The 71114-nt window shown below is 38.2% G+C and overlaps 6 protein-coding genes across 7 annotated transcripts; 3 read left to right on the top strand and 3 right to left on the bottom strand.

The window, feature by feature from the left end:
• The first annotated feature begins 11915 nt into the window (after nt 1-11915).
• Nucleotides 11916-18179, top strand: LOC110716292 (transcription elongation factor SPT4 homolog 2-like). The gene is made up of 5 exons (XM_021894904.1): nt 11916-12132; nt 12239-12330; nt 13101-13156; nt 16749-16810; nt 17858-18179. The coding sequence occupies exons 1-5, from the start codon at nt 12043-12045 to the stop codon at nt 17909-17911; spliced, it is 354 nt and encodes a 117-aa protein (XP_021750596.1). The 5' UTR covers nt 11916-12042; the 3' UTR covers nt 17912-18179.
• Nucleotides 18180-25139: 6960 nt separating this feature from the next.
• Nucleotides 25140-29170, top strand: LOC110716273 (pyruvate kinase, cytosolic isozyme). The gene is made up of 4 exons (XM_021894881.1): nt 25140-25330; nt 25523-25782; nt 27336-27797; nt 28056-29170. The coding sequence occupies exons 2-4, from the start codon at nt 25525-25527 to the stop codon at nt 28866-28868; spliced, it is 1533 nt and encodes a 510-aa protein (XP_021750573.1). The 5' UTR covers nt 25140-25330; nt 25523-25524; the 3' UTR covers nt 28869-29170.
• A 113-nt stretch (nt 29171-29283) lies between these two features.
• LOC110716274 (alpha-galactosidase 1-like) lies at nt 29284-33497 on the top strand. Its single transcript, XM_021894882.1, is given in 16 exon segments — nt 29284-30447; nt 30836-30894; nt 31094-31150; nt 31254-31288; nt 31396-31499; nt 31581-31656; nt 31759-31817; nt 31915-31980; nt 32090-32127; nt 32130-32172; nt 32269-32333; nt 32454-32536; nt 32617-32707; nt 32785-32834; nt 32924-33064; nt 33184-33497. Coding segments are annotated over 16 exon segments (1227 nt in total). The 5' UTR covers nt 29284-30280; the 3' UTR covers nt 33277-33497.
• An 8961-nt stretch (nt 33498-42458) lies between these two features.
• LOC110716342 lies at nt 42459-43235 on the bottom strand. Its single transcript, XM_021894963.1, has one exon. It carries the CDS (start codon nt 43233-43235, stop codon nt 42459-42461), a length of 777 nt encoding a protein of 258 aa, XP_021750655.1.
• A 1467-nt stretch (nt 43236-44702) lies between these two features.
• Nucleotides 44703-48481, bottom strand: LOC110716307 (alpha-galactosidase-like). 2 transcript variants are annotated; one of them, XM_021894917.1, is made up of 15 exons: nt 47975-48481; nt 47538-47596; nt 47391-47447; nt 47234-47268; nt 47038-47141; nt 46825-46900; nt 46599-46657; nt 46422-46487; nt 46151-46234; nt 45897-45961; nt 45718-45800; nt 45526-45616; nt 45401-45450; nt 45168-45308; nt 44703-45057 (listed from the first exon to the last, which is right to left on the bottom strand). In XM_021894917.1, exons 1-15 carry the CDS (start codon nt 48190-48192, stop codon nt 44968-44970), a joined length of 1278 nt encoding a protein of 425 aa, XP_021750609.1. In that variant the 5' UTR covers nt 48193-48481; the 3' UTR covers nt 44703-44967. The 2 variants fall into 2 exon arrangements, with proteins under 2 accessions (XP_021750609.1, XP_021750610.1); XM_021894918.1 differs by lacking the exon at nt 47391-47447.
• A 15731-nt stretch (nt 48482-64212) lies between these two features.
• On the bottom strand, nt 64213-69272 carry LOC110716341. The gene is made up of 3 exons (XM_021894962.1): nt 67092-69272; nt 66854-67007; nt 64213-66260 (listed from the first exon to the last, which is right to left on the bottom strand). Exons 1-3 carry the CDS (start codon nt 69270-69272, stop codon nt 64213-64215), a joined length of 4383 nt encoding a protein of 1460 aa, XP_021750654.1.
• Between the last annotated feature and the right edge of the window lie 1842 nt (nt 69273-71114).

Here is a 71114-nt window from a genome sequence, read left to right as displayed (position 1 = left end):
TATATAAATTTCAGATTTGGTTTTTGAATTTAAAAGCCCCAAATTGTAAACCCTAGATTTCTAAATTAATGTATATTGATGGAATTTGATTGTAGATGATTAATATTATTGAAATAGGTGTTTTTAGATATAATTACAGCAATTTTACATGTTTTTATAAAGCTTGAATTTTTATATAAAGGTTAGAATTATGTTTCTTGAAAGGATTTTTAATTACCCATTAATTGGGAATAAAACTAGGGGTTTTAAATTAATTTTCAGCTTGCTTTAGAGGGTTTATAAGCGATTTAATGAGTGTATATATTGCTGGAAATTTATATTGAATAGGTATTAATGTCTCTTTTTAATTTTGGGTTGTAGGAGATTTCCAAGTGTGTGATTTCGTGTAGTCGTGGCGATTTTGAGATCATATTCGAGGTATGTTCGCGTACTCGGTAATTATTTAAGTGTATTAAAGCATACTAGGCTTTGTTTAATTAATTCCAAGGTAGTATCATGATAGGTATTGGTTGGAATTGTTGAGTGACTTGATGTTGGTGATTGATTTGTGAAGTATGAATTATTTGTGGTGAATTGATGATCGGAATTAATCATGTTGGCAAGTTGAATATGAACCACACTTTTATTATTGGCATGATTGAGAGCATGTTTAATTAACCTAAATGTTTAATTGAGGTTGGAATATTGAAAGAGAATTTTATTATGGTTCATTTAATTTTTATTGATGCTATAAGCATGAGAAAGGAGCTATTTAAGTGTCTATGTACACGAGGATTAAATTATATTTTGGTGCCTAAGTGCACTTAAGGTGTTCTAAACATCGAGGGATAGGATTTGTGGTGCTTTATGCGCTTAAGGTGTTATTTAACACCGAGGTAGTTTAAAAAATATTTAACATTTAATTTATGTGGTCACTAATTATTCAAGAATTAAATTGGTGTGTTTGATTTCTTAAAGGATTGATTATGATTGATTGTATTATGGTTTGAGAGTCATCACCAAGTCTAAAATATGTAAATCACGTAAAGTGAAAGAGATTGCGCACCAAAACTCTTGGAACGTATATACCTTGAGTATGAACATATGGGGGGAGTTATGCGACTTAATACTTGACCATAACTTCTACTGGGAGTACAGGACGATGTATATTCCTTTTTATTATGCGCAGGAATTCCGCCACTAACGAGTTGTTCTTTTATACTGGCACGGTTAGCTCCCGTGTTAGTAACCCTTTATTGGGGCAGGTTAGGGGGAAACCCGTTCGATGCGTAATCAAGCTAAATAAATAATCTAGTGATTTGTTAGTTGGTTATGTTGTATGTTGTATGCTTGTAAACAAGTGCAACAAGGTAAGTTGTGTGATAATAGGATGAAAGCATGTTAGTGTGTTCTATTTATGCTTATGTACTCAGCATTGCTGATTGTGTGTTTGTATGTTTGTTTGGCCTTGTCTTTATCTTGGCCCTACGACGACCCATTTCTAATGGCGAGTAGTGGAGACAAAGTAAAGAGAAGTTTTTCAGGTGATGAAGCATTTTCATGATGGGCATGAGTGAAGAGCGAATCATGCTTAGTTTCTATAAGAACATGATGTGATTTATTGTTTTGATTATCATATATTTTGCTTGTGAGACAACACAAAGGTTTTAAGTCTTATTTCGGTTTTAATTAATAAGGACCTACAATGGTTTTAAGTTGATTTGTTTTGATTGGTTTTTAAAGAGAGTATCCCGCTGTGTGTCTTTGATAATTGCCTTAGCCGTTTTCACGGTGACGGTAATGTATTAGAATTTTCCTGTTTCGTATTTTAAAAAGAGCAAAATAGGTGTTTTAAAGGGAAGAAATAGGGTGTTACAGGTGACCTCTGAGCATTTTGACTATTTTCAGTCAATTTGGCTTTGTCTTTCTTCCCTTTAGGGTTGAATTCAGCAAGGTTCATCGCCTGATATTCCTGCTATGAGATCCTTACTGCATTTGTTTTGATCTTTTTGTTCATAAACCCTTTGAAAGCCAGACATTTGGTAGTAGCATGAACAGAATTTAGGTGTCATCTATATATCATCATGTCTTCATAATCATTATCCTGGCATTGTGGTGACACAATTATTCCTTCCTTAACCAGCCTTTTATACAATCTGACTGCAACAGTAACCTCTTTCAGTCTTTGTATGTTATCTTGCACAATATCCATGTTAGCACTCACCATAAAACAATTCATTTCATAGACTTCAGACTCTGATGTAGATTCTGACTCTAATTCACAAGAGCTAACTTTCTCATCAGGGAAATTTATGTGTTTTTTTATCTATTTCGTCCTGAATCTTATTTTTGAATATTATACAATCGCTAGTCTTATGAGTAAAAGCATCATGCCATGTACAGTAGTTCTTTCCTTTAACCTCTTCAGAACTTTTAGTCTTATGTCGCCCTGCTAACTTAATCTTCTTACAACTCAATAACCAATCAAGTATTTCATTACACCTCCTAATATCAAAGGTATATTTCCCTCTTTTGATCCGATTTTAAATCTTTTTTGTAAGTAAACTTCTTGTTAGTTAGGGGTGGACACTTAAATAAAGGACCTTGTACAAATTCAGCTATTGCTGCCTCATACATATCATCTTCCTGATCACACTCTTCAGCCATGCTAGCATAATACTTATGTTTGAACCTAGACTCTTCCTCTAAGCACCTTTCATAGGCCATCACAGCGCTAGACAATGCAACAAAATCAGGGAAATATTGTCCTTCAAACTTTTTCCTGAAAGGAAAGGACAAACCCTTCTGGACAATAGATACAAACTCTGATTCAGGTATGTTTAAGTGACATCTAATTTTAGCATTCTTAAATATGTGAATGTAATCCCCTACTGGTTCTCCCTTTTCCTGCACTATCTTAGCCAAATCACCTATAGTAACCCTTGCCTCAATTCTAGTGAAGTGGCGAAGGAATTGAGTTTGCATATCTTGCCAACTTTGAATTGAATTAGGTGGTAAGTGAGTAAACCAAGAGGATGTAGTGCTAGTAAGAGAACTAGAAAACATCCTAAGCTTAAGGAATTCATTATATGTCGCCTCTCTACACTGACAGTTAAATCTAACTAAGTGTTCCTCAGCAGACATAGTACTATCGCCGGAGAAAAGAGGAGAGAATTCAAGAACTTTGAATCCTCTTAGGAATGGATACATCCTATCAACCCATTTAGGGTATGGATTACAGGTTCCTTTTCTAGCATATCCACCATTCTGACCCATGACACTTTGGATCATTTCCTCCACCTGTCTGAGCAGGGGTTCCTGTCCCATTTGAGGAGGCTGACTTAGCATTGGTCCATTTGGTTGATCAGGTGTATCTTGCATATGAAACGGTTGTGTTGATTCCCTTGAGGATTATGGAAACCCCTACCCAGCGCCTGTCCATCCTAAAGCATTAGGATTGGGTTGGGGCATCGCTGGATATCTTTCACCATATAGACCGCTAGCTTAGCCCTAATTCCATGAAGAACCTTGTGCAGGGTGGGAAGAGTTTGGATATCCACATGGATTTTGGTTATAATTCCCAGGTTGTGTAGAAGATTGTTGACCATTCATACCAATAAGTTGAGAGGACACCCTTTCTGCAGATGCAGTAGCTTGTGTGTGGCATACTGGATCTGGCAAGTTTCCAATACCATAGTTGGCATAACTTACACCAATCTCTGATCCTAAAGGAGGTATTTTACCCATTCAAGAGGTTAATGGTATGTAGTAATAGGTAGAGGCAAGGATGAAGAAGATGGACCTTGTCCATTATGGTTATAGCCTGACTTATACCTGGCCCTGAACCATTAATTCTCCCATGACTCTGATACCCCTCATTAGAACCAATAGGAGGGATGCTTCTTAGCTTGGAATTGACAGAGAGGGCGAATTTGCATGAGATCTAGTCATATTTTCTACTCTAGGGTATCCTAGAGAGACATTCTCCTATTGATTTACTTCAGTAATCCCATTACCTAAAGCGGTTACAACATTCATCAATTTCTCATTAAGTTGGTTATGTTTCTCCACTAAAGGTTCAAGTCTTGTAACTACTTCGGTTGCTACACGTACTCTTTGATAAAGCCACGTTAGTAACATTCAGAGTATCGTTATTATATAGAATGATCCAATCTACTTGTCTGGTAACCGCCTGTTGGGTAATAGAGTCAAAGTTCCTTAACTCAATAGTTACCACTCTAGTTGTTTCTTCTACCATGACACGATAATAGTTATTAAACTGCTTTCTATAGTTTTCTTTTAGATCTTCCATCAGACTCTTTACAATATCCACGTATTTAGTGTAAATTATATTAAGTAAGTTTCTGGTGGGAGAACATCCATTCATTCCTTCTAAAACCAATTCATCTTGCCTTTGAGCATGCGACTCAAATGGCTCAGTAGAATGTGCCATGTGTTCAGTTGGCAGTTGATTTTCTAGATCTTGTTGATCCGTTAAAATAGTCTCAGGATTGAAGTAAGATGAATTAACATCTTCCTAAATGTTTCCTTTACGTGGTGAACGCTTAGGAGGCATGGGAAAAACCTCCAAATTAACAGAGTTAAATGGATTTAGTTTAGTGTTCTCCCACTGTGGTCACCAAAAAACTTGTTGAGGTAAATATTGTTCTTTACCAAAAGGTTAAATACTCTATCTTTTTCTAGAGTATTAGGAGGTTGCCCCTCGAGTTACCGGTTTCAAAGATTGATAACCTTGCTAACTTAACAGCACAAATAATAAGGAAGCTTTCCCAAAGAAAATAAAACAAGTTAGATTGCTTAAGGAACGAGTAGATAAACATATGACAAAAGATACGAATGCATTCCATTAATTAAAGGATAGAGTAAGGTCTACAATTGTATAAGTTGAAGGACAGGTTACCTCCATATTCATACAATTGGAAAAGACGAACGATCTTCAATGCATGCTAAGGAATAAACTAAATTATCGCTTGGCTACTAAGCCAAGGGAAACTACGAAAGCTAAGAAGAAAGCTTAAAAGAAATGAAATGCTTGTTGTTGATTGATTTGCTGATGTCTTTCCTTTGATCCTCACGCTTCTATTTATAGGCAAATTGGAGCGGTTATGGCTGACTCCCATAACTGTTGTGCGGTTATGTTTCTTGGCGCCAACTCTCTTCAAAAATTAAAATACCCATTTACCTCAAAACCGGCTCTTGTTTATTAGGCCACTAAATGATATTAGCCCAATTCTCCCTATTTCTTTATCAGTTCAGCCCGAAGGCCTTTTACTGACTTTAGGACCCAATTCACTTGGTCAAAGTCAAGAAAGTCAATATAAAGCCAAAATTATGATTTTGGGTGTAACAACTACAAACCTATACCTCCCGAAAGCCCCATACTACTCAAACACAACCCCTCTGTAAAACCACATTTATTTCTTACACGTTCAAGTTTCGTCATATAAATTTTCGTCTCCATAAGAAAGACGATATTTGGCCCATCCCTCCAACACCAATCCCGAAGGGCACTAACTATTTGAGGGTTGCCAATCCCCCAACAGTTTTAGCTGAGGATTTTCATTGTTGTTCGTGGGGTGGATTATTGACCACCTCAGCTACTTCAATTTTGTTGTCCAAAGCAACTCTAGTCTCCATTGATCTCCTGGCTTTTTTCTCAATAGCTCCACTAGTCTCCCTCTCCTACCCATCCACCTCCATTGTATCCCACATATTTCTTTTTTCCCCCTGTTTTCCGACCCCACATTATGCTCCCATGCTCTCCTATACTCCCTACTCTCCCCGCTCCCCCCTTTTTTTCCTCATATTTTTATTTTGCGCCCCTTATTTCCCCCATCAGATGCCCCCATTCCCATATTGAAAATAGTAGGCATACATCCTATTCCCTCATTTGTTGCAGAAGAGACTTTTAAGCTCGTATCCTTCCCCACTTCCTCTAAACCCCTACCCACCAATTGGTTCACCACATTATTAATCTTTCCTCCTACAGCTCCCCCCTCATCCCCTTCTTTATTCCCACTCCTTATGGAGATAGCTCCCAGATGTTGAGCCACTTTTCCTACTGAAGCCTGCAACTCTTTATTTGGTTTTACAGGACCCCTAGTCACAAACAACATTCTGGCACTATTCCCTTCACTAGATGACACCTCCTCCATGTCACCTTTGTTTGTCTTCCATGGAGAAGCTCTAAGATTCTCATTGAAGAATTGTTTTGGTGAAGAGCCATGGGTTACTGTAGACACCTAAAAATGTCTCCCCAAAATCAAACCCGATAATGAACAATCTTTCACCGCCATTATTAGTCGGGTCGAGTATTTAATCTCGGGAGTGCTTAAAATCCATAATTAATCCAACACAATTTACAAATCAATCCATATTTCAGTCCAAGTATTTAGTCAAAGCGTAGTCCAATCCTCATTTCAGCCCAAACCATTTTAATCAATTTCATTTGTTTATTAATCGAGCCCAATTAATAAATATTAAAACCCTAAACCTAAAACGAGTCTGGAATAGCTGAAACGGCGCCTAATTATCCCGTACTAAGTGTTAAAAAAAAGATAAAAATGAATTTAGACGGAATTCCAGAAACAAAATTGTCGCGCCACGACAACTTCTTTGACCCGGTTTTATCCTTGTACGCGGTTTTGACTTTAAAACAGATAGAATTTCGTACCGTGCCTTTTCAGCATTACCGAGCCACGACAATTTTGTCGTGACACGATAATTTATTCCTCTACGACGCCTCATTTCTAGGGTTCCAGACCTCACCCCTCTCGTTTCCTCTATAAATACGAGGTTGGTTTCACAGTTTTGGGGCACCAACAGACATTCTCATCTCTCTCTCTCACATTCTAAGCCTTAAGCCTATTCTCATATATAATTGCACCAAAGAATTCTCTCTTTCTCTCTTATACCCTAGCCTAAACACGTGCCTTCCTTTATTCTCACAATTAATTCGTCCCTTAAGCATTCCCCGGAGTCCGTACAATACCCAAAATTCCGTACTTAAACCAAGGCGTGAAAGGTACGTAGAACTGATTGAGGGTTTGGTTTTGGGGAGACATTTTTAGGTGTCTACAGTTACACTTCCACAATCTTTCTCACCATGTCCTAATTTACCACAAAAGTAGCAAAACAGGGGTAGTTTTTCATATGCAATTCGAAAAGATTCTTTCATGCCCCCTCTCATCTTCAACTCCACCTCTTTTAGTAAGGGTTTCCTAACATTGATCATCACTCTCAATCGCAGCGACTTATTTATCCCCACCACGTCAGATTGATCAACCTCCATAAAAGTGCCCACCGTATTTCCTAATAGGCGCACATTATTGTCATTATTCCGACCTTTAAAAGGTAAATCATATATTCTTACTCAGAAAGGGGTAAAGAATAGCGGTATTTCGGATGGTTTCGTATAATCTAGGATGTCCTCCAGCACAATAAGATGCTTATCAAAGTGCCATGGTTGTGATTCCATCACTTGTGCTTTGTCTTTCCAGTGATGAAATTGGAAGAAAAACAATTCTTCCTAATACTGTTTGCCTCCATACCATGTGTTGGGTTCCAAAAATGCCTCATCATATCAATTAAAGCCTTCGCGTTCACATTCCTCTCCGTCCAGACTCTTCCTACCACTCCCAGAAGAGCCTTTGCTTCATCCTCATCTTCCCCTTCAATTTCCCATTCTACATCCTCCTCCTTATTTAAATCGTTATGAATTGGTAATTGTATAGAACTTTTTGTTGTGTAGTTTAGCTCTGCCATCATTTTCAATTCCCGGAAAATCAAGAATTAGACCTTAGAGAAGGAAACCCTAGCCTGCACTAGACGACACACTCCCAAAGGTTTTACCTAGAGGGAAGGTTTTTTTTTTCCAGGAATTTATTTGGTTAATCGGTTTAGATTAATCTTAAATTTAGAGCAACTAAAATTAGCATCCAAATCTATTTCCAAAAAAAAAAAAATAGTATCCAAATCTTGTAGAAATCCTAATATGCTTTGTAAAGAGATAGTCAAAATGTTTATTATAAATCTACAATTGTCAGCTTTCGACATACTGATCGAATAATTGATTTTACCAAAAAGCTCAAATTGAATCAAACTTAAATAAAGAGGTTATTTCAAGTAGGAGAATCAATCAGTTTTCATATGATAGTCTAGTTAATGTACAAGGAGAATATATATCTAATTTTCACTCTAAACTTAAAGTGGTTATTGATTGAAGGACTTTTGGTCAGAAACTACCTATTAAAAGCCATTTATTGTGAGAAACTACCTAATAAAAAAATGTTGTAAGAAACTATCTATTAAAATGAAAATGTTGTAAAAGACTACCCTTCACCGGATTTTCACCGTTGACTAATTTTTCCGGCCTTGAGCACCCACTTGCCAATCACGTGACCTTTTAAGACCTTTTTTTTCCATGCCCCAGCAACAATGCCACCTTCCTTATCACCGCCCCATCACCGTACGGTTTTGACCTACCACCACAGCACCCGAACCCGCCTCAAAAACACCCCCAAACCACCTTCATGCATCCCCAAAACAAACACAAGCCCTCATGTGACCGAATATAAGGATGAAAATGGGGATGCTGGGAACTGAATTGGAAAGATAAAAAGGTGAGAATTTGGTTAATTCAAATCATGTGACCGGCCGAGGAGGTCAACGCCGGACAAATTAGTCAAAGACGAAAATCCGATGAATAATAGTTTTTTTACTACATTATTTATTTTAATAGGTAGTTTCTTACAACATTTTTATTTTAATAGGTAGTTTCTTACAACATTTTTTTATTAGGTAGTTTCTCACAAAAAATTGTTTTTAAAAGGTAGTTTCTGACAAAAAGTCCTTGATTGAAGTATGGATGATTATTATATTCTCATCGTTTTGTTGCTATGCAGCAAATCAAGGAAAGTGAAAATGGAGACCATACATAAGGCACTTTTGTATTAAAAAGGAGAAAGTGAGAGATTTAATTTATAACTAGAAAATAAAATTGGACCCCCTACCAAGCAAAGCTAGCTTAGGTCTAGTGGGAAAGTTTACATCTCACAACCAAGAGGTTGTGGGATCAAACTCCATTAGAGAGACTTTGGGGTGGGGATTCCCTTACCCTTTCCCCTCCCCCACTTCCAAAGTGAACCTGTGAGAGGTTCCCAATAGACAACGGAAGGAGTACCTTAAGGTAGTTTTAAAAGACACCAAGATTAACTTATACTGTAGTATTCCATTTTTGTTGATACGGGAGGAAAATAAACATTGATAGACATGTCGCGTACCTAACAAAATAACCTAACTAACCACTACTATGTAGACTGGCAAGCAAGGGTCGAATCCCAAGAGACTAAGGTTCAAAAATAATTAAATAGACTCAAATTCCTACTAAGCAGAAATCAATAATAATCGAATAATTAAGGAACTAATGTATGGAAAATTCGAAAATAAACTAAAGAATATGAAGAAATCAAGTAATTAAAACATCCAAGATCAAGTATGACCACAATTACGAATGATGCAATTATATTTCTACCCCTAACATACCATTCCAATTGAACGGGGAAAAGTAAACCTTAATAAATACCAAAGACCTCTCTCGAGTATCAATGGCTTCCCTAACATACAATCAAGCCTATTCTCATGGTATCATGCATATTAGAGACATTAAACACATTACTCTCACTTCCCAATTATCAAACCCAACTACTCTCGTGTTGAATATCAAACCCTAAATTGATCTACTCAAATCCGTTTAAACCCAACTCTCGTTGTGATAGAAACAATGGAATAATCACAATACTAAGATTACGTCTAACCTAGTATTGGCATAATCACAATCAATTTAGCATAGTAATTGCAAAAGTCATTAGAGAATTTAAAGATTTAATTCATGCATCAATCATAATTGGGCTACCCTAGATCTTGGAATAGGGAATCTACTCACACATATTGAAATAAACAATAACAAAAATAATTAAAGAAAACATAATTAAAGAACAAGAGATTAAAAGAAAATACCAAATCTTGAATTAAATTGAAGGTGGAAAGTATAAATCTTGAATCTTGAATTACAAAAACTTAGAAAAGTAGATGGAGAACTAGTTCTTAATAATAGGAATTGAAAAATAAAATAAACTTAATGATTGATCTAGAAAAACAATGCTAAAGAATATATATACAAGCCCAAAAAGATAAGGAAACCGGCTAAGCCTTGGCGCACAAGGATCCCAGGTGGCACGGACGTGCCTCTGGGCGTAGAGAATTGCTGCAGCTTCTGCCTTCCAGGCACGGACGTGCCTCCCCTGCTGCGAATATCACTCATCTTAAATTAGTCATAACTTCATAACCGGAGCTCCGTTTGAGGCGTGTAATATATCGTTGGAAAGTTATTCAAGTCTACTTTCCAATGAAATTTGAATCACTCCATTATCATTTGTATGCCAAAAGTTATGAGCATAATAGTGAACAGGTGTCATATTTGTCAAGTATTTCATCAACGTTTTGCTTCATTTTCACTCAAGTTTGTCACGAACACATGATTTGATATTCTTAAGCAATATGTTTTCATACTTTATGATTATTATACTCAAGATTAGCCAACCATACTCCATTTGCATATAAATCACCTGAAATTCATCAAAACACACAAACGAAGAGTAGTAGAGCACAACTTAAGCAAATAATGCAAATATGCACCAAAGATCTCTAATTTTATAATCAAATGAGCTTAGATACCCACCTAAAACATATGCAAAATAGGACCTATCAAACATAAACTCGACCGCCTATACGGTTAATGTTCCATTAGTTTTGGAGAGAGGGAATAAACATAAACTCGACCGCCTATAAGGTTGATGTTCTATTAGTTTTGGAGAGAGGGAAGCCAAACCTAAATTTGATCCGAGACCTGACTTGATTTGAACTCTGTAGTAGAGGTGTCAATTCAAATAACCGGATGGAGTTTGGGTCGGGTCTGTTCGGGTCGGATATATTCGGTTCAAAATTACCCTTTTAACCCGCTTTGGGTCGGATCGGATCACTTTCGGGTCGGGTCAAATTCGGGTCAAGATCTGTCGAGTCCAGATCGGGTTTGGGTCGGATCAACTTCAGATCAGTTCATGTTCGGTTCAAATACAATCGGATCGGGTTCAAAACGGGTTTGATCGGGTTAATCTCGGGTCGGATGACTTTGGATCAGGTTGGTTTCGATTCGATTGATTTCAGTTATGTTAAGTTTGGTTTAATTACTAAAGTTGATTCAGTATTCGGTCAATTCTGATTTAGTTACTTTTCGTGTTTGGCTGAATTTGGTTGGGTTGACCAAATTTAATATTCAAATACGTACATTTTTAAAATTAGAGTAATTATTGAGTTTTTTTTTTTTTTTTTTTTTTTTTTTTTTTTTTTTTATCTTGTTATTGGGTCGATATCAAGGTATTAATATGTCATTTTTCCATATCGTGTCATTAATATATGTTTATGTAAAAAATAAGGTAAATAATAAGCTAGGTTTAAAATTATGGTTAGTTTGAAATCATGTTAAGTCAAAATCAGGTCGGGTTAAAATTGGGTCGTGTTAATATCAGTTCGGATAAAAAACGGATCGGATTGAATCGGGTGTTTGTCGGGTCAATTTCGGTTCGGATTGAGTTTAGGTCGGGTCAAACCGATTCGGTTTGAGTTCAATTCGGGTCAAATCGGTTTCGGGTTGAGTTCAAGTCGGGTCAAATCGGTATCGGGTTAAGTTCAAATCGAGTCAAATTTGAATTCGGGTTGAGTTCAATTTGGATACAAATCGGGTTTGGGTGTTGAGCTTCTCGGATCAAATCAAAACGGTTACAATCAAAATGGATGATTTTTTTCGATTCAGTTCGGTTTTGACACCTCTACTCAAGCAAAACTTTTAAAACCGTGAGGCAGTGAGGCGGGTGGTATAGTACATTGATACTCCGTCGTAAACTCGTAACTCCATTCCATTGTTGTGATTTTGGGAGGTAAATAAACATTCCATTGGCAGGCAACGCAGAGAGAAAGAGAGAGATAATGAGAAGCGTGGTGGCACAGATACCCACCAGCTTTGGACATGAGCTTAGAGCTTGCCTTCGCTGCAGACTTGTCAAAACCTATGATCAGGTTCTCTCTTTTTCTTTCTTTTCTATTTCCAGGCTTCTTTCATTCTTTGTTTCTCCTATATTATTTTTGAATTCTTAGGGTTTATCACCAATTTTATTATTCACAGTTTAGGGAATCAGGATGCGAAAATTGTCCCTTCTTTGGCTTGGATAAAGATCATGAGCGTGTTGTTGAGTGTACTACTCCTAATTTCACTGGGTATGTTCCCTTTTTTTTTTTTTTGGGGGGGGGGGGGGGGGGGGGGGGGGGGGGGGGTTGAATTAAGGGTTTCTGGGTATCGGTTTCAAGTTTTAGTTTTCGAATTGCGATATTTGTTGTTTGTTTTAATTATTTTTGCTTGCATTAGAATTTGCAAATTGTCCAACAATCTCTATTATTTTTGAGGATTCTTATACCATATCAATGCCTTTTTTTTCCTTTCATTTTTCTCGATTTTGTTGATTTCAAGAAGCTGCAATTTTCGGTATTGGCTGCGGAAGCTACCTTATCGCAACCTTAATTTTTTACAAGCAAATACTGACAACTCTTAGTGATGCTGAAGTAGTGCTCCTGTATATCTCAGTTTTTAAATTTTGTTAATTTCAAGTAATTGCATTTCCTGAATTTCTCTGTGAATGATACATTAAGCTTTAGTAACCTACTCAAAGTACTACATCAACGTCTGGAATATATCTTTTGCTCATTGAGGCACCAAAGATCGAATATGCTCTTCGATTTATCTATTAGGCCTTTGTCATACAGAATCATTGTAAATTCTAGACATGTTTAGGCTATATGGGTAGGTGGATTCTTGTAGATTCTATTCATCCCTTGAAAGTTCAAAGTGTTGGACTTGATAAGATTACATCATCTATCTCATGTTCAAATTGAAAAAGGCATATCATATTCATACTAGAGTTGTGTTGTAGTGCTACTTGTTAGAAACTCCCTTGTGCAACTCCTGATTTTCCAGAATCATATTTTTCTAGGATAATTTCTGTTATGGATCCAAGTCGGAGCTGGGCTGCTCGCTGGCTACGCATTGGTATGTCACTTGTTGCATTTGTGCTCTTCCTTTTTTTTGGGTTCCTTGTTGTCTCTTTGATGTTGAAACAAATTTTTTCTTCAAAACCATACCTATTGACCTATTGTCTTCATATATATATATACTTTATGGTTGGTACGGAGTCATTGGACTACCAGTGGCTCATTTGTGTATGTTAACTCATGAATTATAATTAAACGCAGCACACTGGATGGATAAAATTTCCATCATCGGGCCTTTTAATGATGTTAGGAGCAATTTTTGAAGGGTGTTTTGGGTGTTCTAGTAACAAATTGGGAAGGATAAGGCTTAGGTGGGTAAAACACACTATGTATGGACTCTAAAGAAGTCTGTGCACAGTATTGGGTAATGAATTAGCATAAAGGTGATGGTGTTACAAAACAGCCCATGTGGTATAACGACGTGATATGTTGTGAGAAGGGCATGTTTATTGTCTGTCTTCTTTACTGCTATATCACCCGGGCTTGGTCAGTCTCGATCTAGCAGTTCTATAAATTCCTATCTGTTTTCCTCTTAATCTTTAGGAAGCTGCCCTAACTATTCTAAATTGTCCTTTCTGTCTTCAGAGTTTTCTTTGCTTCCTATTTAATATAAGTGATTTGGTCATTTCTTTCATTCACTATCTTACATTGATTTCTATCCATAATGTGGCATTGACTTTCTGCTTGTTGTAGGTTTATATACACAATTAGTTCATAATGAGATTTTTAAATATTGATTCCTTATGTTGCACGTGTCTGTGAGATTTTGACCTAGCCAATTTAATTCTACCTATTTGTCCTTGCTTGAAACTATAGAGTGGAGGTAGCCAAGAACATGAATCTTGTAACAGAAAATGGTGCTATAGGATCCTCGTTATAACACACCATGTCTTCAATGTCTAGAGGCTTAGGGCTTGTTTTCTTCACCTTATTTTTTTATAAAATTGATTTTTTATTACTTCCTCTGTTTCAAAAAAGATGCATCACTTTGCTAAAAATGTGAGCTTTTTGGGTGAAGTGATGCATCTAATTCGAACCGGAGGAAGTAAAAAAAAAACCGATTGTTACTATTATTGTTACTGATTTAAATTGATTTGATCCACTGTTGTGTTGTTTTATGAACTTACTGATTTCTAATCGAACTAAATTGATTTTTTACTTGTAAAATTTGATAAGTGCTAGTTGGTTTTATTATGTTTTTATTTTATTTTTTTGAAAACTGAAACAGACAAGCATTACATTAAAAGCGACCCCCTCCTTTTTCTTGATCATTTTACTTGTTGAAATTAATGGGTCTTCCACTCGTATTTCTTTTGAGCTCTTTAAGAATTTGTGCTTGATTTGTGGGCTCTACATAGCTGTCATTTGTGAAATTGAAGGAATATTTTGTCTCACATAATTTGGAATGAGCTTTGTTTCAAACTTCTTTATGCCTTTATCTATTAGGAAGCTAACTTCAAAAGTGGATCTATTAGGCTGATTGGGTCTAAATGTTCTTTAGAACTCGGAAGTGTCATACTAGCTATATTACCTCCTTCAAAGTCTCGAGTTTGTGCTTTTGTATCTCTTTCGGGTTTTTTTTTTTTTTTTTTTTTTTTTTTTGGGGGGGGGGGGGGTTGTGTAACCATATTGTAGTCTGCTCGGGTTTCTTTCTTCACATCTGTTGTATCTGAATATGGTGGTCCACACTATAAAATAGTTAGGATAGTAGCCTTGGTAGGGGATAGTTTACACATGTTCCACACAACATACCATACACTGGCTATGCACCAGTACCACCTAGCCTTTTGCTGTTTTCAAAACTATATTTTACTGAAAGTACAAATTCGAAGGGAAAAAGTCTAATGTATTTCTGGAGTAACAAATGCTCAAAGGTAGTTTAAGGCTTCCCCAAATGGGCAAAATGATACCCACTAGCTTCTTGATTTAGAATACCCTAAACCCAACTTACTATCTCAAATTAATTATTCCCTCCATTCCTTAAGTTGTTGTAAATTTTCATTTTGAGCTGTTCCTAAATGTTTTTTGCACTACCCTTTTTCTTTCTATCCTCTCTTATTCCATTTATTGAACCCACTTAGCTCCACTCTCTTTCACAACCACATTCTCTCTCTTATCTAAAAAACAGAAAAGGGCCTGCTCTCTCTTATTGAGGATTTTAAAAACTACTTTAGAGGTTCAAAACATTTTGTTATAGTGTGGGAATGATTTGGGGCAGGTTTTTTTTGAAATTGATTCTTTTCATGCTGTTTTGCATTTCGAATATCTATTTGATGGGGTTTGGCTTAGTGCTCTAGTGTGCCTTTTCCAAAGTACATCAAATTTATTAGTTTGGGGTTTCCAAGAGGCCTTTTTAGACAATTGATATCGGTTCACCTTCCTACAGACATGTGTAACACAAATATTTCATCAAAATAATTAAATTTCAGAAGATCTGACCCATATCAAGTATCAACACACACGTGCAAAGTTGTAGCCCCTTTCCCCTTTGAAGCTTTCTCTTAATATCTCACCTTTCATAAATTGTTTTTTCTAGTCCTCCCGGCTGGTTAGTGTTTTACAAAAAGAAGGGTTTAATAGAATCACCTTGATTGAGCACCTAGCCCCAAAATTATGCCCCTACAAAGTTCAAATTTATTCTGGCTTTGCTCCTGGGTTCTTAAACTATGTATCTTCATTGTAAAATTAGTCTTGTAGATTTCTACATTCCGTGTGAAGTTATGAACACTAGTAACCTTTTTTAGCTTCAAAGCTCAAAGTTTGATATTGTATACTCTCATACTACTCTTTTTGCTTACTTTCTGTGTTGTTTAATTTGTCATATCACTAATCACATTATTTCATCCATGATCTAGTGTTTGATATTATGTTCTATTATGGGTTTTGATTCTCTTTTGTTATGGATTGATATTTAATGGCTAATCACTATGGGTTTAATGGTAGAAGCCTGAGTCCATGTTATCATTTTCTTTTGTGCCTTTGTTAAGAATGTTAATGATCTGCCACAACAATGTCTGTTAATCTCCATTAAACGACAGTACGTGTTTCTACTATGCAGTTTATGCCTTTATGACAGGTCTATGTTGGATTATGGCTTGCACTGTGGTTTTATTGATATACGAGATTAATTATTACTTTATCAGTTTTTTTTTTTTTTCACTGCAACTTGGAGTTGGTTTAAAAATCTTCTAATTAATGACCTATCATACGATCTACTGTGGGATCCTTGAGTTGAGTTACTTGTCAATGTAATTTAGTGAATGGATAGTTTCTAAAGATAATTTTATTACAGATAAGCAATTTACTCCCCCTAATATTTGACAATTTAATAGAAATATTCTGCATGATGTCTATTTATGTTTTTAATTGTGTTGAAATTCTTTCATTTGTCCCCCCCCCCCCACCCCACCCCCAAAAAAGAGAAGGAAATATTGTTTTCAATGTTAGAAGAAATTGAGGGAAAGGAAAATGAAGTGTCACATCCAAACAAGGGATATTGAATCCCTCATTCTCATGCCCTCCAATTTTCCCTATCAAATCATTTTGAAAGATGTGGAGCACAATATGACGATGTTTTTCCTGTTTTTCAGGAAGATTTGTTCCTGGATGCTACACCCTTGCTGTATCAGAGGCACTTCCTGAGGAATTCCAGGTGCATATTGATGTTTACATCTGGCAACTACCTGGATCACTTATGTTGATAATTATGTTGAAAAATTGTCAATGTTTTTGAATAGGCACATTAATAAGCTTCCTTCCCCCCCCCCCCCTCTCCCCTCCCCTCCCCTCCCCTCCCCTCTCTCTCTCTCTCTCTCTCTCTCTCTCTCTCTCTCTCTCTCTCTCTCTCCCTCTCTCTCTCTCTCTCTCTGTGTGTGTGTGTGTGTGTGTGTGTGTGATTATTTTTGGATTTTTTGGTGCAAGTATTTAAGCTTTGGTCTTTCAGGTTCTTTATTGTTAAATATTAATTGAGGACACAATTCTTTGTTCCCTTTGAGAAAAATCATAAAAAATTGGCTTTCACCCTCTTTTTGGTTGTCATGTTATACTATACCTCTGACCCTCTTATGCAACCTTATAGCTCTCCTTTTTGGTGGTTCTGATGTCACCCTTTTAGTTCAATGCTCTCAACTGTCCACATTGGTTACTGTTTGACTTCCTTTTTATTATGTTATTGTATGATTTTATGTCTCTATCCTCTGAAATATGATTTTATGTTTGACAACTAACTTTGACTATATGCTATTTCAGAAACCATGCTTTCTGGAATGAGATGCATTAGTGTGAACTAAAATTTACACTGACCATTTTAGCTGTTAAGCAAGCATCTTAATAGGTGAAATAGTGAAATGACCTCTTACCATTTCCTGAAATGAATCTGTATATTTTTAATGGAGCTTGTGAAAGATTTCGACATGAAATTTACTCAAAGTCAAAGATAGAAAGAGCATGTTTCTTTACTCACATCAGAGGTGCCTTTTGTCCCTTCCTGTATGACGTGTGCATTTAGCTATTGTTGTGTACATAGAATTTTGATGTGAACGAGCAAAAAGTATACGTGTTGAATCAATTGCAACAATCAGTCTGTCTTAGTAATATGTATTCTTGACTCCTACAGTCCTGCCGTTTTCCCCGTCTCTTCTCTGTAACTTGTTCAAGGACCATATTAAGGAACTGATAGATTTCTCCTCTCTTTTTGCAGGCTATTTGTGAGGATGAGCGTGTTCAATATGTGCCTCCGAAGCAAAAGTCTTAGGTTATAGGTTTGTGGATATGGCAATGATGACTGTTGTACACAAGCTAATGCTAAGCTACAAATTCAGTCAGTTAACTATGTTTGGGAAGATTAGTGTCATAACCTTCTAATTAAAATGTCTACTTTTTAATTGTACTTGTTTGAATGTGGAACGTTCGATGCCGTAGGTAAATGTGTTGAATTTTATAAAGTTGGGGCTTTGAAAAACTTACTATTGTTTATAGGTTCAAGTCAATATGATATGCGAATATGGGATTAATCAAGCCTACTATTTGTTTGTCATAATTGAAGCCGCCTTCCGCCTCTTGTAACAATTATACATGGAAAGAAGAGTAGTAGTGGTCTAGTGGAAAGGATTGTCACCTCGGTACCTCACAAATAGAGGTGTCCACCGTGCGAGTCGTGCGAGCTGGGTTAGGGTTAGGTGGGTCGCGGGTTGGGGTTTCATGACACACGGCACGACACACGTAGGGTAGGGTGGGCCGGGTCGTGGGTTGGTTCGGAGAAGTTGGACACACCAGGGTTAGGTTCGTGGGTTAGACGAGTCGTGGGTGGGTCGAGCTGGGTTTGTGGGTTAGACGGATCGTGGGTGGGTCGAGCTGGGTTTGTGGGTGGGTCGAGCTAGGTTCGTGGGTTAGACGGGTCAAGGTGGGTTAGTGAGTTAGGGTGGGTCGAAGGGTGGGTTAGTGGGTTAGGGTCGGGTGGGTTTGTGGGTTAGGTGGGTTAGGGTCGGGTGGGTTAGTGGGTTAGGGTCGGGTGGGTTTGTGGGTTAGGTGGGTTAGGGTCGGGTGGGTTTGTGGGTTAGGGTCGGGTGGGTTCGTGGGTTAGGGTCGGGTGGGTTGTGTGGTGTTTTAATTTTTACAAAATTAACAATTTGATGGCTTGCTCTTAATTAAGATGCCTACGTATCCTTATATTATAAAATAAGGAATCAAAGCCAGCGTAGTTCTTATATTGTACTTCTTTTGAAATTTGGGGGGGGGGGGGCTTGGACCTATCTTTAGAAAACTAAAATTTAATTTTGCAATTAAATTGTAATTTTCGAAAAATAAGTTGCCTACGTATCCCGAAAGAATCAAAGCCCACGTAGTTCTTAGCGTACCTGATTTAGACTTTTCTAGCCACCCATGTTTGTTGCATCATCATCCCCGGAAGCTGCATCATCCGTTGACGACTCCAATATCATCACAGGATCATCTTCATCGTCTTCGTCTTCCTTTAAACCTTGAGTTCTTCTTTCAGCTTGATCCCAATCTTTCTTACAAACACAAATTTGAATGCTTTCCGGAGTTAAGCGAGATCTTTTTTCATCTAACACTCTTCTACCTGCACTAAAAGCAGACTCGGAAGCAACAGATGAAGCGGGAACTGCAAGTATATCTTTTGCAATTCTCGCCAATATAGGAAAACTTTTTTTATGTTCTTGCCACCATTTTATAATTTGAAAGTTGTTGTTGGTCTCATGTTGATATGACAAATAATCATTAATAGCAAGTGTTGAAGAAGATGATGATGAGAATGATGTAGATGCTTTGTGTTTTTTTTTTTTCATAACTTTATCAAGAAAACCAAATCTAGAATCGGAAGTGCTAGTAGTAGTTGGTGTTGCCAAATCAAAACCATAAATAGATGCATAATGATCATAAAGGTCTCCCAAAACAGATTTGCATTTGTTAATATATTCACTAACATCATAATCGATACTTAAACTTGTATAATAAAATTTCTAAAAGATTTTCCAAACCTTCAGCTTTGACACCGGGGTCAAGAATAGCAGCAATTCCATAAATGATTGGAAATTCACTAAAATAAGTATGCCACTTACGTTTCATGCTATCAAGAACGGGACGAAGTCCATCAATCTTCATATGCTCTTCGATGGTGTGAACAACTTTAACACACTCAATTATGACTAAATGAACGTTAGGCTCATAAATATAAGAGAAAATATGAGTTGCACTATCAAAAGCATTTAAAACATCACGAACAAAAGAAGCATTAGTCCAATGACTTTCGGTTATTAACTCAGTAGGATCAACACGAGTCTCATTGTAAAGTTGGGTCAAAATATCACGATACTTTATAGCATCACTCAACAACTTGAAAGTAGAATTCCAACGGGTAGGGGTATCAATAGACCATTGTCTTTTCTTAAGACCTCTCTCTTTACACATAGCTATGTACTTTCTTCTAACTGACTGAGTAATCCTAATCCATTTTATAACTGTTCTAATTGGGTTTAGTAATGGTTGCAACTCAGCGAGACCCTCTTGAACAGACAAATTCAAAATATGAGCACAACATCTAACATGCAAGAGACTACCACCCAACAACAAATTCAACTCGGAGTCATTTTTCAAATAGTCAATACACTTTGTGTTTGCAGTTGCATTATCAAGAGACAAAGAAAAAACTTTATTATTCAAGTGAAATTCTTTTAAACAATCCAAAATACGAACTTTGATGTTAAAACCGGTATGCCTTTCTTCCATAGCTTGAAAACATAGTATACGTTTTTGAATAAACCAATCATCATCCACCCAATGAGCAGTAATGCAAAGAAAAGGTTCGCCAAAACTAGAAGTCCATGTATCACTTGTAAAACTAACACGACCATCAAAAGTACGAAATAATTCAATCAAACCACTCCTATACTTATAATAAGAAGTTTGTGTATAACGTCTTAGGGTATTTCGGGGGACACGAGTAAATGCAGGTTGTAATGCAACTTTATTAAAATGCTCAACGTTTGCATTTTCACCGTAACTAAAAGGGTATTCATTAGCAATAACTAAAGTACTCATTTCATCAATCATTCTATCTTTATTATAAATGAAAGGTGTACCTCCGCCGGGTTGGTTCATGTATCCACCCAATTGTGTTTGGACGCCACCCCCCGAAGGACGGGGGCCATTTTCGAACAAGTCGTGTTTATTTTGCAAATGCCGACTCAAGGTTCCGGTTCCATCTCCCGTTTTCCAATTATATGACTTGACATTTGCACCTAGCGCCTTGCAAACTAGGCATGTACACGTGAACCTCTTTGGTTGACCAGGTTGCCATCCCGGGGGTGTGACCTCAACTCGTTCAAAATGTTTCCACACCCAAGAAAAATGTGCTCGACCTCTACTTTCACCGCCACCACCTTTCATAAATCAAATTATTAAAATTAATTTTTAAATGCTATTCATGAAAATAAGCTTTTAAATTTTAAATATTTTAATTATACTTATTTAAACGCATTTTTCATGGTAATTAACTAATTGTAAATCATAGAAAATTGGAAACTAAACTAACTTTATAATCATTAATAATAGTTTTTTTAAATATTCATAACAATAAAAATTTAATTAGAAATTACCTTGAGATGAAGGTTGAGATGTTGGTTGCGATGGAGGTGGCATAGTTGAACTTGATGATTGGTGGGACTCGTGGGAGAAATGTTGTGGTGGAGACGTTTGAATATTTTGCCTATCTCCTAAACCATAATCTCCATATTCATTGACAAATTGGTTTAAATTTTCCGTATTAATTTCATACGAAAAATTTGCACCACCACTCCTTTGGCTACCACTTCGACCACCACTTTGACTCCTTCCCATTCCTCCTCTTGAGCTCATTTTTTTTTGTATGATTACTAATTATAATATGGAGAATAACTTTTTTTTTTTAGAATCTTAAGAATACTAATAATAATATTAAGGAGATTTTTTTTAACAAAAATATAACTCTATATAACACTTGAGAATTTGAGAACAATAAGAATTTTTAAGTAAGAGAGAAAGAAAGCTTGAATTTGTGTGGAAATTTGAGTGAAATGGAATTGGTATTTATAGGAAAAATAGAATGGATGATCATACACTTAAAAAACTAGTCGTTAGATACAAAAAACTAGCCGTTAGATACAAAAAACTAGCCGTTAGATACAAAAAACTAGCCGTTTTTTTTTAAAAATGGATGTTAGGCCGTGCGGGTCGTGCGAATTGTGCGGGCTGTGCGGGCCGTGCGGGTTGTGCGGGCCGTGCGGGTTGTGCCGGCCGTGCGGGTTGGGTGGGTCATGCGTGCGGGTTGGGTGGGTCATGCGTGCGGGTTAGGTGGGTTGGCTCGTGCGGGTTGGGTGGGTCATTCGTGCGGGTGGGCCGTGCGGGCTGGGTTGTGCCAGGTGGGTCGGGTTAGGTGGGTTCACGGGCTAGGTGTGTCGAATTAAATGAGTCAAAACGGGTTGTGCGATTTGGGTCGAATCAAACGGGTTAAACTGAGCTGGGTTGAAATGGGTTGTGTCGAAAATTTTGGACCCACGACACAACCCGGATTAAATCCGAGCTGTGCCGGGCTGTGCCGGATTGAAACCGGGTCGGACCCACGTGACCCACCAGCCGTGCGAGTTAGGGTGGGCTGGGTCCAACCCGGCCCACTGGCCACCTCTACTCACAAACATGAGGTTGTGGATCCACTAGAGGCCACTTGGGGGGTGGGGATTCCTTACATTCCCCCCCCTCCCCACTTCCAAGGGGTCTTGTCTGTGAGAGGTTCTGATCTAGTAAGACGCCTTCTCCTTAACTTTAAAACAAATATACAGTAAATAACTAGTATTAGTATACTAGTATGGATTATGGAGGAGAAGAAAGATCAAAGCGGATATATCAATGAGTATTCTGGTGCATTTGATCTTTCAGTTGATAGCTACTTTTAGCCTCTCAGCGCCTCAGCCCACTTATAATGTTAAAAGACTGAAAGAGATATTTGTAAAGTTTGATTGGAAGGTTTTTTTTTTTTTTTTTTTTTTTTTTGAAACCAAGTTTGATTGGAAGGTGAAGAGCCATTATTAATTATTAATAATTAATATTATTATTATTATTTATTATTATTAATTTTTCTTTTTTTTTTTCAAGATAAGGTATATGCCAAAATATAGATGCTCTATGGTTGGAGAAGTGGTGCACGTGAGACACAAAGCCAACAAACTCATAAGCCACTTGTTTTTTCTCATTTGTACTTCAATCAATCACGATTAATCAAGCAACACTTGATATAGTTGGTTAGAGTCAAATCTTTTCTATACTTTCAAGTGATTGGGTTTGATCACACTTCTCTTTACTTTAAAAAAAAAAAAAAGTCAAATCACAAATTCACAACTAACAATGTTGTCCTATAAAAACATGGCATTAACAATATATGCGTAACATCTTTACTCTTTCTTTTGTGTATGTGTTAATACTTAACACCCACATAATTTTGAGTATATAGGTATATATTCTCTATAGCCCATACACCTCTAGGCTAGGGATAGGGGTGGCCATTTCGGATATCCGATCCGAAATTTTAGATATCCGAAAATTTCGGATCGGGAAAATTACGATCCGAATCCGATCCGAAAAAAACCGGATATCCGAAATTTCGGATCGGATCACCAGATATCCAATCCGCATACTAATATTGAAATTTTGGTATTTCTTTTGGTAAAATGCCCTTAATTTGAGTTGTTTAAAATCTTATATTTTATGAACTTTCGTAATAATTATAAAAAATTTAAATAAACGCAACAAATTCAAGCACAATGATGCAATAAGGTTCACTTGATTATTAAGGCAACTAAAAAATACTTGTAAAAAAAAAAAATCACTTCCTTAAAATCCAAGATACAAATACAGTATTACATTATAATTAGAGCTAACATTCTAAGTGGGAGTCTGTTGCAAATTAGTTAATTTTTTTTATAATTTTATTTTATATTGATAAAGTCGGATCAGATCGGATATCCGATTTTTCTAGATTCGTGATTCGAATCTGATCTGAAATATCCAAAATCGAAAAAACCGGATCGGATACCTAATTTTTCGAATCGGATCGTTCGGATCGGATTTTTTGCCCGCCCCTAGCTAGGGATAGGCAATAGGTGAAGGTTTGTAAGAAGGAATTTCTTGCCCTCCTAGATAGAACAGACTCGTAGGCAATTCAAATATTTGGACTTCTGTGTATCCCTTTAAAAAGACTCCGCGTCGGGACATTGCGAGGTGGGTAGTTTATCTAGGGCGAATGCCTCCTAAAGAATATAATTATAGGGCATGAGGTGAATATTGGATAAAAATATTGTATTTTGCATTCAGATGGGGTTGAACCTTAACATGAAATCCATGTCTAAATATATAAAAAAAAAAAAAGTGTCGAATTTGTCTCTACAAAGTGTGGGATTGTACCATTGAATTTTTTTATTTAATTTTTTTTTAAAAAGTTTGCTATAAAATTAAAGGAATTAAGTAAAGGTGACTCTATACAAATTAAATTATTATTATTTTTGAGGAAACTATACAAATTAAATTATCAAAATAGACATTGTAAATAACCCAATGATATATTATACAATAAGATTTATTTATTTTATTATAGTTATTAAATTTTAAAGAGAGTATGTGAATAATGCATAAGTCAATGTAAATACTAAAAAACATAGCAAGTATAACTTAAAAAAAAAAAAGAAAGATATTGTAAGACTCTGTTCTCTTCACCTTAAAAATTAAAAATTAATATTTATTACAATAAGTTTAATTTGGTAAACATAAGTCTAGTTCAGTCAAATTAAATTCAGTTTAGTAAAATTAAGTTTAATTCAACGAAAAGTGGATATAATATGTTTAACAAAAGGGGGGGGGGGTAGAGTTAAGAGTAAGGGTGCTAATCAAGTTGAGTAGCTCGCAAGCAACTCGAACTCGAATCGAGTTGGCTCGACTCAAATTCGACTCGACTCGAGATGTTAACGAGCATGAGTTGAACAAGCTCTAACTCGACTCGATAAGCTCGTGAGCAATTGATAATATATTTTATTAATATAGAGTTTACAAACACAGTTATCGTGTTTAAACAAATTTGACACTTAATAAGAGTTAAATAATATTATAAAAAAGAAAGAGAAAATCTTCGATAATAAATAAATATAAAAAAAAACAATATAAAGTGAAAAAAAAATAAAGGCCTATAATTTTAAAAGGGCCAAAACTTTAACGAGTTGATCGTAAGTTACTCGTTTCGACTCGAAATTTTAACGAGAATGAGCCGAGCATGTTTTATTGGCTCGAAAGTTTAACAAGCATGAGTTGAACACATGTAAAAAGTTTTCGAGTCAAGCCGAACACCCCTTAGCTCGCGATCGACTCGCTCGATTAGTACCCCTAGTTAATTAGTCTAAATAAAATTAGGAAACATAGTATAAAAAGAGATTGTAGACTTGTGAGAGGGGAAAGAAGGTAGGGAAATAAATAATAAAATATCTTTGAGGGTTGTGGAGGAAAGTAAAAACCACTGCTGTCCGTTGTTCGTTGTGTTTCCTCCAAAAAGCTCAGTCGTCTTCCTTGTTCAAGCCCACTGACTTGTTCCCAAATCCCATCTGCGCCTTTTCTAGGGTTTTTCAATTCTTACTTTTAGGTGAGTCAATTTTCTCTTTCTCTCTATATATTGCCTATTAGATCCAATTTTTATATAAACTTTACATCTCAAATTTTGTTTGATTTTTCTTCTATTGATTTCCTGTTTCGTTCAATATTAGTCCGATCTGTGCTCTTTTTTGTTTAATTGATTGATTGATTGATAATATAAGCAATTTGATTGTATTATTAGAAATGGCGAACATAGATATCGAAGGGATATTGAAGGAGATTCCCGAGGATGGAAGAGTACCAAAGACGAAGATCGTGTGTACGCTAGGGCCGGCTTCACGGTCGGTGCCGATGCTGGAGAAGCTGCTGAGAGCGGGTATGAATGTCGCTCGATTCAACTTCTCCCATGGAACACATGAGTACCATCAGGAGACTCTTGAAAATCTCAAGATTGCTATGCAAAACACTCAGATCTTATGTGCTCTTATGCTTGATACCAAGGTCTTCTTTCTCTCTCATTCATATTTATTCTATTATATAGCTTTTGCTTTTTTTATTTGCCTTGCTTGTATTCTGATTCAATATGTTATGGCAAAATGATATGTTTCATGCTTATTTGAGTAATAGTTATAAGATTTCCCAATACCGTGCTAAGAATACCCAGAATTATTCGGGGAGGATGGATTTTATTTGATGATAAGTCTTAAATTTTTGAGTAGTTCAAGCTACAGCGACTACCTTTTATTTGCAATCAATATATCGTTTATAGGCTTTATTTAGGGTGCTTAAGAAGAGTGTACCATTAGCTGTGGTATGGTGGTGGCTTTAACATGTGAAGTATGTAAGCTATGCATCTCAAATAGAATCTAGGTGGAGTTTGTGGATTTTATGGGGCTAGCTTTAGCTTGTTTCTAGCTGTTTGTATATGTAAACAGTTTTTTTTTTTTATTTATTTATTTATTTTATTTTAATTTTAAGATTTAACTGTACTGTAAATTATATGATCTTTCACCTGAGACCTGTATGTGGTGCTTACGCAGTCCTTTTTTAGAATACAACAATGGCTAATGTGTAGCCTGCAAGCATTTTCCTCTACTTCATTGTCATTTGCCTAAAATTATTAATACAATGTAGCAGTTTGATTTAAAGGCTTTTGAATTCATGACCAATTGTAGCTACTGTATCTGTTTTGTTTCTTTTATGGGCGAACCATTATTTTTAATCCTTTTATTGAATAATTAAGGAAAATTTTAATACTGAAGTTCTATCATTGTGTTAGCAAAAATATTTAACAATGCTCTCACACTGTTGCACCCATAAATCATCTGAGCCCTATCCTCTGGATAGCAAAAACATCATTTTATTAGTTATGCTTTATCCTTGAGCATTTAGATTTTATCAACTTTGTCTCTCACATCATCTCAAAACTTGATGTCTAACAGATTGTCTTTCTAGGCTTCATATTTGTCTGCTGCTGCTTGACCTGAAGATTTAGTTAGGAAAGCCAAATCATTAAACTTGGAAAATTTGTACCAAGAAGCCTTTATGCTTGTTTAACTTCTGCCTTGTTCTCAATTTGCATAGTATGGAAGGATATTAAACTCAAACCTTGAGACCCCCCATATGGGATCCTTGCCATGTTTGGGAAACTGCTATCCCCCCTGCCTAGTAGTGGCCACTAGGACCTGTAAAAATGACTTACAACCAGGAGTTTTATCTCATTCATCCCAACAAAACTGTAACCTGGATGGGCTCCTTAGACCTTGTGTGTACTTCCTGAACCAGGGTTGAGTCAGAAGCCTTGATGTGATGTTTAATTGTAATGTGACAACTGGCAAGCAGTGCTTTCATGTTTTCTATGCTCTTACGGAGTAACTGTATTTTATTTTGTGATCCTCTGGGTACTTGCTTTTTACATGAATCTCTTTGACAATTACGTAGCTTGATTGGCTTGCTGGATCCTTTTATTAATGATTATCTATTTTAAATATGTATTTATCAGTACATTTACATTAGTTATTTAAAATAATCTCCTAGAGTTTCTGATATTGCAGGGACCTGAAATACGTACTGGGTTTCTGAAGGATGGGAAGCCCATCCAACTGACAGAGGGACAGGAAATCACTGTTTCCACTGATTATACCATTAAGGGTGACACAGAGATGATTTGTATGAGCTATAAAAAGCTGGCTGTGGATCTTAAACCAGGAAACATCATCTTATGTGCTGATGGTACTATTACTCTCACTGTTCTGTCCTGTGATCCAGCTGGTGGAACTGTGAGGTGTAGATGTGAGAACACTGCCGTACTGGGTGAGAGGAAAAATGTAAATCTTCCTGGAGTTGTAGTTGATCTGCCTACTCTGACAGAAAAGGATACAGAAGACATATTGGAGTGGGGTGTACCCAATAACATTGATATGATTGCTCTGTCTTTTGTCCGGAAGGGATCTGATCTTGTTCATGTCCGGAAGGTCCTTGGCCCCCATGCCAAACATATACAATTGATGTCAAAAGTAAGTGAAACATTAATCCCTTTTTTTTTTTTTTTGGCTTCTAGGTCCAGATTTTGACTTAGTAGTATTGGGTGTGAAGTCTCTCATTACCTAGTTTTTTGACCTGTTATTTTTGCTTTAGTGGCATTTGAGTTATGTTAATGTTTTTTTTTTTTTTTTTTTTTTTTTTTTTTTTTTTTTTTTTTTTTGTAGCATACCAGCATCCACTTGACCTTTTGGTCTGATTGAATCTGTTTGATGTTTGTTGAATTTATTCAGGTTGAGAACCAGGAGGGAGTGATCAATTTTGACGAGATTTTAAGGGAGACTGATTCATTTATGGTTGCACGTGGTGATCTTGGAATGGAGATTCCAGTTGAGAAAATTTTCCTGGCTCAGAAGATGATGATTTACAAGTGTAATCTTGCTGGCAAGCCAGTAGTTACTGCAACACAGATGCTTGAATCCATGATTAAATCTCCGAGGCCTACCCGTGCTGAAGCCACCGATGTTGCTAATGCCGTCCTTGATGGAACTGACTGTGTTATGCTTAGTGGTGAGAGTGCAGCTGGGGCTTACCCGGAGCTTGCTGTCAAGATCATGGCCCGTATATGTATCGAGGCAGAATCTTCCCTTGATTATGCAGCTATCTTCAAAGAGATGATTAGGGCTACTCCTCTACCAATGAGCCCTTTGGAGAGTCTTGCATCTTCAGCTGTCCGAACTGCTAATAAAGCCCAGGCAAAGCTCATTGTTGTGATGACACGTGGTGGTACAACGGCCAAATTGGTTGCCAAGTATAGGCCAGCTGTACCAATCCTCTCAGTAGTTGTCCCTGTCTTGACAACCGATTCTTTCGACTGGACTTGTAGTGATGAGACCCCAGCAAGGCATAGTCTTGTATACAGAGGTTTAATCCCTCTATTAGCTGAGGGGTCTGCCAAGGCTACTGATTCAGAGTCTACAGAGGTGATTCTGGAGGCTGCTCTGAAGAAAGCAACAGAAAGGGGCTTGTGTCTTCCCGGTGATGCTATTGTAGCACTTCATCGTATTGGAGCTGCTTCTGTTATCAAGATTTGCATTGTGAAGTGATTGCGTAAGACATTAGTCTCTGATTCTGGTCTATTGGAAGAATGGGAGCAATGGTGGCGAGTTGCCTTATTTTGATAATGCTTTTATGCTTTGTAATATCTTGGCCGAATTATTTTTGGAGCACTTAGTTTTTATAGTTATGATCTTATGGATCAGTGTTTTGCAATTTTTAAGCTAGAAATAAACCAAGGACAGATATTCAGGCAAACTGTGTTTTGTTCTCGGATTTCTTCCTGCAGACCTCCTGCCATAATGTTTTCTATTCTAAATCCCTTTTCAAGTTCCCAGGTTTAAGCTGTAAAGTCGTTGTGTTTCATTGTATACTTGCGCATTATTTAGAGTTGTCCCATCTGTTTGATAAAATAAACGCAGCAGACTAATGGTAATTTGGTGAACTTTTGTTCGGCACGGTGCTTGTTGTGGTGAGGATAGAATAGGGATGAAGGAGAATTGGGAAATGATTAGTGTATCATTAAGGGGACCATGTAGAAAAATCTGGAGTAGAAATCATGTATTATTGCTTTCTTTTTCTAAGAGGCAGGTCGGGCTAGTAGTATGCCACGCTTAACATGCCAAAGTGAAAGGAACAAAAATGGTTAGTCCAAATTATGCCAAGTTCTTTTCATTGGTACCGTCACTCTCATTCCTTTTTTTTTTTTTTTTTTTTTTTTTTTTTTTTTTTTTTTATTTTGGTGGGGGGTGGGGTGATGCAGAGGTCATTGAGGAGAACGTGCAGTACAGTGAGGGGTTTTCTTTCTTGGCCATTTCTTTTCTACCCATAAAAAAAGGTAGGCTTCTTTTTCAAAAGTTAAGGCCAAATTCACGACTCAACAAGTTGCCCACGCTGTTGAGTGTTTTTGATTATAATGATTTCAAACTTCATTGGCAACACCCGTATGGATGTTATGGTATGTGCAGATCGTTCTAGGCGATAATAAAAACAAAACATCCGTCGAGATTGCTTCAGACTTTCCTTTTTCACGCTGACTGATTATGTATGTGCATGGTGTTTTCCTGAGATGATAAAAAATATAAATATACACCTATTAAAAAAAATAAAACCTCATCTCATTAATATAATCCTTCTGTAACTTTACAGTCTATTTTTATTATTTATAAAGTATATCTATATAACAATTTCTAGAAGAAGCTTAACTACTCAAACCATGAGAGTGGTGACTGGTGATCTGAGTGAGTGTGTGACCAAGGGCAAGTAGGGAATTTCAAGAGCCACAAAAAAGATAGCATTCCGAATGATGACTTGTATATGATCACTTGCATCTATAAATATTCTACCCATAATTAAAGCCCTTCAGAATTGTCCTGATTTAAAGAGTACCTTTTCTCTTGTATTATTTTCTTTCCGAGTTTTAATGTGGTAATTGTATTAGATACATTGTTAAGGTGATACGATGATTTTCAGATGGGCAATGTTGTTAGTACTTGTAATAATTGATCAAGGTAGGTGCAACAGCTCCGGCATGAATAGCACAACAACAAAGTTGCATAATGTTGTCATTCACAGTTCATACCGGAGATTTTTGCTCTCTAATGGCCTTGCTCTCACTCCTCCCATGGGGTAAGCTCTCACTTTCTTTTTGTCCCTTCCCTATACTTATACCCTGCTCAACTAGTTGTAATAGTAGACTAGTACTCCATAGTTCGTAGTAGCAAAGCTCATCAGGGGGCCAATAATAGTGGCTGGGACAGGCCTAGGCACTGTGCTAGGCTGATGATTCCATGAAGTAATGCATGATACAACCTACTTCACTGTTAATATTATTGCCTCTCTCTGAATCATATATTTCTCATAACTTCTTAAGCGCTTGGATAGGCTAGACAATGAATAAACAAGACATAGATCATATCTACAGTGATTTCTTCGGAGTCTCCAAAGGTGTAATTGCTATTATCATGGGTCAAATATGTCTAGATTTACAACCATTTTCTTATTGTTTGTTGTTCAGATGGAATAGTTGGAATCACTTTGGGTGCAATGTCACAGAAAAGATTGTCAAAGAAACCAGTGAGATTTGCAATTTGGATATATTTTGTACTCCCTCTTATTCACAAAAAAATAGTCCTGTAGGATAACCAAATTATCCTCAATACAATCAGTCAAAGGAGTCATGCAAGACCATTATTTGAGAATGAAGGGAGTAATACAGTAAATGAATTTGAAATAAAACATTTCTTATTAATGGAATTTCACTCCTCTGTGACAGCTGATGCATTAGTTTCAACTGGTCTTTCTAAGCTTGGTTACAAATACGTGAACATTGGTAGGTCATGTAGTGATGTAGTACATATAGTCCTCCTTTTCCTTTGTTATGTGTAATGTACTGTTGCCTTGCTGCTGAATTTTCTACTTTTTTGCTTCCTCAGATGATTGCTGGGCAGAAATAGCACGCGATAACAAGGTCTGTCTCTGTCTCACCTTGATTGATCTCAACTCATCTTTCTTCTCACAGAGCAAGTTAATCAAAGAAAATTCATTTAATGTTTATCCTTTTTCATGATGTATCAGGGTAATTTTGTTCCCAAGAAATCGACATTTCCTTCTGGGATAAAAGCTCTTGCAGATTATGTACACAGCAAGGGTCTAAAGATTGGGATTTATTCAGATGCAGGGTATCTTCTGACAGCAACTAGCTCCTTCTCTGATTTCTCTGAAAATAGTTTCTGATGCATCAAGATCTTCATTATATATAGGTACAACACTTGCAGTAAAAAAATGTCTGGATCACTTGGACATGAGGTGCAAGACGCAAAGACATTTGCATCTTGGGTATCACATTTACAACTCTTTTCAGTCGATTTCATTTCTGAGTCTGAATCATATCAAGGCTTTCTGCTCAATAGTACCTTGTTACTTGTGAAATTTCTACAGGGCATCGATTACTTGAAGTATGATAATTGCAATAACGATGGCTCAAAACCTACTGTTAGGTATATTAATGTACTATGACCAACTAAGCTATGAATTGTTTTCCAATTTTAAAAGTTACTTTAGATTTTCTCTGAACATATATGCTCCGCTGTGTAGATACCCAGTGATGACCAGAGCACTAATGGAAGCTGGTCGCCCTATTTTCTTTTCACTCTGCGAATGGTAATCATAGTAGACGACAATGTTTTCATCCAAACTCCAAACATAGATATGCATTATTTTAAAGCGTGTCAATAATGGCATGGATTCTGGTTGTTTGCTTCTTGATTAGGGGAGACATGCATCCTGCACAATGGGGTTATCAGGTGGGCAAAGCTGGAGAACTACCAATGACATTTCTGATAACTGGGATAGGTCGAGTCTTTATATTCTTTATATTTGTTGCTACATATGTAATGATCATGTTATCTGATATTTTGTTTAAAATGGTAACCTTTTTACTCACTGCAGCATGGTGTCTAGAGCCGATATGAATGAAATTTATGCTGATCTTGCAAGACCCGGTGGTTGGAATGGTATGGGAGTCATGTTTAGAAAATGACAGTAGTACATATTTTTTCTATGCACTAGTTAAAGTAATATTGGAAGATGATGGAGAAATGAGAGTCGTTGAGATTTCTTTTGTGACTAAATAGATCCAGACATGCTTGAGGTGGGGAATGGAGGGATGTCAAAACACGAATACATAGTCCACTTTAGCATTTGGGCCATTTCCAAGGTGAAGTGAAGTTCTCAACTCATCTTATTTAATTTAGAAAAATGTTGTCATAAATTCTTATGCGAAAAGAGACACTGCAGGCACCACTACTTATCGGGTGTGATGTAAGAAATATGACAAAGGAAACAATGGAAATCGTTGGTAATAAAGAAGTCATAGCAGTAAACCAAGGTAAACAGGATGTTGATGACTTGCATTAGCTGTGTGACACCTCACACTATTTGGTAACATCATAATTCTATGTACAGATCCTCTTGGTATTCAAGCAAAAAAGGTCAGGATGGAAGGTGATTGGGAGGTAAGAAATCTTCTTACACCTTAAGATATTTTCTTAATTATATAGATGGTGCTAACTGTATAGTAAGAAATTTTATCTCCATGTAACAGGTATGGTCAGGGCCTCTGATCAATTACAGGGTAGCACTACTTTTAGTGAATAGAGGTGCGTATCGTACTTCTATAACAGCTCACTGGGATGATATTGGCATTCCCGTCGACAGCATTGTAGAAGCTAGGGATATTTGGGAGGTATAACATATTTAACCCTGTGTATTTTGTAGCTACTCTTTTCTTCCAATGAGCTCTATTTCCTGTATATTCTGCAATTATTATATATTATATTAGATTTTTTGTAATTTGTGATGCAGCATAAAAAACTTAAGCAGAAGTTTGTGCAGAACCTGACAGCAACCATCAACTCTCATGCAAGCAGGATGTATGTATTGAAACCAGTTGCCTGAGTTCCCAAGATAGTTATATCAATAAAGAGGAACTGATTTTTACCTTGTATTGTTTTTTAAGCCAAAGTCAGTGTACGAGTCATTACCGACTTTTATATGTGAGTCTGATTGTTGAAATACATGGGAGTTCATTCATCAAACATATGCTTCAAAATGTGATCTATAGTTGTTGTTTGTCTCATGGAGCAAATTATACCTGAGAAAGGTGGAACATGAATTTCATTCTTGAGATGGAAGAAAAACTAGTTGTGTATGCTCGGATGATCATTTAGAGAAGTGCGCGTGTTAGGTTTTCAAGTATAAATCAAATACAAATTTGTGGGAACAAAACCTAAATCACAATTCTATAACAACCAAATTGAATACAAACAATAGAAATAATATACCAAGCACTTCTAATAGTTTGATAAAACTAATTACAGAAATATCAAACTTAATACACTAGAATGAAAGATATAATACTTGCCTCACTTCCAAGCCTTTCAACCGAACATGAACATGAGAATATGAATGACCACGTGAGTCTCAAACCTTGATACTTCGTCTTAGGCGTGTAAACACTTTTCTAAAGAGATTAATTTCCCCCACAACGGTGCTTGGGTTTATACCGGAAATTCTCTTTGAGATACAAAAGATGACCTTCGTTCTTACACTTAGAGACGAAATTAGATGATAAATTCACAAAGATTGGACTAAATTGATAGAGGTTTTCAACAAGAGTTTGCAAGATTCTTGAGAGAAAATGTGGAGAAAACTGAATAATAGAACTTTATTCACCAATTTCACCACCCGCCTTTTGAATAAAAGGAATGAAAAAACGCAAAACTGAATTGCCGCGGGCGCGAGCGTCCAGGCCGCGGACGCGGACAGGAGGAATTGGATTTCATCCTTGAATTCTGGAGAAGGCTGGCCGCGCCTTGGAGAGGGCTCTCCCCAGTCACCTGCGGACGCGGCTTTTCGAGGCTTTCCAGCCGCGGCCTTTCCCCAATTGGGAGAGGGCTCTCCCCATGCCGCGGGCACGACACTTCATACACTCTAAATTACTAACAGCGCAAAGTACGGAAGAACCATTATCTGATTTCAATTGCTAAGAACACAACAAAGAGGATATTATTATGATTGTCAACATTTTAAATAGGGAAATTCTCAATGATGACCCTCAATTTGTGCTACACGGAAATGGTGATTGTTATGCAGCACGCCAACAATCCTGAATATGTAAGAGTGTGTGATTGTTATTGATGTTCCCTTATACATTATATTCTTTTTTACTTTGCATTGAAAAGGTACATTATAATTATATTTACGTGAACATAGAATGAGTTTGCCACAGCACAGGTAGTAACAAATACTACCTCCGGTTTTTTTTATGTGCAACTTTTGCCATTTTAGCCCGCTCACTATTATGTGAAACTTTCTCTTTTATTTCTATTTTGGGTTAAAAAAAACACTGAAAATTACTATATTACCCTTAATTAATAATTCAGATTTTTATACTTTTACCCCTTATTACCCATAACCCCCGCTTAACTCCATTAACCTAAATTACCTAATCTAATCACTCCCTTCATTTATTCCTCCCAACTGACACAACTCTCCATCTTCCCAACCATCTGATTAAAACTGATCTAGATTCTTCTTCTGAAGAACCCTAGATCTGGTTCTTCATCTTCCTCCTTTCTTTCGCCTTCCTCCTTTCTGTCGCCTTCCTTATTTCTTTCTCCTTCCTCTCCAATTTACATCATGACATCTCCCATTCCCTCATCTTTCCTTCCAAAACCAGAGGCCCACTTTTCCATGAATGACCTTGATCCACTAATTGACGCCTATATTGGCACCAACGACAACAGCGAGGCCACTTTTATCAAGTCCCTCATTAATGATATCAACAGAGGCGATGATTTTCCCCGTCGCCTATAGGCGCATGAAGATGGGCCAAGCTGTTGTTCGCCGACCACTTTCAAGGCGTTAGGGGAAGTTCTGAAGAATATTGATGAGGCTGAGTAGAAAACGAAGGAGGAGGGTGTAGGCAAGTCCCGTGGCCAAAAAAAGCTTGATTTTGATGTTGTTCGTGTAGATCTGGGGTCCCAAAGTGAGGATGGCAGTGCTGCGCCCCTTCCCAAGGCCCGATCTAAGCCTTCCAGGCCACCGGCGAAGATTAGGCCACGTAGGAAGGCGGCCTTGGTGGCTTTGAGGCGTATTCGGGGTTTGCCGGATCGAGACTTCGTCGTGCTTTCCTCTAATGAGGAGGTTGAGCACTGGCCCTTGCGTAACTCTTCCTAACCCTAACTCTTTAATTTTTTTTTTAAAAAAATTTCCTTAATTATTTGATTGTTCCCATACTGTATTGGTTTGCTTTGTTGTTTGGTTGTTGTTGTGAGAATGTTTGACTAGATCTGGTTGCATGATGGGTTTTAGGGTTTTTTGAGTTACCCTGGGTTATGTTATTTTTCTGTGTACTATTGGTAATTTGTTGGGTTGATGCGTGTGTGGATACTAGGGTTGGTTGAGTTTATTTAATGATGTTGTATGAATTGCCTGTTCTCTTCTTTTGTTGGAATGTACTGGGTTTCAAATACTCCAATTCGTAGTGATTTTTATGTTGATGATTTGGAAGTGAGTTGATTGGCATGGACTATGTTGGCTTATGTATTGTGTTGGGTGTGTGTAGTTGATTGTGTTGTTGTTGACTGCCATGGACTTATTTGGGTTATGTTTGAGGTTGGCTGTGTTGAGTTTATTGTGTTGTTGTTGATTGGGATGTATGATGTTAGGTGTGTTGTTTGAAAGTTTTGTTGTTAAATGGGATGGACCATGTTGGCTGTGTGGCTATGATTGTGTTGTTGTTCCTTGGGATGGACTATGTTGGCTAAGTGGATTTGATCGATGAATGATGAGGCTGGTATCTTCTACATGTTCATTGTTGCCTAGTCAGTCCCTTACAAGGAGTCCCTTGTTAATAGGTTTTGTATCCTGGTTTGTTTTGAGTCCCATAATTTGATTTGACATTCACCTTACCCAAATCCACATGATGAAGGGACTCCATTGAATTTCACTAAGCACAAGTGAATTGCTCCAACAACATGCATAATGCTGTTGTTGTTGAGGTACTCTTGTGCATTAGTGTAGTATTCAACAATGACTATAAACCCCTCTGATGGATTGAATGGCCCCTGATAAGTCTATTATATATATATATTTATTCCCCGTCCCACGGTCATATTTGTGCTTATTTGAGCTCTACGGAGCTATTTTTATTACTAATATACATTTTCTAGTGTTTTTGTAGAGTTGGTTTTATTTTGTAGGAATTTGCAGAATTATGATAATTCCCGAGCTTATTAAGCCACTACATAAATACTAGAGTCGAATCGTATTTTATGATCGTAAATTTAATTACCCAAGATCGAGTTGCAGGAATTTAGTTCGGTGATTTAAAGCTCGATACGTGAGGAGGTGCAAGATTTACAAAGATATTAATATTTTGGACCAAGAAAGGAAAATGGGCTAAAGCTAAAATAAATGACCCAACTTATTGACCCAAACGAAGAAGCAATCAGCCCAATTAAGAGCTGCTGGGCGTGATTATTGGCGGGCCCAATCTGGCGGACTGATACCCGGCAAGTGTGTTGCAAGGCCGAACCAAGTCGGTTTGATAGCTTAGCTATTAGATTTTTATTGTTAAAAGCCCAATAACTTTGTTATAAAAGGGGGTAGTACGTAGGATTGGGGAGGGGAGAAATTATTCTTTTAGTTATTAGTTATTAGTTACGCTTTCGTCTCTTTTGTCTTTTCTTGATAGTATTAGTCAGAATTTTCTTGTTTTCTTTATGCTTTTACTTTATTTTCTCATATGTTAGTTTTAATATATTTAATTAGTTTGAGCTTCATTAACGATAGTTTTTTACGAAGTATTTGATTTTGTTTTATTATGCATGGTTTTATCCCTGTGGTTAGTTTAGATTTAATTATGCACGAGTAGTTTAATTCTAGGGTTTGTGGAGATCCATGAATAATACGAAGGGGTAATTTATTATTGTTAATTATTTATGATTGATTAATTTTCTATTGATTAATTTAATGCTATGCAATTAGATTAGGCCTGGTTTAATTGTATGAGTCTAGCAATATTGATTCGAGATTCGAGAGATGAGGATTGATGTTTAGGCTTAGTTTCAATAGGCATGTTAATCTGTTAATGGTTAGGTCGAGATTCGAGAGATGAGATTTAATACCAGTAGATTAATTATGTGATTATAATACGTAGCGACAACCCTTTATAATCTGATTAATTTATGCATTGATAATTGATCGTATGTTTTACTCTGGAGTATTATTTATTGGTGAACCTATACCCTAGAGCTTTTTATTATTGATTATTCTTCTAGTTTATTTGCTTAGTTTTATTATTAGTTTAATTCATACAAATACAAATTGGTTACCTGATAATTTAGATTATAATTGTTGATTAGGAATAGAAGAACACTGTTTCCCTGTGGATTCGACCCTACTTCCCTATCTACTTTAGTTAGAGGACTTAGGTAATTACTTTTGATTAGGTGATACGACTAGATCCTGTCAAAAATTTGGCGCCGTTGTCGGGGATACGGTTTTATTTTTATTTCTGATTATTTTTGTAGTCTAAATTATTTTCTTTCGTCTCAGAGAACGTAAGTTCTTTGGGACAGTTTCTCATACTTGTTTGTTTAGTTCTGTGTTTATGCCCAGGAGTTCTAGATCAGGTTACATTCCGTTTGACCCTGAGATTGAATGTTCTTTTCATAGACAGAAGAACCTTTTTAGACAGAACTAGAAGCTGAGATGACGAATCCACCACCCCGCAAGCTTAGTGATTATTCACAGCCGTCCCTGGAAGATTTCCAACATCTTACTCCTCCACCTGATCTTGACGGAGTACAGTTTGAAGTCAAGCCCCAATTTATTACTATGATCGAAAGGAAGCAATTTAGCGGAGCTAAGGGTGAAGATCCAAATCTTCATATTTTAGATTTCTGCCAATATTGCAACACCATTAGACAAGTTGGGGTCACGCAGGACCAAATCAGGGAGATTCTTTTTCCTTTCTCTTTGTGTGGTAAAGCTAAATTGTGGTATAATGGTTTGAATAGAGCTGCTCTTGGTATTACTAACTGGGATACTCTTGCCATGAATTTTTACAGTAAATATTACCCTGCGGAGAAGACAGCTTTGTTATGGAGTAAAATCCTAAATTTTTCCCAAGAAGCGGATGAATCTTTATATGAAGCTTGGGAAAGATTTAAGGATTTGCAGAGAGAATGCCCTCATCATGGGATAGCACAGTGGCAGATAATCCAAGCTTTCTACAATGGGATTGGATATAATTCAAGAATGATTTTGGACTCTGCAGCTAACGACAGATTCATGAATTTAGATGTGAATATAGCAAGCAATGTTGTCGAAGAAATGGCTATTCACAATTCTCAATATGGGAACCCAAGGGGATTTGCAAATAAGGGAAAGCACCAAGTCGATTCTATATCCTTTTTGCAAGCACAATTGACTGCTATTAGCCAGAAACTAGACAATATTAATAGTTCTAATTCATCTCCCGTTGCTAATGTTTCTGCTATTGGTACTAACGCTGCAATTAATTGTGAAAATTGTGGTCTTGTAGGTCATTGGGCTCAGGATTGTACCAGTTCGCTTGAAAAAATTAATGCTTTTCAGGCTTATAAGCAAACTAGTCCATACTCTAACACCTATAATGCAGGGTTGAAAAATAACCAGAATATGTCGTACAACAGTACGAATGTGCCTAACCCCCCACCACAGGTACAACAACCGCAGCAGAGGTACTACCAACCTCCACATCAGAGACCACAACAGACTGTTACTCCCCCTTCTGATTCTGGCTTATCAGAAATCAGAATGATGTTAGTCGATATGCAGAAACACATGCAGAGTAGGGATGCACAAATTGATTCACTTTTAGCCCATAATAAAATTGTGGACAATCAAATTGCGCAACTTTCCTATGCTCTACAAACTCATCAGCAGGGAGCCCTATCATCACAGCCGGTGCAACCTACAGATCACGTGAATGCAATTACTCTGAGGAGTGGTTCACCCTATAATGGACCTCCCATGCCCAAAGATGATGAACCTGTCATATCTAATAATGCCAGCTCTGATTATGTTGTTTTAAATGAGTTCTTTTCTAGCCATGCAGGGTTGCAGGGTAGAACTAATACTTCAACTGATAATGCATTGCAGGGTAATACTAAACCCAAAGGTGAAGCTGTGCAGAAACCAGTTATCAAACTACCATTCCCAAACAGACATCTTAAGAGTAAGTTGGATAAGCAGTTTGGTAAGTTTCTAGATGTTGTCAAGAATTTGCAGGTAACAGTTCCTTTCACAGAATTAATTACTCAAATTCTTGCATACTCTAAATTTATGAAAGAAATCTTGACTTGAAAAAAATCTATTAGTGAGGTAGAAACAGTTGCTTTTACTGAAGAATGTAGTGCCATATTACAGAATAAGTCTCCCCCTAAACTAAAAGATCCGGGTAGTTTTTCTATTCCTTGTCACATTGGTAATTTGATGATTGATAAAGCTTTATGCGATTTGGGTGCTAGTGTAAGTGTTATGCCATTATCTGTGAGCTCTACATTAAATATGGGTAAATTAAAGGCTACCAATATTACTCTGCAAATGGCAGATCGTTCTCTTAAATATCCTTTAGGTGATTTAGAGGACGTACCTGTTAGAGTAGGTAAATTTTATATACCTGTTGATTTTGTTGTTCTTGATATGGAGGAAGATTTGCAAATTCCAATTATATTGGGTAGATCATTCCTTCATACTGCTGGGGCAATAATAGATGTGAAAAGTGGTAAACTTACGTTATGTGTAGGGGATGAAAATATTATTTTAATCTACATGATGCCCTCAAAAGCCCCATGTTGGAAGAAAAGTGCTATAGTATTGATGTGGTTGATGTATATAATTTTTCTAATAAGCCCTAAGCTCTTGTTAGAGATCCCTTGGAGGCGGTATTTTGTGTTACATCTTCCACAGGAAAAGCCACCACATGGAAGGATGAAGTGGATGCTATAGAAAGGGCTCTAAATTGTGTAGGGCTTGGGTTTGAAGATGAACAAGTGGAGAAAAAGGAACAAATTGAGAAAAATCGGACTCAAAGTGCTGTAGGGCGCCCGACCGGGCGAGCACCCACCCGACCGGGCGCGAGAGGAAGTTCGCATACGAGCAATCTCGCCCGACCGGGAGAGATCCCGCCCGACCGGGCGCGAGAGAAAAGAGGATTATCACCCAAAATTCTCCCAAAGGTCGAAAAAAGTGTTCAGCTCGTCCGAAGGCGCGCCCGGCTTCGCCCGACCGGGCGCGAGAGCACGATAGCAAAACTGGCCAACTTCAAAACGCCATAACTTTTGCGTTTCTTTACGGAATTTTTTGTGTGACCTATCGTTGGAAATCTCTTCAAGTCTAATTTCCAATGCAATTAGAATCACTGCATTATCATTTGTATAAAAAAAGTTATGAACGAAATAGTGAGCCTGACTCATTTTTACCTCTTTTCCTACAAACACTTTGTTTCTTTCTTGTCCAGAACTGTACCAAGGTGATGCATTGCAATGCTTGGGATGGTGGTGGATACGATTTTAATGATGAGGGGTAGTCGTCTGGGTTACTTTCATCCCTTTAAGTCAATGAGGACATTGTCTGGTTTGGCTTGGGGGGAATTTCTTGTATATACAAGTAATCTTTTCTTCCCTTTTCTTTTGAATTTATTTCTTTGGTATGCTTAGTATATATTTCTTGCTTTCTAGTATAGTTTTTTGTGCCTTTTAGGGCAGATTTATTGCTTTGAAAAAAAAAAATACGTTCCAATGGATGATAAATCATGCTTCCCTGTGCCCCATACATGTAACTTGTTTTGATTCCTGGTATATGATGATGAGTATTGTGAATAGGTTAGCCATGATTTGATGTTTGATTGTTTTGAATCTTTAATATGAGTCAATTTTGCCTAACTATTTGTGGATTTGGTGCTTGACTAGTTAATTTGGTCAGGAATGTGTGATTAGTTCCTGGTATGTCATTGAATTTGAGTATTGGTTTGTGACTTTGAGTAATGTTTATATGACTCTTTATTATGCACAATGAGGAGGACGAAGGCATTTGTTCTCTTAGGTGGCCTTCAGATGATATTAGATATATTTGTTCCCTTCTTGCTACCCATGTTGTTGCCTTGACTTTTTATTGTTTATTAACCACATTACAAGCCTAATTTGCCCCATTGGTTACTAGTCCCAAGCTTGGCTTGGGGAGCTATTAGTGAGTGAGGTGAGGGAGTTTGTAGTGTGCATATTCATTTGCACAGTTTTGGGTGGGCTTGAGAAGTTGCATAGTTGTTCTTATTTTTGTGAGTTGGAATATATTGAAAAAAAAAAGTGTTCAAAAGTGAAAAAAATTCCAAGTGAGATAAAAAGAAAAAAAGAGCAAAAGAAAATAATTGTTTAATGTCCAAATGTTCTAAGTGAAGGTTGTTCAAAAGAGAAAAATTGAGTTTCAAAAGAAAAAAAATCAAAAAAACAAAAAGAGAGTTTAAAGTTTGTCAATCACTCGAGTTCTCTAATGTCTATTTTTATGAGTGAAATTGTAAGTGTTGGGAATTTTTTATTATAATTGGATGTTTGGTGAATTTTTGGTAGAGTTGAGTTGTGTTGGAGATGATTTGGTCATTATTTAATTTTGACCTTAGTAATAAAACCAACTCTACAAAAACACTAGAAAATGTATATTAGTAATAAAAATAGCTCCGTAGAGCTCAAATAAGCACAAATATGACCGTGGGACGGGGAATAAAAAAATATATATAATAGACTTATCAGCCCCATAAATTGTATGTCTTTGTCATTCATTGCTACCATTTAAAATGTGGGTACAAAAGAGCATACCTTTGAGTAATTAAGAAAGTACATTACAAAAGACCATACCATAATCTAAAGACTTTACAACATACTGCCTTACATGTTTTGATAATTGTAATTAACAAAATACACCTAACCACTTGGTACTTCAACATTTGAAATAAAACACATATAAACAAACTTACATAGGTAAGTGGTTATGTGTGGCAGTTCATGTGTTGTCTTTTTCTTGTATTGAGTCCCCTAATCTGCATCCACCTCCAATTCTTCTGTGACTTCTTCATTGCCCTGATTAGCTGGCCTAAACATAGTGTTTAGATACTCCACAGCCTCCACTACTACCTCCTTCTGGACTACAACTATTTCCGGTAGAAAGCCAATATTCTCAAGCTTTTTCTTGTTCATATGTGGAATCTTGTACTTGTTACCACCTTCTGCCTTCAGTATTTTAATCATGCAATTTTGCAAAGTAACCCAGATGTACTTGTTAACCTCTGGATCGAATGTGTCATAAGAGTCTTTCACCTTTTGAACTAGCTCATCTAAGTCTGTAAAAAAAGACTGATATTGCAATGATTGTATAGACCTAAACAGCGCTAAATCAAGCACATTCAAATCAGGTGATTGTGCTGGCTGAAAAATAAATTGAATGTTGAAGCCATTTGTGGTAGTAGCTTCAATGAACTCTGCATCCCTTGGAACTTTGTGAGGCCTTGCATTGTCCCATTGAATTACCACATCCTTGGCCAGACTTTCTGGCCACTTTGACTTGATGGCTGGGATAACTTTTGTAAGCAGCATCTCCCTGATAACTTCTCTGTTTATATTCTGGAGTGCCTTTGTTTCCAAAGTCCCTCTTGTCCTTTTCTTGCTTGATTTCTGTGCTACTTGCTGGACAGTGAATGGGAAGATGCCATATTTCCCATCATGTAAAAGTTCTCCATTTATGCCATATAATGGCTTCCCTATCAATGCCATGAACATTGCCTTGAGCTTGAATCTTTTTGACTGAACTGCCATATAGGGGTCCTCCTCACTTGGGAGTAGATAAAACCTCCTCTTGTTAGGGTTCAAGTAGAATCACTTCTCATCATAGTGTATGACATTCCTCATGTCAACAAATGTGGGGTCCTCATTTCCTGTAAATGGATTTATGTGTGACAAAATCCATCTTAGTCTGGCCACCTTTTGGTCTGATGACAGTGCAGGCTTGTTGCAGGCTGTGTGTGTTCTTAGCCTTCCTCTCCTCTTCAAATTGTGAACTGTGCTATGACTGATCTTCAGTGCTCCTGCATAGCTCCTTTCAGTCTGCCTTAAATGTAATGGGACTGACTGTAGAATTTCATCAGAAATTTCCATTGGCTTTCTCCCTGTTCTGCCAATTTTTTTAGTCCTGACATCAATCAAGTCCCCTTTCTGCCAGCTGTTTCTTTATATCTGTGAATATTGTTATTGTTGATTTGTGTACGTTGAATTGAGTTGATAACTACTTCAAGTGACCCCTAGGTAATCTGCCATTGTTCATTTTCACCAATAGTGCATCTACAATTTGCCTTTTCTTTTGCATTGGCAGTTGCTTCCTGCATACAATTTGTTGTTGCATTTGTTGGGGTTGTTGTTGCATTTGTTATGGTTGTTGTGGCATTTGTTGTGGTTGTTGTTGCATTTGTGAGGAATCAACCTCACCTTCACTGTCTGGCTGTTGTTGTTCTTTGTCTTGGCTACCATCCATGCTGTCATCTTCTGATTCATACCCCCAAAAGCCTGCATCCTGCATTTCTTCTTCTTCTTCTTCAAACCACAACTTTGCCATCTGTTCTTCATTTAGTATGTGTTCAACATCGAAAAAAACGGTATCACCATACTCTGCCATGTGTTTGTGTTAATCAGCACAGGGAGATGATGATGAGGGGCCTGCTGATTTTTTGTGGGGTGAAGATGAAGATGATACCCAGATGTGCTTCAATGACAGCAGGGTAGCCTTTTTTTGTAAATCTTTGAACAGTGTAGTTAGTGTATAATTAAACTAACCGTAGCGGTGAACGTAGAAATCTATAAATTATTGGGATGAAACTCTGATTTTTGCTGGAATGTTTCACCCAGCTGCTAACATTAATGGCTGTAATTAATTTTGTGACAATGGAGGCTGCCTTTATAGCCTCATTAAATGTTGAAATTTGGGGGGCAAAGTCGAAAAGGAGACTGATTTTATAGCCTCCCTTGATGTTTAAAAAAATTTCAGTTTGGCAGATTTTTTTGAAAAAATGGGGGGGAACAAATTTTACATGAAAAATTTGTCAACTTCTGTTTTTGGCAGATTTAATTGAGGGGGAAAATTTGGCTTTTAACTTTTGGCCAGATTTTCCCACCAAAATACTTTGTGGGTGGCCACACTTTCTCTCTCCTTCCCCTTTAATTAAACCCACTCACTTTTATTAATCTTTGCCCTTCAATCTTTTGCTTTGTGAACCGCAAAAAGCCTCAAAGTTGCACATAAAAAAAACCGGAGGTAGTATAATTCTTGATTTCCAAGAATTAGGAGTAATTTAGTTGAATCTCACTTTTGTTATCTGAATTGAAGATACTGCCCATAAACATAACTTATATAGTATACAATGTGAAACACTGTCTACGTGTTTTGCATAGGTCAGTTTTCCTAGTTATTGAATCATCTTTTCCTCTCCCTGTTGATCATACAAGAAGATTTGCTTTTACGTGATCTATTTGGCTTGGTCTACAGGTGGAGGAAATCTCACATGTGGGGTGTTAAGATGTACATCTTAACTGCATGCGAATCAACTTGAGCAGAAAGCTGAGCTTTGACACCACGGTGAGTTGAATGCTGCTTTTTCAAGTGTATTGAATGAAGATGGATCATGGAGTTAGAACATCAAAAAAAGAAGATAATTGTCTTGTTCAACGATTTATCAGAAACAAAAGGTAACAACTCACCCTCCATAAGTCCCGAGCATCCACTATAGTTGTTGGCTTAAGACCTATATCAGACCAATAAGCAGTAATATTTGATGATGAAGATCCTTTATTCCATAGAATAACAGCCATCCTCCTCTGAGTCAATGGGCCAGCCCATACCTAAACATTTCATAAGATATTAGTCTGAGGCTTGCAAGCCAAAAAATATCATTTGGACTCTGAAAAACTAGTGTATAAAAAGTAAATATTACCTCAAGATCACCATTTTTCTTTACCTTTCTCCCTTGAACGCCTAGCTTATCTGGTTATAAAACTTCAGTAAGTTCACTGGGTGTATATATGAAGTAATTGACAACCTCCTCCAATCCTTCTTTACCTTGATTGACAGCAATGACCTCCTTGTTTCTTAGCAGTTCAAGAGTTGCCTGATCCATTGATCGCACATCACATCCAACCAACAGAGGAGCCTGCAGAAACCCAAGGTCTTTATTACAGGCCAATCATCCAGATACGTATCTTGATCGAGTTGCATAATAAAAGTTGGAATATTAGGAAGTTAGAATGGTACCTTTACTAATGCCCATATGCTGAAGTGAGAACGATACTCCTCTTTAGTCATCCCTCCGTTACCAACTTCAAGCATGTCCGGATCTGCAGATAATGTATTCCCCTTTCATGTGTCATATCTTACGTATCGAAAACAGCATTGAAACTCTTAAAAAAGAAAATAAGTATGTTTCTTGTTACCATTCCATGCTCCGGGACGAGCATATGATGCCCATTTGTCATTTTTGTCTGCTATATCTATCATACTGAAGCACAAAAGGAGTTTCCAGATTTAATAGCCCAATAAAGCATAGAAAATAAACTTTTGTTCTATTCTTGAACTAGTAGAGTCACTCATTTTAACTGCTAAAACTAGATGTTCAGATCAGATACATGATGATCAAATGTATTCAAAGGACTATATAAGAATGTGTATGGAACTTTTCTCTTTTTACCTATTCCATGTATCTTGAATGTCACCCGTTGTTCTCCAACTGTTTCCAATACTTGGGGCCCAAGTTGCTGGATCTTCTTGTCCCCTGCTCATCACCAAGTTTTATGAACATATGCATTTTATTATTGTGAGAGAATCATGCTATTTTCCCCCTCTTTGTAAACACAAGTTTTATAAGAGGAAGTGCTACTACGTAGTTCTGTAGAATATCCTCATAGTAAACTAAATGTGAAATTACAACTCCTCCAAGTTGAACTTGATGAATCACTTACCATTCACATAGGGAGAAAAATATATGTCTGCCACTTTTTAGTAGGGCCTTACTCATCTTAGGGTACCTATCCACAATTGATAAGTGTTAGTGCTAGAAAGGCAATGTTCAACCTGAAACCATGGGGCTCTTTGACTTTCGTATGCTTGTAGTCAATATTATGTAAGTAGTTACAAACCTTTCCTTTGGGTCAATCCCGTTGTTCTCACAGTTGTCATATTTCAAGTAATCAACACCCTATTTCAGACATTTTTTTTGGGGGGGGGGGGGGGGAGTCAAAAAAAAAAAAACAGCTGATGAGCAATCTGTATGTACACTAATCCAGCTAGAAGCCTTCAACTGAAAGATTTTTTACCATTCCATGTTGAGTGACCTTGTATCATATCAAGATATCAATTACTCACCCATGAGGCCAAGGTCTTTGCATCCTGCTTTTCATGGCCAAGCGAGCCTGGCATGGTCTTGCTACAAGTCTGAATTCTGAATCAGCAATCTTGGTATCAGATTTAAGCCGCTTAAACATGCATAGAGTTGTAACAGGATTGACTTCATATCACTACTTTTTTTTTTTTTTTCTTTCTGAGATGACCCATAAAATTTTGAGATAGAGTGAATACCCTGCATCTGAGTAAATTCCAAGCTTCAGCCCTTTGCTATGAACATAATTTGCTAGTGCTTTAATTCCTGATGGAAAGGTTGAAGCTTTGGGAACCAAGTGTCCCTAGAATATTTGCACGGAGTGGGATTAGTGGGAGAAATCATAAATGTGAAGGAGACAGTAAGATAATCAGATATTCAAAGGTGAGAATGCACCTGAGAATCTCTGTTGAGTTCTGCCCAGCAATCATCTGTTATGTTACAGTTGATGACTTAGTAAGAACCTTTTTTTTTTAGGGCTAAAATGTTTTAGAATTTTGGTAGTTAAAACAACAGTAAGCCAAACATTATCTCAAATTGTTTGTAGATTTACCAATGTTTATGTACTTATACCCCAGATCTGCTAGGCCACTCGACACCATAGCATCAGCTGCAGGAATGGTTTACAAAGATGTCCATATATTCATATCATGGAGCATATGAAGAACCTCCAAATATTACTGATTAGAAAAGCAGTTACCTGTTTCTCTTATCAAATGCTCATCAATCTTACAGCCAAAGTGGTTCCAGCTGTTCCACCTACTCAGAGAGAGAAAAACATGACAGATTCAAATATAAAGCAAATTTGACATTTTCCTTACATTTTCCTTCTGTAATTTGATTAAACATGAGATGAACTTATTCTCTTTTCTTATCTCAAGTTTGTAATCCCTAAAACATTCGTGTTTATTTAAAGGAGAGTAAAACTAGGAAACTTACACGAACACAAAGTGGGGAAAGGTTTAGGTTGCAGTTAAATAACTTTAGAACAGAATCGTGCTGACCTTTGTTTTAGATTAAATATTTATGAAATATATGCAGTCAAATATAGACAGACATTTATTTGCCCTTCACTGAATTTCAAGTTACTCTGAAGCCAAAGTTTAAAGGATGACAAGAAAGAAGTACTACACGTACCCCATTTGTGGAGTAAGACCAAGGCCATTGTTTAGGAGACTACGGCGCCTGCCACCCAGAGACGTATTTGCCACTGATCTATTATCGGGAAGATGCATACGAGTTGCATGTGCAGTTCCTGCCACCAATATGATCCATACCAGTATCCTACCAATCAAAGCTCGGTCATGACCAATACGCGATGACATCATTGTTGCTCGCATGTTCAGTTGTACCATTTCTCCGAAAGCTGCAAGCTAGTAAATTATCTTGGCCGATTTTCTGTTAATTGTTTATCCAAAAAGTACTATACAGGAGTACAATCAAAGCAGAAAGAGTTGGAATGTGTTGTGTGTGGATGGAAATCAAGGATATGATTAGGTGAGAATTAATGAGGTGGGTTTATAAAGATGTTTTCAAAAAAGGGTAAAGAATTAGGTGTAACTGCAAGGCCAGTTAACTAGAACTTGGAGCAGCTTGGGCGTAGTAGCATAATTCAGTGGCCTTTGAAGCATTTTCAGTGGCATATCCCTGCAATATATATATGGTGAGACGAGCTACTTTATTCTAGCTGACTAGCTAGCAGTAACTTTATTTCCTACTTGCTTAGAAGTCACGTTGTACCATAAGTCCATAACACAAGGGTAGAAAATACTTGAAAAGGAATCAAACTGGGACCAGAACAATCCAAGTGATCTAGTCCAAAACATTTTGCAGTTTTGCACTAGTGACCGACTGAGTCCAGCGACGTATTGTCTCGGGTGATTTTTTCCATTATTTCTGGTATGCGGTAACTAGGGGTGCTAATCGAGTTGAGCAGCTCACGAGCAACTCGAACTTGAACTCGACTAGCTCAACGCTCGGTTAAAGCTCGACTCAAGTTGGCTTGTGCTCGCTCGGATTAGCTCGAAACTTGATAAGTGTACAAGAAATTCAATATTTTTCTGTTTTTCTATCTTTAAAAAACAAACAATTATGTTTAATAATAATACACTTTAGTAAGAAAAAATTATATAAAGAGAAGAAAATATAATTAACAAACGTTTGAAATTCAAGAGACCAGAACTTTTAAACGAGCAGCTCGTGATCGATGGACTCGGCTCGGCTCGAAACTTAACGAGCACGAGTTGAGCAACTCTATGCTCGTGATCGACTCGCTCGATTAACACCCCTAGCGATAATGTAAGTTCATCCCCATTACCTCATTTTATGTGAGACGCAAAAAAGACGTCTCACAATAACTTATGAATGTCTCACAATTTTTGTAAAACTGTTGAGACATGCAAGATAGCATGTACTGTGGAGTCCTTGTCAGAATGTCAGACGAGCTGATCAGATAACCACGTATGAAATATGCATTTTCAGGAGTCTCCATTTGTTTCTATACCAACCCCACTCCCCACTCTCACGGCTCGTTGTACAAGTCCCATTATTAATTATGGTCAATGTGACAATGTCCCATTTTTGTCCAATTAATAGTCCCTCTCTTGGCAATTTGGCATGTTGGCAATCTTCCCTCTCACTGTCCATTTAAAGATAGATATTGGATTTCTTGGTCATGTATTGCCGTGATTAATACTCTTACAACTCATTTAGTAGGCGGTAATAAATAGTGAAAATAGTAATGAATTAATGAGTAATAACGACATTGTATTTAAAATTGTGATGAAACTTTTTTGTCATTATGGTAAATTAGTAACTACCCTTTTAGTTCATGCAATGTACTAGTTGTATAAAGTAAAAAAAAGTTGAAATTAATATTTTTTTCAATGATTATACAATTTTCGTATGAAAAAAAGTAAAAAAATCAATTAAAGAGAAATGAAAGGATTAACAAATGTTCAAACTAATTTGTGATAAACACAATTAATAATAATGAAGACTGAAATCAAACAACAACAAAACAAGGAGAATTTACCATGGAAAACTTGAGAATTGGGAGAAAAACCCACCAATTCACTATGGCATAATACTTTGATGAAGTACAATGTAGATTACAAGCTTTCAAAAACCATGAAAGCTCCCCCCCCAAACTAACCCTCTCAAACTCACAAACCCTAAGTGTTTGGGTTTTACATTGAGGCTCTCTTTGTCTCTCTACAGTTTTGCACCCCTACATCTAAACAATGACGGCGATGAGCATATATACCCTCGAGCATAATTGAAACATTAACGGCTAATATTATAACACATGGCAAAATTGAGCAACAACGACACCTTGTGCGGACACGCAAACTCTAGTGAGGCTGAAAATCGCATATCTAGGCTACTAATTTTGTGCGAACACAGTGACCACCTTCTTATTTTGAGCGGAGCACGCAAAACCTATCAGACTTGATAGCACTTCGTAAAACGATCATAACTTTCTCATTTCTTGTCCAAAACGCGCTTATGACCAGTCATTGGAAAGCTATTGAGACAAACTATCAGCTATAACTTGAATCCTCTTAACATCATCTCTAGATTTTGTGATACTTTCATTCGAATTCAAACCTTTGCCACCTATCATTGCTTAACACCAAGAAATAACAACATAGCTTAAACTCCTAAGTTATGCATCGTTATGCCTTAAACAATTCTCCATACTTTGCCAAACCCAAAAAGGAAAGCCGAATATGATGTGTATTCATTAGTTTTTGAAAAATTAAATTAAAAAAATAAAGGATAGGTATTGTTTCGGGGTTTTTGGAGTCCCTTGGAAGAGTTACAATTCCAAGAATGGATGCCGACCGTCTGTACCTGCAAAGCCACGGAAACTCCGGTTGGGTGGAGTTCCGCCTCCGACGATCAAGTTAGAATGTGTCCGGATGTATAAAAGTGCGGAATGTAAAGATTCTTCTCTCGGATTTCGAGAGAATTCTGCAATTAATATTGCTCGGGTTTTGTGTGTGTATTTATGAATATGTAATAAATGAGGTTTTTCCTCTATTTATAGTGTTCGGGGATCAGTTCCCCTTTTATGAGTTGGAGTGCCACGTGTCATTAGAGGATTGGCTCCTCCACAACCTCTCTGAGGCTGACACGTGTCAGCATGCTATTGGGCCACTTGGACAAGGTATTTTTACCCTCAACATTTGCCGCTCACAGGTGTGACGTGGCTTGCCACGTGGCACCTGTGACAGGTGTCATGATCTGATAAGGTGACGATTCGTCTCCTTCTCTCTCTCTCTTTTTTTTTTTTTTTTTTTTTTTTTGAATTTCGAATTTGGAAGGTGACGGTTCGCCTTTTGGGGTTCTCTATAAGTAAAGACCCTCTCCTCTCATTTTCGCACTTTGCAAATTTTTGTGGAGAAATTTTTCTGAGAAAGAGAGCTTTGATACCGGTCACCGTCTCAACTCAACCGGTCATCGTCTGAGTGTTCTACATTCAAAACATTTTAAAACCACCTGAGGGTCTCTTGACATCCTCCTAGCTTTCAATACACCTACAGTCGGTCAACCATCTGGGGTATCTTCAAGCAAAACTCTAGGGGCACGTCTTGGTTTTTCTCCAATTTTCAGTTGCTCTTCAAGAGGGTACATCCGGGCAACCGTCTGGGTATCTAGCTAGCAACAAAGGGAATTCTGGCTGCAGATCCAGATAGTCAACCTCCAAACTCAAAACTTCTTCGAGGTACCGTCTCTACCCCTTGCAACTTTTTTGAGTTTTTCCGGTTGTATAGCTTGTAAAGAATAATGGACTCACCCAACACACACACGGCACGACCTAGGACAGTTTTCAGCCGGTCACCTGATATGGCTGAGTCTAGGACTGGGGATGCTGTCTGGGGGTGTTTGGACCACCCTTTCTTTTCCACGAATCCGGCCGTCTCTGTGCATGTACAGGACAGGATGGCTCGGACGAAGCGGACGGCTGTTGGCCCCGACTACAGATCAGACGGCTCAGCTGAAGCGCTGGCTGACATAGAGCATAATGACCCTCTAGGCGCTCCCAGTACTCCAAGTGATAACATATTGGAGGAGTATGAGGAGTTAGGCGGTGATGATACCGTCCAACAGTCAAACTCAGGGGAGTCAACATCATTAGAGCCGGATGAATTCCGGGGGGAGGAGGAGGCGTACAAATTTCCCTCCATCAATAATCCTACAGAGGCGAGCATGTCCGCCGGGGATATTACTACCCTGAATGCCACCTACCCCGCCTTTATTGAGAAGTGTCCGGTTGGGGATACGTGGGAGGTTATAGTACCGCCTGCAGAGGCAACCGTTGTCTGGAATGATGACATCGATCATGCCGACAACTTTTCGGCTGCTATGAGGCGGCATTTAAAGCCGGCCTCCGGTTCCCTCTTCACAACGCATCAGAGCTATATTGAGGGGCTATGATTTGGGCGTTAGCAGTTAACACCCAATTCTTGGGTGAACATATTAGGATATATTGCCGCTTGCGAGATGCAGAACGTGACGCCTAGCTGGGAGGCGTTTGCACATATGCATTACCTTAGTCGTGCCCTAGGAGGATGGAGGGCGTGGTATACATTAACCACGCACCCGAAATACATGATGTCGCTTGACAAGCCGTCAAAGTGGAGTAATTGGAAGAGAAAATTTTACTTAGTCTCCTCCCCTTCCCTTCGCCTGAACCGGCTGCTTTGTCGTTATTATACCCAGCCGGCCCTCCTAGGGAAAAAATGCGCCCTTCCCCGTGTAACACCCCAATAATTCTCTCTTAAAAACCTGTAAATACCTTTAACAATTTGCAAGAATTACTGACGTGCTACCGCCACTTGTTCAAATGTTAAGGCTAGTTCAGAGTTTAGCAGCGGAAAAACTAACTCAGTTATAAATAATTTTCAAAACCAGTAATCAAAACCAAATTTAGTCTTACAAGTTGGAACCATTATGGCCCTTATTCAAACCCAATTAAAAGTAGTAAATAAATCAAATCAGAGTTAAAATAAATCCAACTTAAGAGTTGTAATAAACTGTGAAAATATCCAACATTCCACTCAAAATCCCACCACCTTGATGCAAGTTCTGATTGAGTAAAAACCTGTGATTAGTCTGCTCCCCAATATTACAAGTGTAAAGATTGGATCATTACAGGGTCATTGAAAAGGCGAAGGCCATGACCAAGAAAAGACACACAAAAGCACGCAGCCAGTAACGCTGAGTACATACAAGCTACGAAATATAACAAAGAATCCCTAACATGTTACTAAAAATCAATCTGCACACACACAATATAATCATTGACTCGAACACATGACTCAATTGTTAGCATTACTAAGACTTCACTAATTAATAATAAATAATTCATTTCATTCATTGATTGGATTAAGCAATAGACTAGGTTGTCCCCCTATGCTCCATTTCGGAATATTAATAAAAGAAAACCCTATGCCTCCTTTCGAAAACATTAATAAACATCCAATGGCAGACGGGCGCGACTCCATGGCCATAGCTAGTATGAGATCTCATCTAACTCCTTATAATTTTAAAAGTATTTGAAAACAAGAGACTCGTAGATCAGACGACCTCTGAAAAGTACACGGCTAATACCCTGTGAACCCCAACCCCTATTTGTCAATACTCTAGATGTGCACAAATCCAGAGTTTTATTGCTCATCCTTCTTGCACTTTACGTGATTTACAAGTTTAAACTTGGTGATGACTCTAATGCAAAACAACACACCCAATCATACATCAATCATTCAAACAATTCAAATTTCTAATTCAGTTCTTGATTTATTAGTGACAAACAATATTTATTATTGAGTTCTTTAACTACCTCGGTGTATAAACACCTTAAGTGCATAAGGCACCTCAAATCCTCGACCTCGTCTTATAAGACTTTAATTCTTCCTTTACTCATTCCATTTCAATAAACATGAACGAGTATTAAAATAATTCATTCCACATATTCACGTACTTTTGCCTCTAACCTCATCTTTCATGTTAATGCATAAATAATACTTACAAGATAAATTAATACGCATTCCTCATACATGAAACAAAACCAATCACCACATTAATCCAATCAAACTTACTACCATACAATTCCAACCAATCTACAAGTTTCCTAACATGATTATATGGTTTTCCAAGTTCTTAAACATGCTTCTAAAGTCAAGGTTTTCGTATCCTTGTACGTACCTTGAGTAAACGAGTTGGTTGGCCACTTTAGGAACTAGAAATTTCCTTCTACAAAGTCCTCTCCTAAACCAAACAATAATAATTCAATCAATACCCAAGCAATATAATTTACAGCAATACTAACTTACTTTAAAACCCCTTAAACCATTGAAATAATGCTTTTAAATTACTCACAATAGTCAAAGTTAATAATTCAATAGTTCAACTATAAGTCTATATGTTAAAATCATGAAAATATAGCTTATAACATAAAATTCCAGCAACTTTAAAGTAAGGATTATAATCTGGAAATTTAGTTTAAGAATATAAAACAACCTCATAAACATCTCTACTTGAAATAATAATTATATAGTAGGTTAGTATGTTAAAAACCTAAAAATCCATCATAAAACCATGATTTAAAATCTTTAAAACCAAGATTAAAAATCTGAAAATTTAATTTAATAGTAGAATGTATGAATACAACAATCTAAACTTGAAATATATAATTAGAATTCAATTAGTTTCATAAAAGCTCAATTAAACCTTCAGAATTCAATTGAACAACATTTTAAAACCTTCCTTTTTGCTAGAATTAAAAGCTTATAAATTATTCTTAAAATTTCTAACATAAAAACATTAAGATACATACTTATTCATAAAATTACAGCAAGTTTAGAGCTTTATAAAAATCTGAAAATTTATTTTAAACATTAAACCTTCGATAAAAATCAAAAACTGCCCGATTACCATATTTAGAGGCTGAATTTGGCCACGAGAGGGTTGTGCATACTACCAAAGGTAGTGAATTTTGATTAAAACGTCGTTTACACACGAAAATCACTATTTTATTTCAAAATTCGGACGAGTTAGAATCTAAACGTGATTAAAACGTGATTAATAGAAAATAAGAACGTAAATTAGAAATTGATTACGAAAAACTGAAAACTTGCTTTTGAATTAAACATCATCATAATCATAGTAGAATCACAATATAATCATGCTTAAATTGAATAACTTAATCAACACATTTTTAAGCCCTAAAACCATGAAAATCAAGTTTTAAACCCTAATTTTCTTAACTAAACAAATTTGAAATTTTAATGTTTAATTTAAACATGATAAAACTTATAAAGTTATAATCTTTTAGGATAATTAAACATCATTAACCCATAAAAATAACAATGAAAAACAAAACTTAATCAAGATTATAACTTGAAATAATTAATTTGATCAAAAAGGAAGGAAAGGAGGAAGGAGAGAGAAGAGGGAAAACTGGTGGTCGTGGGGTGTTGCGGGTGACGCTGCGGTGGCGCGGCAGCGGCGGACAGGTGGTGGTGGTGCTCGGCAGCAGCGTGTTCAACATCTTTCTCTCTTTTTTTTATTAGGTTGAAACGTGAATAAGGAGAAGAAGAAGGAAAGGCAGTAGCAGCAATTCAACGTGGGATTTGGGAGTGAGAAAGTGGAAAATTTTAGATACTAATAAGAAGTGGGGTTTTTGGGTTTCCCTAGTTCTAATAAAACTAGGATTAAAACTTGGGCTTAAAGTGAGTGGGTTTTTGGTAAAAGGATGGGCTTAGTAATTTATGGGTTGGACTTGCATATTAACGCATGATTAAAATATGGGTAGGGAAATAATTTAATGAAATAGTTTTATTAGCTTTATAAACATTAAATTTATTTGCTTAAATCATAGTAAAATAAATTATGTAAATAAATAACCATAATTAAATATTCACAAAAACATGTTAAAATATAATTTTAAATTTCACAAAATTATGGGGGCTTACACCCCGCGTGCTAGAGGAGGCCTGGACGCAAATAATGGAGGCAAGGCTCTTCCAAAGGACCACCATGCCCTTAGAGGACGGGTCCGAAATAATTGTACCCAAAAACTGGGTACCCCATCCGGACTGGCTAAAGGATGAGGCGTTCCTTTCCGCCTGTGGCCTTAGCACAATGTTTAGCAGACATATGTTGACTATTAACCGGCACTTTTTGCCGTCTGTATCATTCTGGAATGGTATTTGACTTTTTGATTCTTTTTGCAGAGAAAGGACTAGAGATGGTGCCTCCTGAGAAGACGCCTGCTAAATCTGCTGCTCATATCCGGAAGGATTAGTTGGAAAAGAAAAGGGCCCAACTGGCGGCCAAGGAAGATGGGGTAAGCTCCGGCTAAGCTATTTTTACCGTCTGTATACTTTAGTTGTCAATACAGCTACTAACTGGTTGTGTTCTATTTCAGGCGGGGAGTAAGAATGCTCCTCGCTCTATCTCAAAAATGTTAAAAAGGACGGTTGAGGTGCCTCCTCAACCTCCTTCCAAGATAAGGAGGGTTACGGCTGCCCCTACCTTGTCCGGGAGACCGCCTGTAGCTGACAGGCCAACTTCTATGAGCAAAAGCCTGAAAGATCTTGGTCTCAATACTAAGACGGTCGACCTAGAGGTTAGTGAGGCGGAGACTCCTTCAAGCCGGCTGTAAGCTGCAGCGACCGATTCCAATGCGGCTGGGGGTGGGTTGACCCCTCAGCCTGAAAACGAAGGTATGGCTTTCACCTTTGATCCCCCTTGGCTGCTTGGGCCTATGCGAGTCAAGTCCCAAGCTACCCAATCCGGGGATTGTTCAGGCAGCCGGCAGAATGTAGGTGTCGCCTATGCTCAATACTTAACAAATAAATCTATTGATGCAGATGCCTTTTCTCGTTGGCCCGACCTTTAACAATACGCAAGGAGGATGCTGAGGACCATCACACGGTCCGAGAAGGAGGCGGTGTCGGGCATGCACCAGGTCAACATTGACCGCATCAACTCGCTGCTTGCTGAGGTAATTGGCCGGTTGAGGTGCTTTTGTACAATTTACCCTTTTGCCGGTTGTACCATAATTGAGAGGCTAACCCTTTTCCGGCTGGTTTTGCAGGTGATGCTAAGGATAGACGGCATGAAGGTCCCCTTGAGGAAGAAGCAGGAGGAGGTAAGAGATGCCAATAGGCGGGAAGCCGATCTCATAGATGTTACCCAATACAACACTTTAATGTATGAGATTAAAACTAAAAGCCGGGAGATGAAACAGGAGGAGCTAATCAAGGAGCTCACTACGGCTGCGGAGACGACCAACAACAAGGCTGCTGACTTTGAGCTACAAGTTAAGAACCTCTAGATGACGTCAAAGCGCTTGGGAATGCCAACAAGGAGAACGTCCAACTGAGGGCAGACGTCTCCCGGGTGAAGAACGAGTTGGCCCAGACGCAGGCTGACCACAAGGCCAAGCTGGAAGCCGAGCAAGACCGGCTGGTTGCTGAAAATGAGCAGGACTGCGAGGCTCGCAAGAAAATGGCCTGTACCCTCATCCACCCGGACACCGAATGGGAGTTGTTCGAGCTAAGGTACAAGTACGCCACCGAGGTGTACGACGCTCAAACCCTTGAGCTTGAGTAGCCGGCTCCCTTCGAGGAATGGGCTGGTTTAGTCGAGGAAGTTGAGGAGGAGCAGGCGGAAGAATGAGCGCCGAGCGTGGCTAATGAAGCTCAAACCCAGCAAACTCAAGATGCTCCTCCATCCGGCCAGGGCCAGACGTCTCAGCCTCCCCAGCAGCAGTGAATCTTAATTTTCTTTTTCTATCTCCGGCCTGTGAGCCGAGTATTTCATGTATTCTCCTTTTCCCCGAATGTAGTTCCGGCTGATAATGGTATTTGATTAATAGAATATGCCGACTAAGACGGTTTTGCCCATATTTGCCTTTGGTATAATTTGCTTCAATTTTTGCAATTTTTCCGGTATGCTCGTCCAAATCTTTTTCTTTTTGCAATTTGACTCAGCACATGCGGTATGCCGGATGCATTGGCTTTACATGCCCCTGGACGGTTGGTTGCTTGATATTACCCTAAGCATGCAGCCGTCCAATCAAGCATCCGGGCGAATAGACAGACGGTCTTTGACCATATTTAAAGTAGAATTATTTTCCAAGTTCGATTAGCAGCCGGTTCTGGCTAAGGAAAACCTAGATTTTCCAAGTTGGATTAGCAGCCGGTGCTGGCTAGGGCCAACCTAGATTCTCAAATCTCTCAAATTATTGTCTAAGTGGAGATAGCAGGCGACCATAGGCTGGGTGTAGGCATCATAACCAGGTTAGGAACTAGCTACTAAGGTTTTAACCTTGCTTAATTTTTACTTATAACCGGCTGTAGTACCAAACCTTTAGGCAAAGACCGGTTTTATCTGATCAAGATATCAGTTATCGTCTGCGTTGCTTTGGAGCAATTGTCGGTTGTTTCTAGATCTTTATTAATTCATCAAACGGCTGTGAGTTATTGATAGGCCGTCGTCGAGCCTACCAAAGATAATAACTCCTATCTTGGTCTCACTAACTAGTAGCAAGGGTAAGAAAGGGTCGAACCCAAGAGAGGCGTTGAATCAACCATCGAGTACTACCGTTTAAATAAGCTAAATGAATTCTAAATTGGGTTGGTTTTGAGTAACTTCTTCTAATTCAATTCAACTAAAGCTAAGAGGAGATTAACAATATTAAGAGGAATCTAGGGCTTGGGTTATACCACTCAATTTCATCACAAATCTCAATTAGCATGCTACAATCAAGGTAAATTAATGGGATAAATTAGGGGAAGTCATCTAAAGCACCCAACTACTCTCTCAAGCTAGAGGGATTACTTGAATCATGAATACAACCTACTCTCGTGGTCACATAGCATAAAACAAGTGTTAAAGCATAATCACGATAACATAAACATTCCCTTGATCGGTAATCCCTATTCTCATGGAATTTCGGGTCAATCAAGCATAAGGGAGCTAACTCAAGTTCATCTCTCGATCCTTCGTTGAGAAAGCTTGGATAAATAGTCCTAGCAATGGCCATATACAAGAAATAAGCAATTAAACCACTTAAGCTCAACTAATCATCATCCCACAACAACCAAATTAGCACATGCAACAAGTAATTAGTGACTACATTGAGGGTTTTACCCAAACCCAAGAAATTGGACTACTCACAATCCATGGAGATTAAAGCAATTAAAGATTTTAAGCAATTCATGAACAAGTTCAAACTAAGGATTAAGCTAATTAACAATCTAAACATGCAAGAACTAGCAATTAATTGACAACAAAGTAAAGAGAAGTAGAAAAGATGAGTAAGAAATGGTTACTATGAAGCTTCAAGGTGAGCAACAATGGTGGAACTTGTCTTCTACAATGGTTGAATTTTGAATATTTCAAAGCTAATAATTGAGAACTAACTAATGATTGAGAAATTAATGTTCTAAGACTACCAAACTAAGAGAAAACTCTAAAAAAACTGCCTAGTCCGTACAAATGAGCTCAAAGGGGGTATTTATAAGACCCCCAAATAAAAAGGACGGAGAAAACTAGAGTCGGGCTTGACTGCAGGTCCGCACGGACGTGCAAGCATAAGCACGGTCGTGCCAGAATCGGCACGGACGTGCAGAGGGGGCCGAATTGAGGCAGAACGTACTGCTAAGAATTGAGCAGCTTCGCACGGACGTGCAGATATTGGCACGGACGTGCAGCTACATCTGCACGGACGTGCTTAATTTGGCACGTTCGTGCAGGCCTTGGCAGAATGTTCTAAGTTTCTGGAGCATCCTGCACGGGCGTGCAAGGTCTGGCACGGCCGTGCAACCTCTTCTGCACGGACATGCCGAATTAAGCACGGTCGTGCAGGCCTTGTCAGCTTGTTGAAACTTTCTGGAACCTCCTGCACGGACATGTAAGGTCTGGCACGGCCGTGCAGGGTCTTCTAAGCCCTTTTTCCATCTTTTCTTCTATATTGCTCCTTTCCTTGGCTTCTTTCAACCATCTTCTTGCTTCTAACCTCGGCTTTGTATCCATGGGCTCCATTTGGTCGTTCTTTTGAACCTAGAATCTTAACAAAAACACCAACAACCCGTGAAGCATAGGATACACAAAAATTGCATAATAATAGAGTAAAAATGAACCAAAACGCAAATTTTATCAAGTAAACTAGGTTCAAAACACCCTAAAATCATATCAAATAGCAAGTTATCAAATCCCCCCAAGCTAAGCTTTTGCTCGTCCTCGAGCAAAACAAACATGTCAAACCAAAGGAGGGAAGCAACTTGCTAACATCAATCCAAGGAGAGGCAACAAGGAGGAAGCAAAAATAAAAAAATCCGCATGGTGACAACCATCATCACTTTTAGCACAAGTGAGAAGCAATTTAAACCTCTAAGTCGCCTTAGAGGACGAGTTTTTATCTCGTGAGGGTTTCCATTGAGTTTAACCCACAACTCACACAGACCATGACAAAACTATCGACCACACAAATTCCAATGTTTTTTATCACCCAAGTCAACTCATTGGGATAGAAATCGCAAGCAAGTCAAGTGAGCAACTTTCAAGGATTCCCAATCATATAAATGTACACTTGAGTTGGGGGTAAAGAGGGAAACTAAGCAAGGTTGCATTAGGATACTTCCTTAGACCTTTTACTAGTTCATTAGAGCACATCTAGATATTCCAAAGTTGTAACAAGCCCTCTTTCGGTTATAAAATCTCAAAATGCTAGTCCACCTCCCAAAATGCACACCCAAGGCCCCTTAATTACACTCTAACTCGGGAATTTCACAAGAAACAATAAACAACATATTCGACAATGTGTGGGAGGCATCCACAAGTTGACCTCTAAAGAAAAGAAAATCAAAATTTTGAGAATTTTGGGGAAGTTTTTGTTCTCCATTCTTTTCTATTTTTTTTTTGAGTAACATTATTGCCCTCGCCTCTTTTAACTGTGAGCGGCTCTTTCTTTATTCAAAACGTGTGGCTTATTATGCCACTTATTACACATAATACAAGTAGAACTAATTCCTTAATAAAGTTTCATTTTGGGGAGGAGAGGAGGCACATTAAGGGCACAAGGGACCGCAATTTGACTCAAACATATCCTACTTTGGGCAAATTTTAACAATATCCTATGCTAGACGTGCAATTGAGCATTCATCGACTTTCATTTCATATACACTAATGCAACCAGGATTAATAGACCTCTAAATGACCCCAACTCTTGCATACACCCTTCTAAAAGAATTTTTATTCATCACTCAAGAGTCAAGCAAGCAAAACATATTAGCGCCGTCATTTGAGTTTCATCCTTGGGCAATTTTCATTTTTCAATTTATTTTATTTTTATTTTTTATTTTTAGTAAGAAATGAAAAATTACAAAAAAAAACTATACATCTAAATAAAAAGATAAGAGAGGTATTCACAAGATAAGAAATTTGGATTTAGGGTATTGGATTTCAAAGGGGGCAAATTTGGATTTAAAGGATTTGGATGTTAGGGAAGAAGGGAATGGGAATAAACAACATGCAACTCAATCATGGAAACACGAAAACACAACATGAACCAATGACACATGAGAAAACACTCCCCCCAAGCTATCATAAACATTGTCCCCAATGTTAAAGCAATGCAAGCACAAAGAGAAGGGGAGGAAGAAACTAACTCATTGGTTCGGGCCCCCTTGGGAGCTTGAGCCCCCTGGGTAGAGACGCCGGTACACAGTGCGGAAATCGCCCGACTCCGATCTGAGACTTTCGAAACTTGTTCTCATATTGTCAAAAGAAGTCCTCATGTCTTCGTTTGATTTCCTTAAGGTCTCGAATTCGGTGGTCATGCGGGCAAAATTCGCATTCATGTTGGCTAATTGCTGCTCAAAAGAGAGGTATGGGTTGTTTTCACCCACACCTTGATCTTGGTAACCCTCTTGGTCCCTTTGTTGGAACTCGTGTTGTTGATGAAATTGCTGTTGCTGAAATTGTTGATGATGTTGATGCTGTTGAAATTGTTGATGATGTTGTTGCTGTTGTTGTTGTTGTTGTTGGAATTTTTCCTCACCGCCTTGGGCTTGGTCATCTTCTCCACCCGGAATCCACTCAAAATCCGACTCAAAGACCCAATTCTCGGGGTCGTAAATAACCGTGGCTTCCGGATTTGGCAAAGTTGCATAGGGGCGCCTACTTACCATCCACGTGTAGGTCCTACCCTCTTCATCTTCCTCCAACCAATGCATAGCCTTGAGGGAGCGGATGTCGAGTGTCGTTGGTCCGGGAATGATCTCCAAATCTGCAAAATTAAGATCAAGAAAAGCAACAATAATAGTGATCATCCCCCCAATTGTTATCACTCCACTCCCCGAGGATACGTCATCTAGGTGGTCTACAAGCCAAGCCCTTAAGTTCAACCTTTCGTCACCCTCACTCAAGTGCCAAAGAAAAAGCAACTCACGGTTAGAAACTACACCCGAACTATCTCCCCTAGCAAAAATAGTATTAGCTATTAGACGCTGGGATAGTCTAAATGCGGGGTGTACTATGGTCGTGGCCTTGTCGGTCCTAGGATCTCTAGTAAATAGGCCGGTGATTTTTCTCCAAAAAGATCCCGGGTTATGCTTTCGGGAAGGCTTATCCTTAGGTCCGAATTTTCCATCCGTTGGCCACCCAAATGCTTGGTTTACTTGTTCTATGGTCATCTTGTGGTGGGTGTTCATCAATTGGAAGGTCAGGTAACGGGGGTTGTTGCGGTTATCTCGGTGGACATATAGTGAGGAGAGGAATTCTAAGGTAAGCCGTTTATAGGTGTTAGCATGCATTTCTAACCAATTTGGGACACCAGTTTGAAAAAAAAGTTGTCTAACATCATTCTCTACACCTAAGGCTTCGGCTACCTCATGGTTGTAAAATTTCGTCGGCCGAATTCTTCTCCTACTAATTCTTAGGTAGTTGTCCATGAAATCCGAATTATTAAAGACAATACCTAAGGTGTCCACTTGTGGTGGTTCGACGGTTGATGGAGGTGGAGGTTTTCTAAGCCTAGCGGATGAGGTGTTCCTTGGTTGGTTTCTTCTTGACATGATCAAAATTTTTTGGAACACTTCAAGCAAGCACAACACCTAATGAACAATTACTTGAAACACACAAGGCTCTAAGTCTTCCACCTAACCAACACACAACAAGAACAAGCCCGAAAATTAACCTATCAATTATCTTATTAAATCAAACAATCCAACACCAAAATTGTCAATGCTCACAATTTACCAACAACATTTCATCAATCCAACACCAAAAGCATCCATACTTACACAAACCTATCACTAACCAAAATTTCAATGCTCACAATTCACCCAAATTTTTTTTCTTTTATACTACTAAACTAACAACAATCACAATTACTTAACAAAATGTCAACAATTTCAACTATTACTACTCATAATATCAACCAACAAGCATTTAAACTATATAGGAAGAGCTTGAGATTAGAAAGATTATACCAAGAATGTCGTGGGTGTAGAACCCGCAAATGAACCTTTCTAGTACTCCTTGTTGTTGATTGAAGGCCCTTGTTCACCCAATTAGCTTAAAGAATCAAAATTCAAGAAACCCCCAAATCAATTTTGAAAGTTAGGGTTTGAGGAAATTTTGGTATTTTGGGGTTTTGATGGTGAAAAAGGGGTAGTAATTTGTGAAGAATGTTGAAAGAGGGGTGAAAATTGTAGTTTAGAATGGGGATTTGAGTGAAAAATGGAGTTTGATGGGTGAGAATAAGGTATGGAGAAATAGTAGTAGTATGGAGTATGGAGGAGGAAGTAGAGTTTGAGTGTGAAAGAGGAGTGAGAATTGTGGGGTGGGGCTGATGTAAGTTTTATTTTTATTTTTATTTTTATTTTTTTTTATAGAAAAATCGGCATATTGCTGTTCAAATTGAATCTGCACGGACGTGCAGGTTTTGGCACGGACGTGTAGATTCCTGGCAGAATGGCAATCTGTTCTGTCCTCGAGTGCACGGACGTGCAGTGGTTGGCATGGTCGTGCTGATTTTTGGCACGGACGTGCGAAGCTTCAGATTTCACCAGTCAGGTTCTGCCTTTGGCTGCACGGACGTGCGATGTTCTGCACGTCCGTGCATATCTGATGGTGCACGATTTCTTCTTCTTTCCCCTTTTTTTTATTATTTTTATTATTACTTCTCTTTTCAATAAATACCTACAAAAGATATAAATAAAAAAAGGGTTAGTAATAATAAAAATAAAAAAAATAATAAAAAAAAAATAATTGAGAGAGAGTGAGGAACTCGGGTTGCCTCCCGGAAGCGCTTCTTTAACGTCACTAGCTTGACGATATTGCGGGATCAAATGTTAGTGAGGAATATCGAAATCATCAAGGTGAACAACTTTTGCCTCTTCATTCACGAAACCGTCAAAGTACGCTTTTAGCCTTTGGCCATTTACTTTGAACGGCTCACCATTCTCTTTGGAAATTTCGATTGCACCATATGGGAACACCTTCTTGACGGTAAAAGGTCCACTCCATCTTGATTTTAGCTTACCCGGAAACAACTTCAACCGGGAATTGAATAGTAGGACCTTGTCACCTTCCTTGAACTCCCTTTTGTTGATATGCTTGTCATGCCAAGCCTTGGTCTTTTTCTTGTAGTTCCGTGCATTCTCATATGCATCCAATCTTAGCTCTTCCAAGGCATGGAGGTCAAGTAACCTCTTTTCACCGGCACTTTGAAGGTCAAAGTTCAACGTTTTAATAGCCCAATGAGCACGATGCTCAAGTTCTACCGGTAAATGGCATGATTTCCCGTATACTAGCTTGTAAGGGGTGGTGCCAATGGGAGTCTTGAATGCGGTGCGGTAGGCCCATAGAGCATCATCTAGCTTCGTAGACCAATCCTTTCTAGACCTATCCACCGTCTTCTCTAAGATCACCTTTATCTCCCGGTTTGAAATTTCGGCTTGACCACTTGTTTGGGGGTGGTAAGCCAATGACACCTTGTGCCTCACACCGTACTTCTCAAGAAGAGCTTGGAAGGACCGCTTTGCAAAATGCGAGCCTCCGTCACTAATGACGGCACGTGGCACCCCAAACCTCGGAAAAATGACCTTCTTGAAGAGTTTGACCACCACCTTAGCATCATTAGTAGGAGATGCAACCGCTTCTACCCACTTTGACACGTAATCGATGGCCACAAGAATGAATTTATTCCCAAAAGAGGTTGGGAAAGGCCCCATAAAATCTATGCCCCATACATCAAAAATCTCCAACTCAAGAATGTTGTTCAATGGCATTTCACTTCTTCTTGAAATATTGCCGGTTCTTTGACACCGGTCACAAGCTTTCACTACACCCCACACATCTTTGAACATTGAAGGCCAATAAAAACCACATTGTAAGATCTTTGCCAAAGTTTTGTTAGCACTCATATGTCCTCCACAAGGTGAGGAGTGACACATTGTGATAACACTTTCAATTTCATCATCCGGGACACACCTTCTAAAAAGGCCATCAACACCTTGTTTAAAGAGCAAGGGGTCGTCCCAAAAGTATTGGCGAACATCATGAAGAAACTTCCTTTTTTGTTGATAGGTGAGGTCGGGAGGAAGAATAGAGCAAGACAAGTAGTTTGCAATGTCCGCAAACCATGGTGCCGGTGCTCGAAGGATAACAAAAAGTTGATCATCCGGAAATGAATCATCAATTGGCAAGTTATCAAGATCACCTACAAAGATAGGCAACCGTGAAAGATGATCGGCCACAACATTTTCGGCACCTTTCTTGTCTCTAATCTCAATATCATAATCTTGCAAGAGCAAGACCCACCGTATCAATCTTGGCTTAGGTTCTTTCTTAGACAAGAGGTACTTCAAGGCCGCATGGTCGGTGAAGACTATGACCTTAGAGCCCAACAAGTAGGACCTAAATTTCTCAATTGCATGAATAATGGCTAGAAACTCCTTTTCCGTGGTTGTGTAATTCCTTTGTGCCTCATCCAATGTTTTGCTAGTATAATAGATATCATGGAGCTTCTTGTCCTTCCTTTGTCCAAGAACGGACCCAACGGCGAAATCCGAAGCATCACACATAAGCTCGAAAGGAAGCTCCCAATTAGGGGGTTGAATTATAGGAGCCGAAATCAAGGCCTCCTTCAACCTATCAAATGCTAGCAAACAATCATTAGTAAACACAAAAGGGGAATCTTTTACCAACAATTGAGTGAGCGGCTTTGCGATTTTAGAAAAATCCTTAATGAACCGACGGTAAAAGCCCGCATGTCCAAGAAAGCTCCTTATCCCCTTCACATTTGTAGGGGGTGGGAGGCGCTCAATTACTTCAATCTTGGCACGATCTACCTCAATGCCCCTACTAGAAATCACATGACCAAGAACAATTCCCTCCTCTACCATGAAATGACATTTCTCCCAATTCAAAACTAAATTCACCTCTTGACATCTTTTTAACACATTAATCAAATTTGAAAGACAAGTGTCAAAAGATGAACCAAAAACAGAAAAGTCATCCATGAATACCTCAATTGATGATTCAAGCATGTCGGAAAAAATAGACATCATACACCTTTGACATGTGGAGGGTGCATTACAAAGCCCAAATGGCATTCTTCGATATGCAAAGGTGCCAAAAGGACATGTGAATGTAGTCTTTTCTTGATCCTCGGGTTGGATTGGGATTTGAAAGAATCCCGAGTATCCATCCAAGAAGCAATAATGACTATGTGATGCTAGTCTTTCAAATATTTGATCAATGAAGGGGAGTGGGAAGTGGTCTTTCCGGGTGGATTTATTCAATTTTCGATAATCAATGCACATCCTCCACCCGGTGACCGACCTCGTAGAAATGGTCTCACCCTTATCATTTTTGATGATGGTCATGCCTCCCTTTTTAGGCACAACTTGAACCGGGCTAACCCAATTACTATCGGAGATAAGGTAGATTATGCCCGCCTCAAGAAGTTTTAAAACTTCTTTTTTTTACCGTGGTTAATCGAGGAAGCATGATCATCATCAAGTAGAATTTTATGCATGCATATGGTGGGACTTATCCCCTTAATGTCATCAATTTTGTACCCAATGACATCTCTATACTTCTTTAAAACAACTAGGAGTTTCTCAAGAGAGGTGTCATCGAGCTTAGCATTGACAATAACGGGATAATTCTCACTATCATCAAGAAAAGCATATTTAAGTAGAGGGGGAAGGGGTTTAAGTTCAACCTTAGGAGGAGGCGTAGTCCTCTCCTCTTTTGCCTCCATGTTAAGCACTTCAAATTTCATCTCCTCGTGGGCCAAAGGTTGGTTGAGCAAGAGATCATACCCCTTTTCTTCTTCACCCTCCTCAACTAAGCTTCCCGTTAAGGTAGCTTGTAAAGGATCTCTTTCATACAATCTTTCTCGGAACTCTTCTAAGTCCCTCTCCAATGTGTCAATTCTATGAACTTCATCAATCAATGGCTTTTTCAAAGTTTGTGAGAATGAAAATGAAATTTTCTCATCTCCCACATTCAAATTCAATCTTCCTTCCTTCATATCAATCACCACTCCCGCGGTGTTCAAAAATGGTCTCCCCAAAATGAGGGGTACTCTTGAATCTTCTTCCATCTCCATTACTACAAAATCACATGGCACAAATACTCTTCCAACTTGAATCGGCACATCTTCAAGAATCCCCAAAGGTAGCCTAACCGTGCGGTCGGCTAGTTGTAAGGACATTCTTGTTGGTTTCAAGTCTCCAACTTTCAAGGTCTTTGCAATAGAATAGGGCATCAAGCTCACACTTTCCCCAAGATCACATAAAGCATCCATAGCTTCCAAATCTCCAATCTTCACCGGTATTGCATAGCTACCAGGGTCACCAAGCTTTTGGGGAAGCTTGTTTTGAATGATTGCAATCACCTCCTTAGGAAGGGAGATGGTTGCACTCTCTTCAAGCCTACTCTTGTTTGATAGAAGATCCATCAAAAATTTTGCATAGGTAGGCATTTGTGACATAGCATGAAGAAAGGGGATGTTCACTTGAAGTCCTCTCATGACTTCAAGAAATTTTGAAAACTTCTCATTCAACTTCTTCTCTACAATTCTATGAGGAAACGGAATGGGGGGCTTATATACTCTCATAGGGGGCTTTTCTATTCTTTCTTCATCTCCCTCATCTTTCTTTGTGGCTCCCTCATCACTCTTTTGCTCTTTTCTCTCAACTTCAACTACTTCATTTTCAAAATCATCCTCACTTCTCACCACAACTCCCTTATCTCTCTTTTGTGGCTCCTCTTCACTCATAACCGGGCCCTCATAACCCCTTCCCGATCTCAAAGTGATAGCCTTAGCTTGCTCCTTTGGGTTCACTACGATTGAGCTTGGAAAGTGACCACTAGGATTGGAGGATGAACTTCCAACTTGTTGTGCAATTTGAGCCAATTGGCTCTCCATTATCTTATTATGTGCTTGGAGTTGTTGGATGTTTGCATTCATATCCGCATTGTTCCTTATTTGTTGAGTCATGAAAGTTTCAAGAACGGACTCAAGGCTAGTCTTTTGAGGAGGTGGAGGAGGAGGAGCGGGTTGGTTATATTGTGATCTTTGGTGGTTTTGATCCCTTTGGTTGGGATGGCGATATGGAGCTTGTTGGTTTTGAGAATGAGGTTGGTTGTAGTGGTTTTGAGGTTGGGTTTGATTTTGGTTGTAGTTATTTTGTGGGGGGCCTTGGTTGTATTGCTTCCATCCCGTGTTTTGTTGGGGCTTCCAACTTTGATTGTGGGATTGGGAGTATTGTTCATTCCTTTGCCCAATTGCCGCCGCTTGCTCTTGATTCGTTGAGTTGCAATAAGAGGACAAGTGATCATTTCCTCCACAAGTCTCACAAGACATGACTTGTGAGGAAGAGCTTGAGGGTGTGAGGGTGGCTTGATCTATCTTGTGAGCTAGCATATCAAACTTTGATGCAATAAGATCTATTGCACTAAGATCATGAATTCCGCCCTTCTTTGTTTGAGGTTGCCTTTTATCACCTCCATATGCATAATGCTTGGCCACTTCTTCAATCATCTTGTATGCATCATCCACCGATAGCTTTTTGAGGCTACCACCGGCCCCGGAATCAAGGTTGGCCCTTGAAATAGGAGTAAGACCGTCATAGAAGCTTTGTACAATGATCCATGATGTAAAACCATGGTGGGGGCATTTCCTTGTGTAATCTTTGAAACGCTCCCAAGCTTCACTCAATGTTTCATCAATGTCTTGATTGAAATTGGTGATCTTTCTTCTCAATTCGGCGGTCTTTTCCGGAGGACAATACTTTCCAAGAAAGGCTCTAGTAACTTCGTCCCATGTACTCAATGATCCCTCTTCGACCGTTCTCAACCAATGTTTTGCTTTATCACGGAGGGAGAATTGAAACATGTGCATACGGATGAACTCTTCCAAAATGTTGTTTTGCTTGATGGTTCACAACTCAAGAAAGTTGTCCAAATGAGCAAAAGGACACTCATGAGGACTACCTCCGAATTGATCACTTTGAATCATACGGATGAGTTGAGGTGAAAGTTCAAAGTTGTTTGCATTTGTGGTGGGAAGACGTATGCCACTCCGAAGTTGGAATGCGTTGGGGTGGTCATAGTCTCTTAACAATGGCTGAGGAGGATTCTCTCCCATGTTATCTTCTTCGTTAGCTCCAAAAACCTCTTCCGGATCGGAATCCGAGTATACAATGGAAAACTCGGGTGTGCCTTGCAAGAGTCTCCTTACGTTTCTCAAAGTCCTATTTAGCTCTGGATCAACGGGAATAAGCGGTGATTGCTTACTCTTTCGTGTCATACAAAGTCAAACAAAGCTAAGAAAAACGTTAGCAATGACTATCACAAGTTAAACACACATAAACAAAAACTAAGGTAAGAAAACTACTATACATATACACACATCTAGTCTCATTCAACAATAATACATTCAATGTGACTTTGCCTCCCCAGCAACGGCGCCAAAATTTGATAGGCCGTCGTCGAGCCTACCAAAGATAATAACTCCTATCTTGGTCTCACTAACTAGTAGCAAGGGTAAGAAAGGGTCAAACCCAAGAGAGGCGTTGAATCAACCACCGAGTACTACCGTTTAGATAAGCTAAATGAATTCTAAATTGGGTTGGTTTTGAGTAACTTCTTCTAATTCAATTCAACTAAAGCTAAGAGGAGATTAACAATATTAAGAGGAATCTAGGGCTTGGGTTATACCACTCAATTTCATCACAAATCTCAATTAGCATGCTACAATCAAGGTAAATTAATGGGATAAATTAGGGGAAGTCATCTAAAGCACCCAACTACTCTCTCAAGCTAGAGGGATTACTTGAATCATGAATACAACCTACTCTCGTGGTCACATAGCATAAAACAAGTGTTAAAGCATAATCACGATAACATAAACATTCCCTTGACCGGTAATCCCTATTCTCATGGCATTTCGGGTCAATCAAGCATAAGGGAGCTAACTCAAGTTCATCTCTCGATCCTTCGTTGAGAAATCTTGGATAAATAGTCCTAGCAATGGCCATGTACAAGAAATAAGCAATTAAACCACTTAAGCTCAACTAATCATCATCCCACAACAACCAAATTAGCACATGCAACAAGTAATTAGTGACTACATTGAGGGTTTTACCCAAACCCTAGAAATTGGACTACTCACAATCCATGGAGATTAAAGCAATTAAAGATTTTAAGCAATTCATGAACAAGTTCAAACTAAGGATTAAGCTAATTAACAATCTAAACATGCAAGAACTAGCAATTAATTGACAACAAAGTAAAGAGAAGTAGAAAAGATGAGTAAGAAATGGTTACTATGAAGCTTCAAGGTGAGCAACAATGGTGGAACTTGTCTTCTACAATGGTTGAATTTTGAATATTTCAAAGCTAATAATTGAGAACTAACTAATGATTGAGAAATTAATGTTCTAAGACTACCAAACTAAGAGAAAACTCTAAAAAAACTGCCTAGTCCGTACAAATGAGCTCCAAGGGGGTATTTATAAGACCCCCAAATAAAAAGGACGGAGAAAACTAGAGTCGGGCTTGACTGCAGGTCCGCACGGACGTGCCAGATTCGGCACGGACGTGCAAGCATAAGCACGGTCGTTCCAGAATCGGCACGGACGTGCAGAGGGGGCAGAATTGAGGCAGAACGTACTGCTAAGAACCAAGCAGCTCCGCACGGACGTGCAGATATTGGCACGGACGTGCAGCTACATCT

Source organism: Chenopodium quinoa, unplaced genomic scaffold, assembly GCF_001683475.1.
Source record: "Chenopodium quinoa cultivar QQ74 unplaced genomic scaffold, ASM168347v1, whole genome shotgun sequence".
NCBI lineage: Eukaryota > Viridiplantae > Streptophyta > Magnoliopsida > Caryophyllales > Amaranthaceae > Chenopodium > Chenopodium quinoa.
The sequence above is the reverse complement of the archived record's forward strand: the minus strand, read 5'-3'. Positions and strand labels throughout refer to the sequence as shown.

Bases quoted from the DNA above. Each gene is read 5' to 3' on its own strand.
- LOC110716292 (XM_021894904.1), top strand. From the start codon at position 12,043: ATGAGAAGCGTGGTGGCACAGATACCCACCAGCTTTGGACATGAGCTT. The intron at 12,133-12,238 runs GTTCTCTCTTTT...TATTATTCACAG, and splicing joins TTGTCAAAACCTATGATCAG to TTTAGGGAATCAGGATGCGA. The intron at 13,157-16,748 runs GTATGTCACTTG...CCTGTTTTTCAG, and splicing joins TGCTCGCTGGCTACGCATTG to GAAGATTTGTTCCTGGATGC.
- LOC110716273 (XM_021894881.1), top strand. From the start codon at position 25,525: ATGGCGAACATAGATATCGAAGGGATATTGAAGGAGATTCCCGAGGAT. The intron at 25,783-27,335 runs GTCTTCTTTCTC...CTGATATTGCAG, and splicing joins CTCTTATGCTTGATACCAAG to GGACCTGAAATACGTACTGG. The intron at 27,798-28,055 runs GTAAGTGAAACA...GAATTTATTCAG, and splicing joins ATATACAATTGATGTCAAAA to GTTGAGAACCAGGAGGGAGT.
- LOC110716342 (XM_021894963.1), bottom strand. From the start codon at position 43,235: ATGGCAGTTCAGTCAAAAAGATTCAAGCTCAAGGCAATGTTCATGGCA.
- LOC110716307 (XM_021894917.1), bottom strand. From the start codon at position 48,192: ATGGTACAACTGAACATGCGAGCAACAATGATGTCATCGCGTATTGGT. The intron at 47,269-47,390 runs GTAAATCTACAA...GTAACATAACAG, and splicing joins GTATAAGTACATAAACATTG to ATGATTGCTGGGCAGAACTC. The intron at 46,901-47,037 runs GTATTCACTCTA...TTGCTGATTCAG, and splicing joins GGAATTTACTCAGATGCAGG to AATTCAGACTTGTAGCAAGA.
- LOC110716341 (XM_021894962.1), bottom strand. From the start codon at position 69,272: ATGTTTCAATTCTCCCTCCGTGATAAAGCAAAACATTGGTTGAGAACG. The intron at 67,008-67,091 runs GTTGAACTTAAA...GTCAATGCTAAG, and splicing joins GGACTACGCCTCCTCCTAAG to CTCGATGACACCTCTCTTGA. The intron at 66,261-66,853 runs GTAAAAAAAAGA...ATTTCATGGTAG, and splicing joins TGCTTCCTCGATTAACCACG to AGGAGGGAATTGTTCTTGGT.